The sequence below is a fragment of the Anser anser genome, assembly GCF_964211835.1.
Source record: "Anser anser genome assembly, chromosome: Z".
Classification (NCBI taxonomy): Eukaryota; Metazoa; Chordata; class Aves; order Anseriformes; family Anatidae; genus Anser; species Anser anser.
Window position 1 is genome coordinate 18,756,426 of NC_139723.1, and position 72,089 is coordinate 18,828,514.

Genomic DNA, 72,089 nt, shown 5'->3' on the forward strand with positions numbered 1-72,089 from the left:
CTTGTATATATTAATACAAATCCCTATTAGTAGTTATGAGAGTAACACTGGCCTTTTCCATCCTATCTATTAGCAATGTCCTTTGAATAATACCTCCATTCCATAATAATTGTGTGAAAAGCCTGTGCAGAATACATGCAACTGGTATCAGAAGCCTCAAGTGCAACCCTATTTTCTCCAGCTTCATCAGGTTTATTACAATGTACTGACTAGTGCATGAGGTTTTAAGTCATTCCTTCTTCTACTAACAGCAAAATATGTTTTCATAGGTCTGGGCTCTCCTACTACCCAGTATAACACCAGAGGTCAGAGCACAGTCCTAGATGCTGAAACAATGATGCCAAATAAGCTGTTGCACCTTCTAAAATACGTTCTAAAAACATCTTGGCAGTGCTACTAGTATTTTTAAATTGCTAAAAACAAGTTAAGACTGTAAAAACATATGCTGGTCTCCAGCTCTCATCAAAGCAATTCTGCTTTTTCCATGTGATGATCCAACTGATCATGGAAACCCGATGCACAGACTATTTATTTCAGACCAAAGTTAAGCCTTCAAGCTGTGATCAGGTGCATGTGAGCAGCAGTCTTAATAAATACTGTTTACTGTCTCATAAAGAAACAAGGCCTTTCTTTCAGGGGAATTTTTGAGTTGTGTCTTGGTAAGAAGTTGGTAAGAAGTCATATCACTTTCCACTGAGCACCCTTGACCAAGTCTCTCACTACAGTAGAGGAGCTTGGAGGTACCCAAAGAGAGGCAAAAGGTGAAAGCCCACTGCATTCATCTGTAGCCCAGAGCAAGGTGTAGCATCCATAAGAAGCTACTGAAAGCAGCATAAAACAGAAACAGATACCGTTGTTATACTTTTTCCACTTAGTGAGGCAAAACAAAGAGTCGTTGAGGAAATCAAAAATTGTGCTTACAAAACCAACAACAGCAAAACAAAGCAACAGACTCACACATCAAAGCAACAAACCAAAAGAGCCAAAAGTTTCAGTGCTGCTTTAATGCTGGTCAGCAAGATCTGATGCGACTCACCAAGGAATGGGACCATGACTGTAGTGTCTGTCATTGCATGCACTGTGTATGGGATGACAGGTCAGCTGTTGCCCAAGGAGCACAGGCTTGTTGTCCCAGGGGGGATACAGAAGGCCAAATGCTGAAATGGAGACTGGAAGCTACCCAAGGAAACATAAACAAAGTGACATTGCCATATTCACTCAAACCCATACCACAGATCGACAGACAAGGAAATATGTGTCACCAAAAGTTTATATGAAATATTTCTCTCATTTAACACTATTTTCTTTCAAATAGCTTATCTACAGAGTAATAGATGTTAAGAAATAATCTTAGAAATCAACATTAAAACAACAACAAAAAATATATCAAACAGCAAAATTCCCTTCCTTCCAATACTTGTACCTGTTCAGTACCTGTTTAGCATATATGTAAACATGTACTTCATAAACAACTGTGGATTTTACCACACACTATTGAAACTATTGCTTTGTGGAGAAGATCAGGCTCCAGCGGCTGAATTCCATCACACAAAGCGGTTATCCATACCAGAGACGTTTCAGAGGTTGTATTCAGACACACCTGTGTGGCTGACAGACATGACACAGGACTTCTAGGAGACCTGCATGGCCATGGAGTGGCTGCTGGAGGCCAGAGAGAACAAATTATGTCTTCTCAAATAGAGTTCCATGCTTAGGCAACTGGATTCTATCTTAGGGTACTTTGCAAGTACTTTGTCAGATAAGTGCAGAAGTAATAATCATATAATTAAGTACTAAAGCAAAACCTTGCACTTCAGTTTGCTATTTCTCTCCTTAAAGCTACACACAGAAATAAATATCTGGGTAAGTGTATTTATACACACATAGGCCTATGTATACACATATGCTGAGTGTATGAAAATGACCACTGAAGATACTGACATTATAATTGGAGCAGAATGCCTTTATTGGTCATTGTTTTTTACCACTTGCCAAGTGACATTATGTGTTGAAGGAGAAATCCAGGAAGACTTCCAACTCTGAACAGAAAGTTGGAAAAGGCTTCATTCACTTTCCTAGAATCTATACAAGTATCAAGGAGACTTAAAGAGTTCCGGAAGCCAGGGAAAAATTAGTAAGATTTTTTTTTTTTTCCCCCTCTGGAAAATAGTCTGCGGATAAACATAAGTAGAAATAGAGACAAAACAATGGTGACATAACACATAGAGTGTATTATAATACCGGTATTCTACTATAAGTATTTTCTATTACTATTACATGTTTATTAAGAAACAAACAAACAAACAAACAACAACAACAACAAAAACAGAGGCAGCTTCATTGTTCTAATTCAGGTAATTTTTGCTACAATGAAGGTCTTTAAATTGAGTTGAGTTTGCTGACCCACTCTAAAGAGACTCTGTAGAACCCTCCCCCCCCCCCCCCCCCCCGAAACTATTGTGGCTAGGTTTCTGCAAAGGCAATCTCACCTGTGGGATGTTTGTTACTACCTCCAGAGACCACTGAAACAGGGTAGAACAATCAGAAGGAATAAGTAATGCACAGGAAAACATTATTTATAGAGAAAACCTTAACTTTCAGCAAAATAGTTTTATACTTCAAGACCATACTGCAAAGAGGTCCCATTATTTCAGCTGAAATTCTGCATATGTATACACTGAGAAACTGAATTCTCTGTTTATTATGCCATATTGCATCTCCAAGAAATCTGGCCATTTTTCATGAGGAAAGCTGGCAAAGAGGAATTAAACCTGTCTTGGACCACTTTGTCCCCATGAAGAGTAATCAGATGGCATTAACCTTAAATTATAGATAACTAACATCAGCTTATTCATCTGAATGATTGGTAACAGGTAGTATAACTTTTCTTTAACATACTTTTACCTTGGAGAAGATTTTTGCATCACTCAGGTGTACTTAGCTATGTGTATATGTTTGAATGGAATAGCAAGTGGCCACATGTTGCCCAAATGTATTTTATATTTATCTATAACTATAACTGTAAATATAACTATATATATATATATATATATATATATGTTTTTCTAGCTGCCTATGAAGGCTAAACCACAATAGTATTCTGGACTGCAAGTGCACATTGCTGGATCATGTTCAGTTTTTCATGCACCAGTACCCCCAAGTCCTTCTCCTCAGGACTGCTCTCAATCCACTCACCGCCCAGCCTGTATTCATGTTTGGGGTTGCCAGAGCCCAGATGCAGGAACTTGCACTTGGCTTTGTTGAACTTCATGAGGTTTTCATGGGCTCAACTCTTCAGCCTCTCAAGGGCTGCCTGCATGGTATCCCTTCCTTCTATTGTGTCAGCTGTGCCACTCAGTTTGCTGTCATTCACAAACTTGAACAGGGTGCACTCAATCAAGAAAAATAAAAGTTCAAACCTAAGTAAGTGACTCTTTGAATGAAGTCCCAATGGTTATTGCTGTCTTAATAATGAAAAGAAATATGTAAGTGGGAGGCAGAATCTCTGCTTTGAAAGACCACTTACACCCAAAAAGATAAGACAGATGAGAAGTTTGAGAAGGGTGTATATAAAATATGCAAGTTAGCAGAATTAAAAATATCAGTTGAGAAATATGGTATTATTTCTGACTAGGATTTTCCAAAGCTTATAAAAAAAAAAAAAAGGAGAGAGACATCTGCTACCACTACAAATAGGACAAGGTTAGTGACTAATGCACATAGACAGATTTTGCTAGTGTTTAGAGTGATACATCTTTCAACTTACTACTATATCTAATGGTGTCTGGAAGTGATTATAGTGCTTTTTACAAATCTGACTACCATGACTCTTGATTATTTCTCAGGGAATTTAAAAAAGAACTACTGTGTCTTGATCTGTTAATACACAAACTGTACAAAGTTCACTGGAAAAAGTTGCCAGTTTGTTAGGAATCATATTTAAGTAAAAAGGAGCTCCATAATGAGATAGTATAACCAAAATTTTGGATCACATCCAGTAAGAAAGTTACTATCAAAGAAATGAATGGAGAAAGAAACGGAGAGATGAATAAATTATAAGTTTTTGATTCACAGAGAAGTTGCATAAAAATGATTAAAGGGGGGGGGGGGACAGTTTATTTGGAAAGCAAAAAAATATTCTGGAGGTCAAAGGTTCATACACAATATTTCATTTGACCTGAAACTTAAAACATTTTGTTTTTGTGAAATCAATGGAAGCCCTTAAGTCCCCAAAGTTATTTCTTTCAGCATTCAACATTTTAATCTGAAAAGCTAAGCTGTCCAATGAAACGCAAAAAACAAAGCAGTGGACCTTACTATTTTTAAAAGCCACAGAAATCTATGTAATAGAAGAAACAGGCCACACTTTGTTCCTCCAACCTCATTGTCAGAGATTGATTTTTTAGAAATGTAACATTTTGTGTTGCCATAATGCTTTCTCACCTAAATCCGGGTCAGATTTTAATTACATGCGCCATGTAGTCTCATGTTGTCATAGCTGCAGTGATGGCTTTCATCCATATGTAAGACAAATCAATACTGGCTTTCTGTAGCATCTAGGGAGACATATTTAGATAAAGGTTTCTTCATAGTTTGTCTAGATCAAAAAGTTTAGGAAACATTTCTTCACTGAAAAGGTTATGAAGTATTGAATCAGTCTGCCAAGGGAAATAGTTGAATTTCCACCCCGAAGGCATTTAAAAAACATGTAGATGTGGTGCTTAGGGACATGGCTTAGTGGCAGACTTGGCAGTGCTAGGTTAACAGTTGGACTTGATGATCTTAGAGGTGTTTTCCAACCTCAGTGTTTCTGTGATTCTATTATCATATTCCATTTACAAGTAAGTTGTGTTGCACCTGCAAATATTAAGTTCAATTCATTATCATCCCTCTGCTTTTTTTCCCTGGTAACAATAATACTTTCAAATAGGCCATTTTACCCTCACAGAAAAGATATATTAAGAAATAATTTAAGATTAATATTAATTATATACATTATCAAGAATATTTTATCAACCCCCATACGGTTTTACATTTGGATAAGTAATTGGAATACTGGATTCACTTCTGCTGAACAAAATTAATTAAAATTTATTTTCTTTTCAGCATTTTAGTTCCAATGTGTATATTAAAATATGAATAAAGAATGTCATCCTTTTCTATTACTGCCTTTTCAAACCCTTATTAACTTTGAAACAAATGAAAATTAAATGCAAATGAAGACAGATAAACCAAAAATGAAAATTCCTCCATGGAAGACTATAAGACCCCTATTCTGCATCCATTTTCAGGGTTGCAGTAGATTATTTTCACATTCTGTGCTGCTTTTATACATCTCTTTTCTGATATTTTACATCACACTGCCCAGGTAGGATCTTTCTTAAAAGCTCAGAGGACTTGCTCTCAGACAAGATAAGCTTCACTTTTCGTAGTGGTTCTAATTTCTACAGAACTGAATAGCATTAGGCCACAGCTGTCAAGAGCCAAGATGACTAATATGACACTGACCATGACACTATTTAGGGCTGCTAAGTATAATTTGGGTTTGTTGTGCCAGTTAGCATAAGCACATGTGTTTTTACCACAATTTGCTCTCACAGTATGGTACATGATTTGTCTTTGTCTGCAGTCCTGCAGCTCATTCATCTCTTCACAGCTATGCTGCAGCTTTGTCATTCATTATACACTGTAATTCATAAAGAAGAAAAAAACCAAAAAAGACAGATTATCTTCCTTGTCCAAATATATAAACTGAGTTTCTAAACAGAGAAACAAGAATTTAGGCCTCAGAAAGTCCTCAGGATGTGTTAAGCATATTCCTAGGGATTAAATAACAGTCAAAATTTTGTTGGACCTGAATTTTATAATCATTTCAAATTCTTTGAAGAGAAATATTGAAGGAACAGAATGAATTTGAATGACTGCTTCTATTTTCTGCACTGAGAGAAAGAGGATTACTCCAGCAACTTCCTTCAAAATACTCTAAAAGAGTGTTTATTCATGCATCAGCCACACGTCTTAGGCTTGAAAACCCCCAAATTGCTAGTTACATTTGCAAAAATAGATCTTGAAATAGGAAAATACAGGCAGCTCCTCTAGGACTTATAGAAGCCAGTTATATAATGAGGTAGAATCCCAATAATCAAACATTCTCAAGGGATTCTCAGGATCTAACTTGTTGATCAGCTCCCTCAATTAGTCGTCATTGCTCAGAATAAGCAGTTAATGGTGCAGAAACTTTACTAAATAAATCTCAGCAGAGTTCCTGTCTACTCCTAGATTCCCCAAGATCATTGCTAGTAGACAGTTAGGAAGCTGGCTGGTACTATTTCCTGACTGCCCACACTTTATATTTCATTCACAGCCCTTATTCACCAAAGCTGTAACCAGCCAAAGGAAGAGCACAGGCCTGCCTGACAGAACAAGAGAGTATGCTCAGTACAAGTTCTATAACCAAAATGCTAAAACTAAATGGCTGTTTCTGTGTTTCTTGGTCAGACCAGAAAACAGTATCAACTTTCTGCTTCTGCCACAGCTTTAATTTCTCCACCCTTCAATTAGCAATTTTAGTGCTTCCTGTAAATTCAGATTCCAACATGAACTATTATCAACTACATGTTTACAGAGCCGAGAGGATTTGACTCTATTCCCAACAGATGGAAATACAAATCCTGATAGAACAAAAGCTGTTTCCAAACCAGATCTTCTTCTCCATACAACATCCACATATACTATGTGGTCAATCTGGTTTCAGCAAGCTTGGGCAAGTTTTGTTTTCCAGGTAAATATTTTTGTGGTAAACTGAATTTGGTACCGTTTGACAATATTGGTGCATTAGTATAAAATGACTAAATTTCACTTCCAGATTTTGATTTAATTAAGTGTTTTTCTAGGAATTTATTTTGAATTATGTAATTATATTCAGAGAAGCACCTCCTCCCTCCCGCCTTGGAGAAACTATAACTACAGGTTCTCCATCAAGTATTTGATTCACAGTCTTCAATTTTTCCTCATTTTGGCTAACCAGTGAATATCTGCCATTCAAAACTACTACCTACTATAAACGGAACATACATTTAATCTCTGATCTTGCATTACAAATGTGCAATATGTAGTGATACACTGGTAAGCCTTTAAACCATAAATTTGAAACAGATGAAATACTTAGTGCTTTTTAAAAAATTATATGTTTTCTCTCAATATCAAATTAAGTTTGGGTTTACCTAATTAGAGATCTAATCAGTCTGAAGACTTTCAGAACTGTGGGAGTTTCAGGTTACATGAGGATTTGACTGCACTATATGAAATCCATTGTAGGTTTCATAATAACACACCCTACACACCTCTTATCTTTTCAAAGACCCATTCATTAATATCAAAATAGAAATGAGTATTTTCATAAGAATTTGTGAAAGAACTGTCATTTAGCTTGTACCATAATACCTCTTCACTAAGGCTTCTTCCACAATTTACAAAGTCCTGCTCCCCCTACCCTTTAACCCCCCAGTTCTTTTGGTGTGCAAATGAATTTTCCTGGGCTCTGCATAAGATATTCCACCATGAAGATTATCCAAAGCACATATGAATATAAATAATAAATCAGTGATATTTGCAAATATTCAGGTTTATATAAATACTCCACAAAAGAGACAATACTTTTGCTTTAAGATGACTAGTACTTTTCTCTCTGCCACTATTGTGCTACAATGGGAGAGAAGACAGACTTGCTTTATCATCCATTTTAACAATCCGAATCAGTTATGTGTTACAAAAATCTTTAGAGATGAGATTCAGTACTCTCGATAGCATTATATGTATTTATGATTCAAGCTCTTTTATTTGAAAAGATCTAGGACTAGTACAGAAACAAGATGTGGAGCCTCTTCACTGCTTGTTTTAACTATAACTAGTTACAATCTTGGATATGTTAATGGATATGTCATAAACTAAGAATCTTCCTGTCTGATCCTGTAATACTTAAAAGTTTTATTAATACTAGTTCATGAATTTTGGTAAGTATTTATGAAGTAATTCTGGATGTTTCTGGTGAGATTACATAGAATCATAGAATTATAGAATGGCTTGGGTTGGAAAGGACTTCAAAGATCGTCTAGCTCCCAAAACCCTGCCATAGGCAGGGACGCCATCCAGTAAATCAGGTTGCTCGGGGCATCATCTAATCTGATCTTGAACACCTCCAGGGATGAGGCATCGATAACCTCTCTGGCAACCTGTTCCAGTGCCTCACCACCCTCTGAGTGAAGAATTTCCTCCTAACCCCTAGTCTAAATCTCCCCTCTTTTAGTTTAAAACCATTCCACCCCATCCTGTCACTCTCTGATTGAGCAAAGAGTTGCTCTCCATCTTTTCTGTAAGTGCCCTTCAAGAACTGGAAGGTTGCAACTCCAGAGCCTTCTTTTCTGTAGGGTGAACAGCCCCAACTCTCTCTCAGCCTTTCTTCTTAGGAGAGGTTCTCAGCCCCTTGACTATCTTTGTGGCCCTCCTGTGGTCCCACTCCAACAGGTCCACATCCTTCTTGTCCTGGGGTCTCCAGACCTGGATGCAGTACTCCAGGTGGAGCCTCACAAGGGCAGAGTAGAGGGGGAAGTTTGTGAAGCGACCCGGAGCGTAGCTTGAACCTGCGACCACAGCAAGCAGCAAGGTGGAAGGGGAGCAGCGCAACCACTAGGCTTCCACTGACCCCTAAAGAAGCCCACATAGTAGCCTGGGGTGTAGCTCAAACCTGTGACCATGGTATGCAGCAAGGTCGAAGGCAAGTGACGCAACTGCTGGGTTATCATCGGCTTCTGATGATCATCTCCTACATGATCAGCTCTTGAGTCCCTCAATCAAAGCATGACTGACTGCTAACTATTTTGTTATTATTTTCTCCTTCTTGTTAGTTTACTGTAATAAAAAATGAAGCTATAACAGATTTCTTCAGGATTATTACATACTAATACTTACAGATATCCTATAGATATTTCTTTTAAATATTTTGTAAAGCTTTATTTTCTTTAGCGTAGCTGTTGTAAGAAGTATGGAAAAGCAAAGAGAAAGAGAAAGAAAGAGAAAGAGAAAGAAGAGAGAAAGAGAAAGAGAAAGAGAAAGAGAAAGAGAAAGAGAAAGAGAAAGAGAAAGAGAAGAGAAAGAGAAAGAGAAAGAGAAAGAGAAAAGAGAAAGAGAAAGAGAAAGAGAAAGAGAAAGAAAGAGAAGAGAAAGAGAAAGAGAAAGAGAGAGAAGGAGAAAGAGAAAGAAAGAGAAAGAGAAAGAGAAAGAGAAAGAGAAAGAGAAAGAGAAAGAGAAAGAGAAAGAGAAAGAGAAAGAGAAAGAGAAAGAGAAAGAGAAAGAGAAAGAGAAAGAGAAAGAGAAAGAGAAAGAGAAAGAGAAAGAGAAAGAGAAAGAGAAAGAGAAAGAGAAAGAGAAAGAGAAAGAGAAAGAGAAAGAGAAAGAGAAAGAGAAAAAGAAAACAGACCCTCCACCCATTTTTAGACTAATCACATTTTCATTTTTTTTCCATTTACATATGTGTATATATATATAAGGTTCATTTAGAACAAGATTTATGTTCACAGTTAAACTTCCTTTTAGTTCAGTATCTTTAAAAGGTAAAAAATGGAAAACGTTGAAAGTCCATTATTCAAGAAATATACTATCATGAAAACATTGTTTTTGCAAGTTCAAGAAAACAACATATGAATATTTTAAAGTGAAAAGCATTTAACCAACAAGATATGAAGTGTTGTAAAGTTACACTCTGAACCCACAAGACATGAAGTGATAACTGTTTTACTCTACACATATTTGTAAGAATGCAAATTATGTGCTATAACTTAATTTCCAAATTGCCTTTGTTGCAGAAAAGATACTTAATGGTACTTATATTTGCTTAAAAATTAGGGACATAACTGTTAGCTTGCAAACAGAAACACTTGAAAAATTAAAGGAAGATCAGGTGGCTCATAGTCATTCTACTTAAGAACAAATAATACTAGTTCATTGACATACTATAGTCGTAAGTCTTGGCATTTGGAGACAATGTGAACTAGGGGTCATAAAACTTCTATTATTATCACTAAATTCTAGGTCAATGAAATAAATTATTCCCTCCTAAATTTATTTGAGGGAGTTAGAGAGTCTTTTTTACTGAATTCAATAGGCTTTGGGTTCAAAATGAGTTTTAAATTAATGAAAATGTACCTGAATGTAACGTGGGTAATTACTGCACTTGGTCTGTTGACTACATCCTCCTCTCCTCTCTCACAATGTCAACATTGGTCCAGGACATTCAGATACACTCAGTTATTACACTCTCTTCTGCTGTAGACAATTACCAAGGCAGCAGGAATAGCTGTTAGAATGAACTTTATCAATAATAATTTTGATAATGAATGAATAAATAAATTTGATAATACGTACTTTTTTTAGGGGGGGGGGGAGCTATAAATCTACAACTCCTTTTGCGCAGTAATATGTTAAGAATGTTCAAAATTACTAGTATCTGAACTTGATATAGGGTCTTATGTTTACTGTGCTATGTCTTGTGGGAACCTGCATGAGCTGTAGGACCATCTTAGGTTTCCTGGACAAGTAAAAAGAAATATTGATCTCTGAGGTAGGTAATGATCTCACCTTTTCTAATAACAGCTTCATCAGCTTGCTAATTCTTAAGCAAAAGTTATACATCCTGCCTTGTGTAGAGGCCAGTGCTGTAATATCAGCCATGAAAAGTGACAGTTCTAGAGGGAGTGCAGGTGACAACTGCTTAATTGTTCAGGGACTTGTAAGACGTAGCAATGTAATGAATTATAGATTTCAACTGAGAACATTCTTGGTGGCCACAAAATTTGAATGTAATGGATAACTGCATCTGAAAATATGATACATGATACAATACAAAAATTCTGGACAAGTTCCAGCCCTATGCTCTTAAGGTTTAGAAGTTCAGGAATTTCCACCTTTAAAATAAAATGAGCCCTTTCTAAGCTGAGAGGCATTTCATGACAGGACAGAAGTATTGAACACCTGTGAAAATCCATACATGCTGAATGAATGCATTTGTTTGATTTCTGAACATTGATGGTCTCTTTCAACACTTGCCTTCAATTGTAACAATTTCTTTGGCTCTTCTGCCTCAATTAAAATAAGTCATAAAGTTGAACATGAATTACAGCTATTTGGATAAGAGGGACCATTAACAGTCCTTCAAAACATCACTTAATTATGGTTCACACTGCATAACAGGCACAAGCAAGTCTGGCCTTAACCTAGTAAATCTCTTGAGCACTAGGATGGTAGGCAACTTAACCATTTCAAATGCAGGGTGCAGTTTTGACAAGGCTCTCCAACTTTTCATAGAATCATTAATGTTGGAAAAGACCTTCAAGATCATCTGGTCCAACCATCACCCTACTACCAATGTCACCCACTAAACCATTTTCTTAGTTGAGCTTAACTAAAAGAGCAGTTTTCTATAAAAAGCCATATCCACAGCATTTCTACAGCAAAGTCTACCTTTGTTTTTTGACATTGTAAAGCTGAAGACAGCCCCACAGTTAATATTTTTCAGTTACATCCTTAGGATACACATCAGGGTATAACAAATGGTTACACTCCTCAAAACCTTCATCACATTGCAGCAAAACACCTGCATATAATTTGCAAGAGTTATCAGCATGCTGAATTACTTTGATCACCTCTAGCTAACTTGTATGCCACAGACTATAGCACTGTCTCGTCTGGAGAGAAGCACCAGGCTGGCACAGCAAACATTGCCACATGGTGTCCATTGAAAGAGGGGCAGAAACTACACTCAGAAGGAGTGCCATTTCTCATGCTTGAGGGACTCACAGGTCTTGCATGTGTGTCAGACATGCTAGAGTTGCACACATGGGTGTCAAGTGGGCTACAACCTGAAAACAGGAACAAAAAATCCACCTTCCCATGAACACATACAGAGCAAATAGTGTCAACCTGCTGTCAGGGACTGAGGATTGTTGGCTCTAGACAGGCCAGGTAAGGGCTCTCTCAGATGATACTCGTGATCAGTTGGGCCATGGTGATCTCTAAGAAGGGGGATTAAAAAGTACAGGTGTCTTCTGTCTCCTCCACTCTATGGGAAATAAATTTCTTCATTTCCTTTTCTTTCATTCCTATCAATGTGGCCACACTCTGCATAGTAGCCCCCTTATGAAAAAAGCTCGAGGGTCTCCCAGGCCACTTTGAACAGGGGTAGTACCTCAGTCTCCCCTGTACAAAAGGGCTGTGCCTGGCTTAGTTAAGGATCACCTTGGCCAACTGGATGAGAATAGTGCTGTGAGAGCTCACAAAATTTGCTTGGTCAATGTCCTAAAACCAGAACATAATTGTCTAGAACTATCTGTAAACGTACAGGTGAATGCATGCCAACAACAAATGTCATCTCTCCACAGCAAGAGTCTACAGGCTGCTGGAATGAATGCTACCAACACCATACAGCAAGTGAAAAACACTGTGCCTTGCCTGTGCTGCAGAGAGACAAGCAAGAGAGAAGTGGGAAGGAGTGGTGATGTTGCTAACTCAAAGGAAAACAAAAAATGCTTGCAGATTCAAAGCATGTTGGGCATTTTCTACAGCACAGCTATTCCAGCCTGCTTGTAAGAGGATGATGCATGTTGGGATACAACTGTAAAGGCCAGACACTCCCATGGAGCTCTTGATGGTGCTCAAGGCAACATTCAAGGTGGGGAGGGGAGGATGATCATGGAATTTGGTTTGAAAGGGACCACTACAGACTTTCTAACACAGCATCCTCTAAGAAATGACAATCACCAGGTGCCCTTACTTACATCTGCCTCTTCTAGGGTTGTTCAAACACAAATTACCATGGCCCAGCCCTGCCATCAGGGCAATACCTAGCACATGATGGCCATAATCAAGTCCCAGTCCAGGTGTCTGCAGAAATGCTCTGATGACCTTGTTCAGTACCAGGTCCTTTCCTCTGCACCCTTTTGCTGAATGACAGATGCAAGCTGACAAGGAGCTCCCTCAAGCACCCTTCTCTACTGCTGCTAAATCTATTTTGAACCCTTTCTTCAAGTTGGATATGTTTTACATGTATTGCTGAATGGAGCTAATGGTGCTCATTAGCACTCAGGATCACACTGTTACAGGGTAAAGTTACTCTGCATTACACTGAGGCATAAGAAATAATCTAGCCAGCTAGCTGTGACTTAAAGCCTCATAGTGTGTGATTCCTCAACAATTTCCCATGCACGTAAAAATCCAGGCAAAAAGTTACCAGAATGTTTCCACTGTTTAGGCAGTTTTAGGGCCTGAGTCAGTGAGAGAGAGGATAACCAGAACAAGAGCGTTCAGGAAGCTAGTATACAAAGGATTAGAGCTGGCAACACAGGCTAAAACCTACATTCCTAAAAATTATGTGATTTTCATTGTATTCCAAAGAACACTATTCTAATTTAAGGCAAATGGAGCAGAACTGGATAGGGAAGGGCAAGCACAGGGAGAATACCATTCAGGTGGAGGACTTATCTTCCAACTTTCTAATACCTGAGAACAGTACTGGTGCAGATTTTTTTCTTATTGTCAAAACAGGATAAATATGCATGTGTAGAGATGGTGTTTTTATGATGTACAACAACATTAAAATTGCATGCTCTTAACAGTTTTGTAAATAATAAAGCTAGATGGGATCACAGTGAATGTCTTTTCTGGCCTCCTCTGCTATATATCAGGACTCTGCTGAATTAATACCCCCATGAGCCACAAGATGCCTTTTAGAAAAGCTGTCAATCTCCATTTCTATTTCCCACTCATAGAAAATTCACTACTGCTATGAGAAAGATCCATTTGAAGTCACTATTGAAAGTGTGCTTTCCATTCAGGGCTGATGTTCCTTAGCTTTTAGCTAGTATATGCTATTTTCTCCTTGCCTGCTTTAATGAAAAGCCTCTATTCTGAAGTTTCCGTTTCCCATATTGATCCTTCTAGATTATGAACAATCCATTTCCTTTTAACTATCAGTTTGAGCTCCAGGAGTCTCCCATTACAAGGTATACTGTCAAATCCTTTAATTATTTTCATTTCTCAGAACCCATTTTTTTTTTTGGGGGGGGCGGAATTGGGAAATCAAGAAATTCTCTACTACTCTAGAAATACATAGTTTCTATAGAAACACAGGAAAAAACAACACAGATAATATGTCTTGCATTCAAAATCCCACTGTTTCTGCATTCTCAAATTATTAATTGCTTGTACCACTTAGGAGCTCAAGATTAGAAGTTTCTTTACCACAGTCCCAAGTTTTTAGAAATCCCATACCAGAAACCTTTAAGTAGGATCTACAGATTTTCCTTGAAAATTTTTCTCAGAGATTGTCCTCTTAGACTTCACACTCGCTCACACAGTTACAAACATACTACTTGGAGTTTAATTAGACAATCCATATCATTCTTTACAAGTTGATCTTTATCTACTCTCTCCTACACCTTTTCTTCTGCAAACTGGAACAGTGATAGTATTTTATTCCACATTGCTGATGAAAATTTAAGATAATATAAGGCCAAGAAGAAAACCTTATTTTACACAAAATTTACATTACTGCTGTCTTTAATCACAAACTAAAGACAAAGCAATAAAAGAAGTGCCAAGATTGTTTCAAAGGCACAATTTCCATAGTCCTTTTTCATGGGAATTAATTATGTATGTAATTCTTTATTAATTGAATCGCCTCTAAGTCATTCCATTACTTTTGCCTGGGATCAGTGTCACACTGACAGGCCAGTAATTATTCAGGTCATCCCATTTACCTTTTAAATTTATTGATATATTAGCTTAGTAGTCCTTTAAAACTCTCAGTTTCCTGCAAGACTTTTTAAAAATTGAAATTAATAATCCAGGGAAATAGTTGGCCAGCTCCTTAAAAAAAGTATACAAATTATTAAGTGTGTACTGATTTAATACATTGAACTCGGTTTTTGTGTCTTTCTGAACCACCCTTAAAATGGTAAATAATTTCTTCTTCCATATCTGTAATAGGAATACTTCATCTGGATCTTCCCCAAACTATTTATTGAATATAACATTAATGCAAAAAGACAAAAAGGCAATGAGCGGCTTGAGGCTAGGATAAGAGGAATAGCAACTAGGAATATAAGATTGATTAAAAATCAAAAAACTTGATTCAGTCTGGCTCCTCGTTCTAGCAACTTTGCCAAAGTAGATTCACTGTGAAAGTAAGCAATATTTTGTGCATGTTTGTGTTCACATATGACCATGAAAGAATAAGAGATAGAAAACAACAGGTAATCTTTAATTGCAGAAATCAACTATTTGGATATTGTGAAAATGACCATCACATTAGTAAAGTAACAAAGAAGAAAACATTTGTTCGGTGCTGCTAGTTCTTTATTGTGTACTGTACTCTTTATGCATTTGAAATTGAACATACATCCTACAGAATCCACAATTTATAATCAAAATTTAAGTTCTATTACAGCTAAGGCTTATCCTTGATACTCAACTCTTGCATATCACAGAACTTAAAAGCGACACAGAAGAATGAAATCATTCTTTTAGAATAATTGATGTGCTGCTGTGAGGAATTCGTATTTGTCATTTGAGGATATATGGCAAATACGTATGACCTGTTATGTTAATCACTGAAATGCAAGTCAGAGAAAACATGTTATACTTGGAGGCATTTATTACTCACTTAAAATGATTATGCACAAAATTATATAAATTAGTAGTATGTAAGATAAGGATAAAAGAGAAAACAAATCTGCTTTCAAATGTTTTACTGAACTATTCTTTTTTAATTCTTTCCATGTCTGAGGAAAATAAAGGACTTCATCAATAAGGGATTCTTTACTAATGAATCAATTTCTAAATTGTTATTACACTGAAAAAATATATGGAGTATATTAATTATTTTAGTTAGATACAGACATCACAAACGTTTCTTCAATGTAATTACTCACAACTGGAAAGCTCTAATTCAATAACTGTTCCCGTCTGGCCAAAATGACCTGCCAATGATTGAATGAAGTGTCTGTCGCAGTGTGAGTCTTCAGCAATAAAGGAATTTGTTATATAACTCCTCAGGAACAAATTGAGAATTAAAGGGGAAAATACAATGGAAGTCTGAGACAAAGAGAAGACATGCTATGAAACAGAAATATGCTATAAACATCACAGACCAATTCCTCATTCCTCCTTCTCTTTTGGCGTTGTTAAGAGACATACACATGGAGAAGAAATTCAATAACCTAAGCACCAAAGAGATTTTCAAGTTTTTAAAGAGAAACATTTTACTGAATTGAGTATGTCTTATTAAGATTCAGGTACTCTTTGTTATTAGCCAGGGTCAGAATTAAATTCACAGACATTGGCTGCAAAGCCTACATTGATGTTTATATTAATACTCTTTCTCAAGGAGAATGTAAAATAAATGGTGAACCAAAGAAAGAGTTATGAGAGGACTAAATGAGAAAGTCTATAAATTTGAGTGGAAAATTAAGAGAGGAAATAAGAAATTTTATACATCCCACATATTAAAATTGAGGTATTTTGTTGTGCGATGTCTAGCTTCTAAGCACAGTTATCCAAAATAAAGCTTCCATTCCATCCAAACAAGGGACTTTAGTGAACAAAGAAACAAGGCCTCATACAGCTAGATTTTTGACTGATTTTTGGTTTTTACCTAGAAATGACACCTAAGATTCAATGATTCTTAAGCTTTTAATTAAGTAAGAAAACCATGCGGTGAAAGGAGGATTTACTAGCCAGATCTCTGCACTGACCATCTTCGTTCAATTCTTTTTCCAAAAGTTGTCCACTACACGGCAAGGAAAACATTCTCCTACCTCTCAAGAAGCTTGAATCAGTCTTGAATCTAGTCCAGATTTTGATAATATGAAAATAGTAGTGGGTTATATACGCACAGAAACCTGCCACAAATATAATTTCCAACACTGGAATTTCAAAAAGATTTGGACCATTGTGTTGATATGGGCATGTTGTGTTTCTTAAGCATTTTTTTCCCTTTGACTTTCTAAGCATTGCTCATTCTTTGAATCACCTAAAACCACTAAAACCGAACAAACAAACAAACAAAAAAAACCCACTAAATTTGAAGGTAGTGTGGAAATGATTCCATCAACTCATGAAAAATAGAAGTTTTTTAAAACACAGAAGTAAACAAAAGTGTTAATAAAATATACTGGTAACATAAATATAGACAGAAGAAGGAATAATTAACACGGTTTTCCTTTAATTTCACTTGCTACACAGCTTTCTCAAAACTGCATATTCGAAACGCTGAAGATAAAAGAAGTGTGAAGCCTCCAAACAACACGATATTTAGGAAAGAGGAAGTTTTAACAAGAATTGTAGATTACTTCCCTTTAGCTACTGACCTTAAGAATAAAGAAAGAGTCCATAACCACAGAAAATAAATGGCTGTGCTCCGAGCAAAATGTATTCTGCCAGTAGATACAGCTGAAAGCATTCAAACTTAAGTAAAATATTTAGCTAATGTTTGTATCATCTCACAGGGTGTCTTACGTATCATAGTATTATGTCCAATGTTAACTGCATTGCAGAATAAATTAAGGCACAATTCTTCAATGCTCATTCATGTGGAAAGTGGAACTTTATATCATAAAGCATATAATATCAACAGAACTTCATGCAATTTAGATGTTAGTGAACATAAGTTGGAAAATTGGATCTTAAGTGGTTCTGGCTCATACTCAGTGTTATTTAATATATGACATTGATTAAGCTCTCCATATTTAACAAAGACTTTCTTTAAAATAAAACCCAGGTTTTTCAAATCATGACATGTATGGGAAAGTGTATTGTCAAACTGTTTTCAGTTGCAAAACTTCTTCTCCAATTAGGTATATCCACCTCAACAGATTTCAGTCTGGATGCTTTTATGCTTTTTTTCCTAAACAGTTTTAGAACCTCATTGAGGTAGTACAGTATGGGTACTTCACACTGCTTCAGTTTGGCTAGATTATTTTTCTCATGATATATCAGAGCAAGTTTATCCACAGAGGAATACTCCCAGCTAAAGTACATTTCCCTGGCAGTTGAGAAGTCCAATTTTTAAAGAATGAGACAGCTGTGTTGCTTTTCCTGTAACTCACAATACTGGTTTAGGTGGATGTAAAATAAGACTGAACCCATTCTAAGTGAAAAATATCTTCACTGCTGAATCAACCTTTCCTGGAAAGGTTTATTCTCTGGAAAGTTTAAAAGCTTAGGATTTCCTTGGGAAAGAAAACAAACATCAAAATATTAGATGTCTCACCAAGCTAAAATCTTATTTTCAGCTTTTTCAGATATGGTATCATTGGTTTAAAATAAAATGAAAAATATTAAGTTTGTTGTATTTAATAACTGAGAAGTCTTCCTAACTGCCATAGTTGTTGTTTCTCCACTATGTAACAGGGTGTGTAAAGCTCCTTTTATTCACTATGTATATGTGCTGGAGCCTTGCTTTAATTATGATGTTTGCCTGCAGCGGTAACTATTGCACCTATTGAAAACAATTACTCATTCCCTCAATTTAAAATACCAACTTCCATCACCACTGCAACTATGCAAGCCAGGATGGTTAGAATGGAAGAAAACAGTCAAAAAGTTGAATTCCATTTTTCTGCTGAATTTACTTTCTTTCGTACCACCTATTTCACACACTAAGTCTTCCAATAGATACTGAACAGCCTAAACAGAGAAGTTAAAAATGAAATGGTGTCAATACTCATGGGAGTCTGTGTCATATACAATACGCCTTGTTCTGCTGCGGTGTTCTGTGCAGAGGCTGGTGATAATCAGTACCATCTTTATGTTCAGACCTGGAAAATAGAAAAAATCTGTGTTCTCACCTCATTCAATACCAACAAACCAAACCTTGCCTCTAATAAATAAATAAATAAATAAATAATTCAATAGCCTTTGATATTACAGCAGTTCACTGAAGGGCAATGTCTTCAAAAGTTCCTTATTTGTGAGAACAGCTTCACATTACAAGCTCCTGCTGGCACCATCTGGCCCAAAGTTAAAGGGAAAATCCAAAGAATATGTGTAGAATAAGTGCATTTTAAATAAAACTACAATTGTTCAGAGTTAGATCTGGTTGTGTTGGGAAATGTTGTATGATATTGGGGGAGCACACTTGGGTGGCAGCATATTTTTAGACAAAGACAGCAAATACAAGTCCATGCTCTCATAAAGATCTTCAACAACTTTAGGAACGGATAATTTGACAGATAAGATGTTTAAAGCTGTAAAATGTTTTTCTTTTATCATTCCATATTGTCTATTTTCTTTTCAGAAAACAAGAGAGAGTTCATCTATTACAAAGTCTGAAATATTTCAACCAAATAAAACTGGTGCTCCTAGAAATATGCCATTTAAAATAAATAATTTATTAATTTAAAATTTGTAAGGAATGTATTAAAGTGAAATGTGAAGATGATTTTCTTTCTTTCTTTTTTCTTTTTCTCTCTCTCTTTTTTTTTTTTTATAACAATATTTTAAGCTAAGGAAACATTTCAAGATATGTTAAAAAAGTGGCAACATTGTATTTGGTCAAAATGTGTTTGTGCACTTAATTCCATCTCTTTCATGCATATATAGACACAGACTGCAGCTGTACACATCAGTGACCTAAATGAGTGAGACCAAATTTTATCCTTGCCCAGAACATCCTCTCAGAGTACAAGCAATTCATCAAATGCTTTGTGTATGTCTTTACAGCCAGTAGTTATGACAAAATAATTTCTGAGCCATGAGTCTTGTTTTTGACTAGTTCTTAATTTGTCTGGATTCTTTTTAAACCCATGCAAGGTTTGGACACATGCAACATCCTGAGGATCATCTTTTATTTTTCTGTTTATCTATTTCTTTTAATGTTCCCAAGTCGTTGTACTAGAAAAGAGCGAATGATTTTGTAGACTTTCTATCTCTCCACACTCATCTCTTTCCCAAGCCGAAGAGTCCTAGTTTACTTAGTTATTCCTTATACAGATGTTCTTTTTTAACTTTGATCATCCCTGATACCTTTCTCAGCACTTTTCTCAATTCTTGTTCTCACATCTCAAAAATAATATAGAAGAAATGGAAGCATTCAAAATGTAGTTGACCAATGAATTTACACAGTAGCATAATAATGCTAGTAATGCTTTCCCTTCCATATTCCTTTCTGAATAATTCCTAGCTCTATGTGCTTTTTTCACTGTTCCGGACCTGATGCTTCCATAACACTATATTATAACAGCAGCATCTTTCCTCTGTGCCTACTGTTCAGCTTGGGTGAAGACTGAATTCTTACTCACTATATCACAGAATCACAGAATCATAGAATCAAATGGTTTTGGTTGGAAACGGCCTCTAATTCCAACCCCCTGCCATGGGCAAGAACACCTTCCACTAGACCAAGCTGCTCAAAGCCCCATCCAACCTGACCTTAAACACTTCCAGAAATGGGGCATTCACAGCTTCAATGATGTTGCAAAACGATGTTTTGGAGGAAGAAATTCAGAGCTGTGTTAGCTGAAGCGTAGGTCTAGTCTGCAAGATAGGTTTGTGAACATCAACAAATAGTAAAGAGAATATAGTTTGAACTTTTCTACTTACAAGAATCCATAGATCATATGCTAGGTTCTTGTTTTGCTACAGGAAGTTCATGTGAGTCTTGAAAGTACCTTGTGGGAGTTGGCTATTACTGTCACTGGAAGGAAAGTATTAAGAAGAATGTGAGATTTTTTTCCCCTCCTAACATCAGTTACAGTTAAAACTTGAAAACTAATAGTTTTGTTTTTGGGAACATTCAGTCAAATTTTGGGGATTATAATAAGGATGACTTGCAAGTTCTTATGCTGAAACTCTGATGTTTTAAGCTTCTAGAGTTTCTGCAAATATGGATCGTGAATCTTCAACCCTATTAAACCTTAATGGGAAAAAATGATCTTTCTCAATAATGAATCAAAAAATTTAGGTAAAATAAATAGACACATGTTGTTCATCCCACTTCTTGAAATGAATAAGAATTCTGAAATAAATAATTGTTTTTATCCATTTTGATCAAGTGCCAGAAAACTCAATGGGAATCCAAAGACTTAATATAAGAAGAAATAAGAAGATGATAGCTATAATGAAGTACTGTTATTTTAATAAAATACCATTTCCTACAAAATAAAACCAAAAGATGATACCTCAAAGTGAGCTTGTGTGAGAAAAGTTTTCGTTATTGCTTTTTTTTCTTACTATTACACAGATTGGATCAAAATAGTTTCAGTGGTGGTTTACTTTCATTCATCTTGTCAATAAGAGTTGGACCTTCTGCTTTAATCATGCTCTGTAAATATTTTCAAGTATTCCACCCTCTCAAGAAAGGAAACCAAACTGAGCAAGGACTCTTGAAAACTCTTACTGTGCACATGCAATAATTTCAGCTTCTTAAAGGGCTTGGAAGTTTCTTCTGATATTTTATTTACATCTACTGAACTAAAAGTCCATGGAACTAAAAGCATTGGAAACTAGGGGTTTGGATCTCTGTGATGAAGTCAGAATCCAATAATATGAAGAATTAAAGTTCACAGAACACCTAGAACTCTATAGAGAATTAGGTGTTATGTCTAGTGAGCTATGTCAATAACAATACTGTCATACAACTATGTTTCAGATTGCTACTCATATTAAACAAATACTTACAAGACCTTAATCTTTCAGGTCAAAGCTATTGATGTTTCAAGTACAAGCACAGTCCTTCAGCAAGTTCAGAAAACAAATATAATCTCTTTATACAATCTCTTAGCTAATAATAGTTTTCAGAGTGTAACATGAAATACAGTTCTGCAAAGTACATATGAAAGATTAAGATATTTTGTTTTCTAGGGATACAGCAATCCTTTTCTAGCTTTGCTTTCACAATTTTTGGTGGCAGTCTGTGGTGGTTTTACCCTGCTGGGAAGCTGAGCTCCACCACAACCACTCTCATTCTCTCCCTCCTCAAAGGAAAACAGAGAGAAAACAGAATGGAAAGGCCTCAAGACTGAGATAAGGACAGGGAGATCACCCACCAATTACCATCACAGGCAAAATAGACTCAAGGTGAGGAGATTAATATAATTTATTGGCTATCTCTAGCAGAGTAACAGTGAGAAACTAAGAACAAACTAAGAACACGTACAAATCGCCACCCCCCCCCCCCCCCCAACGGCCTCTTCTGTCTTCTGCAGGTCCTTGGTCCCTCCCATGGGATGCCATCCTTCCCAAACTGAGCCTGCAGGGGCTTGTCACAGACAGCAGCTCTTCAAGAACTGCTCCAATATCGGTCTGTACCATGGGGTCCATCCGTCAGGAGCAAACTGCTCCAGCACGGGTCCCCCACGGGTGGCAGCTCCCCCCCAGATGCCCTGCTCCTGCATGGGCTCCTCTCCACGGGCTGCAGCTCTGGCCCGGGGCCTGCTCCAGTGGGGGTCCTCCACAAGCTGCAGCCTCCTCCAGGCCACATCCATCTGCTCCACCATGGGCTCCTCCACGGGCTGCAGTGTGGAGATCTGCTCCATGTGCGACCCATGGGTTGCAGGGGGACTGCCTGCTCCACGAAGGGCCTCTCCACAGGCCACAGGGGAACTTGTGCTGCATGCCTGGAGCACCTCCTGCCCTCCTTCTGCATTGACTTCTGGACTGGGGTCTGCAGGGCTGGTTCTCTGTATATTTCCTCACTCCTCCATCTAAGACGTTGCACAGCATTTCTTGTCCTTTCTTAAATCTGGTTCCCCAGAGGTACAACCAACATCGCTCATGGCTCATGACAGGGCTCTGGCCAGCGGTGGGTCCCTTTAGGAGCAGCTGGAGCTGGCTCTGCTCCAACATGGGGCAGCTGCTGGGCTCTGCTCACAGAAGCCACTCCTGAAGCCCCCCTGCTACCAAACCCTTACCTGTATAAACCCAATACACAGTCAAACCTCTTCCTGGTACTGGATCTTCATGATGAACTTGTGCAACAGGGAGGTATGTTAGCAGTCTTTAGATTAATTTTGTGACTATAACATATAATAACATCTAGTTTGTGCTTTTAGAATAAGAGAAACTGACACAATCAAGAAATTAAATACCATTATTGCAACTTGCAACTTTGTCATGTAAAGAAAAATATATTTCAAAGAAACATATCACCCCTGTTACACCAGAGGGCTGTGCTGCCATTCAGAGGGACGTTGACAGACTGGAGTTTGGCTGGAGAGAAACCTCATGAATTTCAGCAAAGGCAAGTTCTACAGCTAGGGCAGAATAACCCCAGGCACCAGTACAAGCTGGGGGCGGACCTGCTGTAGAGCAGCCCTGGGGAAAAGGACCTAGAAGTCCAGGTGGACAGCAGGTTTACCATGAGCCAGCAATGTGCCCTTGTGGCCAAGAAGACCAATGTTATCCTAGGGTGCATTCGGAAGAGTGTTGCCAGCAGGTTGAGGGAGGTGATCCTCCCCCTCTACTCAGCCTTGGTGAGGCCTCACCTGGAATATGTTTAGTTCAGGGCTCCCCGGTACAAGAGGGACATGGAGCTACTGGAATGAGTCTAGGAGAGGGCTGGATGATGAGAGCTGGCAGATGATTAGAGGACTAGAGCATCTCTCATACAAGGACAGGCTGAGAGAGCTGGGACTGTTTAACCTGGAGAAGAGAAGACACAGATGGGATCTTATCAATGTGTACAAATGGGGTTGCATTTTTTTCTGTGGTGCTCAGTGGCAGGACAAGAGGCAACAGGCACAAACTGAAACACAGGCTGAATACGAGAAAACATTTCCTTACTGTAAGAGTGACAGAGCATTGGAACAGGTTGCCAAGAGCAGTTGTGGAATCTCCTTCTTTGGATATGTTCAAAACCTGCCTGGATGTGATCCTGTGCAACAAGTGCTAGGTGACCCTGTTTGGCAGGGTGGTTGGACTAGATGAACTCAGAGGTCCCTTCCAACCTCAAGCATTCTGTGATTCTGTGAAATGTAACCTCATTGCCAAAACATTACGTCTTAGGTACTCAGAATATGAGAAAGAATCAAGAAATAATGGGAATCACCTGTTTCATAAAATGAGTCTGCTTACTTGCAAGCTTTGTTATTTTCTGAATAAAAGTGATCAGTATCCCTGATCCCTGAGTTTACTGTAGGTCATTTGCGTTGTGCTGGTAACACATATTGGGGGATGGCCAGCATGAGGCCAGGATAAAGGAAACCTGGCCTTGGATTTTCTCATGCTGGCCCTTGCATTCCCAGCTCATTCCCAGTATGATGGTTGGTAGCTGCAAATGGGAGAAGCTTTAAGGAATCATCCTACATAATACCCAGCTACAGTTAAGGGGCCGTGGAATTGCTAGTGCCAATTACAAACAAACAAACAAACAAACAGAACCCAACACATACAAACAAAAAAACCAACAAAACAAAACAAAAACAACAACAAAACTTTTATATATATCTTATTATAGGTGTGATTCTGAACTAAACACATAGAGGCCAGTTTTGACACTGTTTTAGAATGTAAGCAATGTTTCTGATCCCACATCAGTGCCTTCATTTGAAGATATGTCCTAGTGAAGCCAGTAGTGAAGAAGTTGAAATGAATGGTCACCAGATAACATGTGAAATGGAATTTTCTAAAATAACTTTGATTAACCTTGATGTATTTTTTTTAATTAAGCTTATGTATTTTAAGCTTCCCAATGGTCAACTATTTATAAAAATATTAACTGTCGTGCAATACCCATGTTCCCTTGGCAGAGACTGGGAAATCATCAGGACAGATGTTACAAGGAAAGAGAAAAGATGCTCTCTGACACTAGTATCTTCTAGATTAAGTAAAAGATAAAAGTAAAATATGGACATAGAATAGATGTGAGAGCACAGGAAGACAGGGAAAATAAAATTGGTCAGCCTTGACTGCCCTTGGAATAACACCCCGCTGTCAAATTTTGCAGAAACTCTGTGGAGACGAAAGTTTTAAGAAATGATTTCAGAGGATGATACTAGTGCAGCTTTGTGGAGGTTTGTGGGGAGCTCCTCCCAGAGAAAATGGAGGATAAAATACATAAACACCTCTTAAACTTTGCAAAGTTGTTGACATCATGATGTGTCAGATAAGGAATTTGGAGTGAATAAGAAAATTGACAGGGCAAAGAGAATTGAAAAGGGTTTTTAAAATAAAATATACTTTAAATTTATTGAAACAGAAGAAACAGCAGGTAAAGGGACAGATGAAATATCATGTTTCTCTTAGAGAATCCAACTACACAAATGAACTTTCCAATAGCATTTAAGTTAACTATGAACCAAATGTGAATACATTCATTTCAGAATGTGGTTTAAGAAACCTCCAAAAAAAAAGATGGACATTACAGCTAGAAATATGAATGTAAAAATTAAAGGAACATGAAGAACTTATCCATACCCGTAGAGGTGACAAATAGGCTTAAGAGTATGGTTTTATAATATTCCTGACATGTATTTTAGATAATTGAAACAGTCCAACAATAAGATCAGTTGTGCTTAATACATTAAGTGAATTAATAAAATGCCTGTTTGGTTTCCTATGTGACCAACTCAGATGGGATCACATTGTCTGTCACACTTGTCTCCTCAATATTCTAAGCTTATTAGCCATTTTCAGCCAAAGTTGAAAGAATTCTGAGTGATAGTTTCATACAAGTTTTACAAAAGATCAACAGAAAGGTAGAAGAGACACATTAATGTCCCAGAAGGCACTTAGAAAGACAAAACACAGCCACTATACAGACAACGAGAAACCAATTGGCCAAGTAACTCACACTGCAAGCTATCTAAACATCACAAAGGCATTAAGTGGACAAACAACACAGAGGTAGCTCACTAGTCGTAAGATCTCCTATGAGTCCTTACAAGGATTTATAAGTTATTTAAAGGTAGAAATGTTAGTAAAAAATGCACTTCCACAATTTATTTCAATCATAAGCTTCCAGTTACAATGGGAATGATACCTATTTATGCTACATTTTTCTTAAAATTTATCCTTAGCTAAGTTGATTCAGTTATGCATGATTTCAGTCCTTCCTACATGATCTATTGTTTTGCAATTGTTTTATTCTTGCATTTAAGTTGTACATGCAAAATCATCATAAATAAAGGACTCTATATCAGTACTAATGCCTTAGCCATTTGAAAGTCACACATAGACTTAGGGCTCAATAAAGCAATGTAAATTAAAGGGGAAATTCATCATTGGTTTGACCTAACTCTTTGATAAAAATCCAGTGTCAAAAGATAGACCATCTGAATTACATTAACCAGCCTATATTCTGAATGTTATTCTGAATTTATTCTGAATATTGTGTATTGGGTCACTTCATCAATTTTTGGTAATAAAAATGTCACAGATTTATGGAACATGAGTTACATTAGTAAGATAGCACTTTTGACAATGTACCTTACTGTTAGTATACCATAAAGCTGTATTCAAGCAATAACAAAATCATCACCTGAGAAAGAAAGGACAAGCAACAAAAGCCATAAGCATCTCTGTCATTGAGAATTTTTGAGAAAGAGGTATCAAAGTAGACATCAGTCTGACAGATGCTCTTTCAACATCACTGTTCCAGGTGACTGCTTTTTATCTGTTGTCTCTAATGATATTTTCTTTTAGCGTTCTTACATCAGAGAGATTTTCTTTCCTGTGTTCTCCACTGTTGTTGTCACCTCTTTCATCAAACTACCATAGCTTAAGCTTTTACCTCATCCAAAAATATCCAAACCTCTCAGGTCAGGCCCTATTTAAATGAGAAGTTGGAATAGCTGTTGTTTAGATGTTCCCTTCTAACTTTTTTTTTTTTTTAAATTATTATTATTCTATTTTAATTCCTTCAAAATACAAAACAAACAAACAACAACAACAACAAAAACAACACAAAAGAACAACAACAACAAAAACAAAAACACCATGGAGAGTCTATAAGCCCTATGTTGGGCTTATACTTTCTATTGTGATTAGGACATTATCCAGCTGTTATAATGGATTTATATAGATATATAGTGGATATAAACTTCGGATTTGTTCATGTTTTCTGCTACATTCTCTTCTATGGGTCTCCAGAGGTCATCATGATGTGGTTGCTCACAATACCCATGTCTTACCATTTACCACATTCCTCTGTTAAAATAAACAGTGTCTTTAACATGTGGCTTCAGGCCTGCCTTTTTACCAGAGAAGTCATATGTTGAGCACACAGCAATTGGGAAGCACTCAGGCAGGTGTTACCTGATCATCCTGCAAATTACTTGACAAACATGGCTGGCCACAGGATTCCATACTATCCCTGCTCTAAATATTTGTCAGATATTTAAAAACAAACAAACAAACACCCAAACAAACACAATACAACAACAACAACAACAACAACAACAACAATAACAACAACACTGACTTTAGCTTTGAAAACATGCCATGTAATTTCATTGTTTAGATCAATACATAAACATTTCATTTGGGTCAGTCTGGCATAAGTCATATCTGTCTGTGCTGCACTATGTAAATGCTGCTCAGGTTGATCTGGAGTCCTAGTTCCATGGAAGAAGCTTATTTCTTGTTGGGCACCACATTTCCTTTCTTGATGGTGAATCAGGGAAACTCTTGGCAGCCATGCCTGCTGCCTTTGTTCCCTGTAACTGATTTTACTAACACACCTATTATTACACACCAGAGGATCCACATGGACAAAAACCATCTAGCAAGTGGTGTGAATTCCTCAGTGTCAGGTAGGACTGAATGCTCGAGCATTTTTGTGTTACAAACTTTATGGTGAATGCTCTAATATCTGATGTGAAACCTGATGTGTGTTGTCTTTGAGATCTCTTCCCCAGTATGGATTGACAGAAACTGATGGACAAACACAAATAGAAATCACATCATTTATATTAATATAAATTAATGTATATATAGTCATTACAGAAGTGAATAAATGGAATGGTGAGCTACCGAAGCAACTTTCTGTAAGCTGTATTGGACTTTGAGGGCAGTTTGCAGACTTAAAACTCTGAAATCTCTGACATTTTGTTAACTTTAAATGGCTGTTGAAAAGACCAGAAGAATCTAAATGCTTAACCACACTTAATAAAAGTCAAATTTCCCTGTCTCCTTTAGATAAGACTTAAGCCACAGTTGGTTTTGCTTAATATGTTGAACTTTAGCCAGACCAATGTTTTAATGATAAAAGCGCACTTTAGTTTGCTGCTCTCATTAAAGTGATTTATAGTCCATACAGGACATTTGAAAAGCATTTCACTTAATGGTTCAACAATGCATACAAACTCATAGAGACAGAACTATTAATTAATTTCCATTACAGTGATACAGTCACTTAATAAAGTATTTTAGCTTATTTTTTGCAATTAAACAACATAAAGTTCTGTTTTGTTTTGTTTTGTTTTGTTTGTTTTTAATACCTTTTGTCATATGAACAAAATTCCCAAGTTTCTAAGGTTCATTTTCTCTGTAAGTGGATATGTCTAGAAAGAGAAAGTGGTATCTCAGTTCTTACTATACTTAACTATCAAGTATTTGTCTGAATGTTGACCCACGATTTTCTTTTCTATAATTACTTGATTATGTTTAATGCAATACCAGCTATCTCTTTGATTTTCACCTATGGTTTTCCACTTGCACTCTTTGACTGGTCAAAAGCCTGGAATGAAAATATAAACACAGTAAGGCAAACCCAACAACAAGTAAGAGGTGATGACTACATATTTAATAAGAACTTAAATCAGAAGAAAATCTTATTTTCTAAAGAGTTTAGGTAAAACAGTAGATTCTTTTCCCCCTAATTTCAATTATCTCAGACAGTTTAGGAATATATTAATTAAAAAGCAGCTACTGACAGAAGTAACATATCTAAGCCTATTCAATTCAATTCAAACTGATTACCTATTCAATTCAGGAAGTTTTCACAAGACGAATATATTTTTGATTAAATTGGGAGCACAATACACTACAAATAAACACTATAAGCTTCCTTCATATTCATTTATTTAAACCTCATTTTATCAGGAAGCATCTGTACCACAGACTACTAAGCACAGAGTAAGCCTCTTCCATTTTTTCTTGTACAAAGAAGAATCTGCCAATCAATCATATAATGCAAAAATCTTTCAACAGTAAAATAACTGAGCAAAAGATGGAGATTAGTTAAGATCAGAGTCAACAAATGCTTGTCCTCTTGCCCTGTCAATGGTTATTGGAAGTTAAATCACATGAGATGTTTATCTCTTTATAGCTTATGTTTGTCCCACATCAAGAAAAATGAAAAGAATACCTATGACAGCTTTAAATGTCATATTTACTGAAGCATGTTTACAATGCTCTGTTACAGATAGTTTTCATATTGTACAATACGTAGAGCTCATGAAACCTGTCGTTGACCAACATCCCTTTATGTATGCATACCCAAAGTAAAATAGGTTAAACTTCTATGAAGTTTTCAAGTGCTGGCCTTAGTGAAGTTAAACCTTTTTTTTTTGTAACTTCATGACTAAGGAGAAATCTGGTCGTTGTTGGCAAAAATCACTGACTCATTCAACTATTAAAAAGCATTTTTTTTTCTTGAGTTTCAGCTAGGTGCACTAGGCATGGGACTTAATGTTTTTCTTCTTTGTAGTGAAAGAAAATAAATAAAAACATAATTTCTTAAACCCAGTGAAGATTCTTGTTTATACTCTGAAAGACAGTCAGGTTATAAAAATAAGATACTAAACCTGCGTAATATGGGAGTGTTAAGGAAAAAGAAAAATTACATCTTTTTTACTGTTTTGTAATATATATATGTGTGTGTATATACATGTATATATAACGTATGTATACGTATTACATATATATATATATGACGCTAAACCTTACCAAACCTTCAGAAAATACCTATTTCAAAATATTTAAAGAACTTGAAGGCATGTGCAAAACAAGAAGAGATATAAAGTGGAAGAGGTATGCTATTGGCACAAGTGTCAAAATGAGACAGAAGAATGAGAGAGGCTAAGCTGGATGTTCATCCTGTGAGTGCAGACTGCTGAAGAATGAGTCAGAGGAGGAAAAGCAAGTTTTCAAAAAGGAGAAAATTATTTCTGTGTTCAGTGCAGAATTATTTAGTACCTCATCTTCCTGCAAGTCACTGACTAGCTTGCTGAGCAAAACAGTGCCCTGAGATCAGCAGAGTGAGGGAAAAAGATATAGACAGAAAAATGAGAATTTTGCCATTAGTACGAAAAGCATTAAGAAAAAAATATTCTTATATTACCTCTTCAAGTATAAAGTATGGTAGACAGATTCGTACAAGATAAAAATCGTTAAAGAGAATAAAACCAACCCAACCCAACCAACCAAACAACAAACAAACAAACAAAAACAAAAACAGAAGGAAAGACAGCAGGTAAGTGTGACAAAATGCTAGGGACATAGTGACATTTTAGATATAAAAATAAAGACAGGATTTCAGAGAACAAAGAATAAAAGGATCATGATAGCTGAATAAATAACTGAATTAACATAGGAAATTATTAAGGTGGACCCACATAAAAACCAGATAAACTATGTAAGTTAGACTGAAGCAAGAAACATTGATGAACACAGGATGAGTAGAAAGGTGGCATTTTTTTTTCATATTTTGTTATTTGCAGAGAAAAAAAAAATATAAAAAATAGGAAATGTTGGTTTGATAACCTAAAATAGTTTTTTTTGTTTTATTTTGTTTTGTCAGATTTCAGTGCAGAGAAGTAGAAAAGACATTTTTTCTTTTAATATTCTTCTCCACAGAATTAACATACTGTCGCCTATGAAGTTTTCCAAAAGCTTAGTTTCTGTTCAGAAATGTTACTTTTACTAACTGCATCTAAAAGAATTTATAATTAGTGACACCATTATTACTGGTAGAAATGTTTTACAAAAGCAGATATTGAAGTATACAAGACGGCCTGGTAAAACAGTACTCAATCCAGCACTACAACATTCAAACTGAACATCAGTAATAACATTTACTTTCAGTGACCATTTTTTTTTTTTCAGTGTGGAATAGTTAATGTATTCCTTTATTTCTACAAGTTAGGCTCCTATGCAGTAAATATCACTGTATGTCAAAGAGACTGATTTGCTTCCAGCAGTTAGATAATGGATATAAGTTACAAGAGTATGGAACTGTGGAAACTAGTCCAAGATGCATTCATGATATCGTTTTAAAATAATATGAAACCTGAAGAGAAATATTCTTGATTTGGATTTGAAACCAAGTCTTTTGAATAAATTACAAATATTCAGGCTTGGTTCTTAAAGTATATCTGAAGGAGACATTCGTAGAATCACATTTTAGCAGGAAGATGATACAGAAATAGATTAACACTCATCATTTATAATCTAGACATGTTCTGTCTTTAACAGAAGGAAGAAAGTTGGAGTTTGAACAAATCCTACCAAGACTATAAAATCTTGTTGTTGTTGTTGTTGATTAACAGATGTTTTTATTAACAAATGTTTGTGTGTGTGTGTGTGTGTGTGTATTAGCACACACACATGCATGTATGAGCATTAGATAAATGTTTTTTTTTGTGGGCTTTCTACACCATAAATTCTGCTTCATATTTGACTGTTTTTTGTTGGATTTAAAAAATTCAAATTTTACTTAATCATCAAATAATGAAACCCATTCATTTAACTGCTCACACTCAGCAGTGTTACATATGAGTGTAACTGAAGCCTACATGTAGATTATAAAGATCAACAAAGTAGCACAGTATTTTATTTATTAGAAATAACAAATCAGAAACTAAAGAAAAATACATTAAATTTAAATGAAAAGCACTCTTTGGTCATTCAAGGGAGTATAATAATTGCACAACAGAAGTTTTTATTTCTTGAGGGTTTTCTGTACTCACACTTTCTCATAAGTTTCTCCATACCAAAGGAAAAGCAAAAAGAATGGCCAGACAATGGAAAATAGAAAGACATGTACATCACGTATCTCCATTATTATTCCTTCTAGTCTCCTTCTTTAAAGAATCAATGGCAGTGAACAAGACATGAAGCAAAATGTTGTAAATAAAAACTGTTATTCAGAAAGATTTTCAGACATGACCTACAAAAAATACAAGAAAAATATAAGTAATGTGAATTACCACTTTGATACTACTTTGAATTACCTACTTTGATACTTTATCAGATTTCCAAGATAATTCCTCTCCAATTAAGATATTTCCTCTTCTAGTCTTTTAACTGATTATATGTAATGTTTTAAGATGATAACTTTTAATAGCTTTTTATGTTATTTATTTTTTAATAACATTTGCATTATATGCCAAATTTTAATAAAGATTTTAAGGTTAGCCCTAAATTATTACAATTTTATTAGGACTTTAATTTTCATCACAGAAAACTCAGAATTAGAATGTTAAATGTTGAAAATTTTCAAATACATTTTAATGATTTCAGCTCAAGAGCAAGCCAGGAGTTGTGTTTGGCTGGTGAGAACTCTGCCTGCCATAACAAAGGCTACTGTTCTGGAAAGTGTGTTGTGATCTGTTTTCCTGGACTGTAAGTGGATTCTTCATGTGAATATTGGCCATTTCACTTAGAACAAAAACAACTCATCTAATCCACAGTAACCTGACCCTAGACTGTAGACAAGTACATATCTCTAAATAAAAGGAAATTGCTTGAAAATAAATATAGTTAATGGCACAAACTCTCATTTATTTTCTACTCATAAATGGATACCTGCTTATATTAGGAATGCATCTTCCTGTGATGACTTCTATGGCTTACTCATTTATTCTTTCATTATGGTTTCATTTTCAGAGCAGTAGAAACAGAGGAGAAATAAATACACAATACATATGAGATATCTATCATCAGACACAACACAAATTCTTGTCATTTCTACTACTATTGTCCATAATAATTTCATCACAGTTTTGTTTCAGCTTGCAGCTGGATCACCATCTTTTCCATTGCGAGGTGTTAGGAAAAAACAGTATAAAAGAAGGCAAGTAGAGTATATCCCAACTTTAAAGCACCTCCATGCTTCCAAAAGAAGGATTTTGCTTCTATACAAAGAAGGTACAGGTAAGGTCTGTATTATTCTGAATTAAAGTGGCCCTCCATGTACTTAAGAAACATGAAAAAAAAAAAAAAAGATTTTTTCTGAAAGCTTTTCTTATAGACCAAAGTAAATAAGAATTTCTCTAGGGAGAAATATAAGAATTAGACAAAAGCTACCTATATCAAAAAGGATTTTCTCTGATCTGAAAGATAAATTTACAAATTCATGTAGAATAGTGAAACTGTTCCAAATATGTTACTAAAACTTTTAGTTTCTAAGAAAAATCAAAAGTCCCCAATTATACACACTTTGTTGTGGGAGTCACTTACTATATAGCTTCATCTCTGGTGCAAAATAGAAATATTTGAAAAAAAAAATCAGTTCCATTTGAATGCAAAATTATGCTGTTTAAAAAATAAAGTATTTTTAGTCCACTGGGAGCTTTCTGATATATATTGGAAAGTTTCAATTTAATTTTAGGTTGCACAACTCTTAAAAACTATTTTTATGTTAACTTTGGTGATAAAAATACAATTTTCAAGAAAAATTTCTTCTTCTTCTTCTTCTTCTTCTTCTTCTTCTTCTTCTTCTTCTTCTTTTTCTTCTTCTTTCTTCTTCTTCTTTTTCTTCTCCTTCTTTCTTCTTCTTCTTCTTTCTTCTTCAAAAGATTTAGTAAGAAATTAATAAATGCCTTTGACATTTTCAGAATTGTTTCCTTTAAGCTCTCTCTTTTCAAATGCTAGATTAATTTCTAGACCAGTTCTAGTGTCTCTGCAGCCATGCCTAATATCTAAGGAGGCTTTACTTCAATCTTTTATATTACGAAGAAATGGGTATTGTGGAAAATCCCATCAGAAACAATGTATTTTACAACATGGAAATAAGCATTGGAAGAATGAGAGTATGATCCCTTAAAAAAACAAAACAACTACAAAAAAACCACACTAGCTTAAATATGCATGTGTAATACTGTAATCATTTAAAACAGAGTTCGTCCACATTTGATACATTCTGCTGGGCTTCTTGACAAATAATAGAAACAAAAATGTCAAGGTTTTCTCTCTCTTTTTTTTTTTTTTTTGTCAGAAATAAATTAGAAAAAAAGCTAGAGAGAGAAAGTGATTTAAAAAAAATGGGAAGAGGAAATGGAAAAAGAAAACAAAATAATTCACATAGTCGTAGATTCTCTGTATATTCTTTTGTAAGATCAATGAGAGACGTATGGAACTGTATAGAGAATTGCATTTTATGAATTCACAAATTGTGAGAGGCCTTTTTTTCCCCATAGGTGCTGTTGAAAAGCCGCGCAATCTAATAAAAAAAAACAGGGGAGAGAGTCATGTGGTTTGCCCCTATTTAATTTGATAAACTTTGCAGTAACTTACATTTATGGTCTGACTTATGATTCACATTTCCTTTTTGCTCATTCCACAAGGAGATACAGTACCACTTAGCCCAATAAATCAGTGAAGAAAAATACAGCTGATCTGACTTGTAGACTCATTCAATTAAATATTCTGGAGGGTGTGATTGCTTTAAGGCCTGAAATTGATCAACTTCTTAGTAAAAATTAAAAACAAAGGAGTGGACTCTGGAAATTGGTTATTAAATTTTCAGACCCCAGTGACAATAACAATTTTAAATTGATTGCCCAATGTATTTAAAATAGATGATACTGAATGCTGAACAAATTTTCCGTAGCATAGCTTATAACTTGATATTCTTGAATGAATAAGTACCTCAGTTCTTTACTACCTCTGGAAAATTTAAGGGATGTCAATAAGGCTGGTTGAAATAGGTAAGATAGGAGTGTTCAGTGACAAGAAAAACTAGCGCTGGGTTGTGCAAGTCCTTCCCTCGTCTCTGTGTTTGTGTGAAGAAAACTGACCTCTCTGTCCACATACACACTCTGGCTTTCAACATCCAGCCACTAGTCCTCCTGCAAAAGCCTTCTGACTCCTAGCTTTTGCATTAGAACCACCACGTGTTTGTTTGCCTGAGTGCAAACACCAGTTTTTTTTCGTACCCTGGTAAATTTTGACAAGAAATTCGGTTTTATTATGGTACGGTCCAGGAGTTCAATACCAGAACACAAAGAAAAAAATTCCCAAGCACATTTTTACTCTTTTATACAAGAAGTATGGCAAGTAAAAGACTGGACTAAAGTTTTTGTTTATTTGTTTTTTTTTTTGTTTTCCCAATCATATGGAAAGAGATAAAGGAAGAAGAGAATAAAAGAGGAAAAAAAAATATTAAAAAACAGACAGAATTCAGAAAAACAGTTTTAGGAGAAAAGCCCTTATAATCACACTTTTCATCTACAGAGAAATTTTCAAGATGCTAAGTCAACTTAAAGGCTTGAGTTTAACTTGTTTTCTGAAAATCTTTTGCTGCAAATGCTATAATGTATTCTGAAAAAAATGTATAAACTGAGGAGAGGGGAGAGGAAACTGGGGGACAAGGGAAGAAAAAGTGAAAAAGCAAAGCACAAGCTCTTGCATGAGATGAGTCAGAGTTCTCATCTTCATTATGATTTTTAAGAATAATGTATCAACACTAATCAAATATAGTATTTACATGTTAGTAGAGAACGGACTACTTGCTCAAACCTATGTAATGATGCATTTTTATTTGCCTTTGTCAGAAAACAGGCTGTAAAATAGTCCATCAAATAAATAACAGAAGATAGAGAAGAAAAGAGCTCAGCCCACTACACTGACAAGCAACAGGGCAAGAGTCAACTTGTGTTTGCTGTTACTGCAGTGGTCATTCCACCTCTTTGAGTACACCACTGCTGCCCCAATTGCTCAGCATGACAAGTGAAATGAACTCTTTGCAAAATTTATCTAAGCTGCATTTAAGACTGTTTAGTTTTGAATGCAGATTTACAGCACTTAAAGTCAATAATTTAAACACAGTTTCAAGGATCACTTCAAAGTTAGTCCAACCTGTGAAGTGGATGAAGACAAAATTACAGGTCATTAGCAAAAGCCTGAATGCTCCAGAATATTTACTTCAATATAAGTGGAGAAATAGAATGAATTCTCTCTCCCCCTCTGTATTTTCTTTCAGCAAGAGAGGAATGATACATATTATGGAATAAAAGTAGAATATCTATTGAATAAAAATAAATAAACAAAAACCGTCTGCAAAAGGAATATGAGGTTTCTATTTCTTTTGCTTTCATCTGATAAGTGAGATTGTGTTTATTGATCCCAGCTTTTCACAGCTGACATAAAGTGAATGTTAAGCCTTTTTAAGATGAACATATATTGCTCTTGACACCCATACTTGAAAAGGAGGTTATGTGGAAATCAAATCAAACTTTTATGATTTAACATTAACAAAACAATGTTAATGTTCCTTTATTGGTTAACATTAAAATAATGTTGTTTTAAACATAAAAATATATCCTTGCCATCAGCAATAAGAATTCACCTTTCAATCTGATATGTATTCTGCATTTTTTTTCATTCTGCTCCAGAGAACAGTTTTGAAGCTTTCTTAGGTCTTCCATATAATTTCTTTTTTAACTTCTTACTAAATATCCCAGAGCTAAAATTTATTACAAAATTTTATCTCTCCTGAATCCTTCAAAATTCAGGCATTTCTTCCTAATTTTAGGATTCTGCAAATATACCTCCATTTCTTTTCACATTTATGCAGTTTCAACCATCTTCAGAGGACTGCAGATTGTACTTCAAGTCCCAAGTCTTAGATATCATGCTAAAAAGTGAGAATCTCAGCATTTTTTAAAGAAAAAAAAAAAGGGTAAAAAGTATCAAAAGTAAACAAACCACTTTTTTTTTTTTTTTTAGGTACCTTGAACATATGATTTCCCCAGGAAAGTGGTCACAGCACTGAGCCTACCAAAGTTCAAGAAGCATTTGGACAAGGCTGTCAGACACATAATCCAATTTATTTATTTATTTGTTTATTTGGGTGGTCTTTTGGGGACCCAGTAGTTGGACTTGATAATCCTTGTAGGTCCCTTCCAACACAGATATTCTTCAATTCGGTGATTCTATGTGATTTGAATGTTGCTTAGTAGCTCAAAAGGAGAAGAAGGAGAAGAAAAAAAAAAGTAGAAATAGTTATTGATATAGCTATAGATTTAGCTTTGCTGTTTAATGCTCAACGGTTTTCTTTAAAGTGTCAGCAATAATGCATGTTGCATGTTAATCTTCCAAGTAGTTCAAATCACTGTAGTCTCCTGATTCTGCTCATTTTGCTGTTGGGTAAAATAACCATCTCTCAGACATATCATTCACCTTCCTAGCCAAGATCCTCTGCTTCCTTCTTTTCCTCTTGAGAAGACATGTAAGCCTCAGATCTTTTTTTTTCTTCCCCCTTTTTTTTAAAAAAAATATTATTATTATTTAATTTATATATATATACATAAATATATATATATATATATTAAGAGGGAAACATGATTCAAAATACTCAAATCTCAAACTCTCTTCAAATTCCAGGGTATTTAGAAATTTAAATATGAATCTTAATTTTTGGACATGCATTCTTCTCTAGTTTCCTTAATGAGCAATGATTTTGTTCAGTATACCTGTTAAGAACACGAGGAAGACTCTTGTGCTTCCTCACACACATGCTAAGTACAAAGGTAAGTCAGACAGTACTTGTCATATTTATAAGTGAGAAGAGGAAGTCCAGAAGTAGCAAAGGTTCAGAAGAACTCTTTATTCTTCAGATGACGAAATGCTTTTTAAAATTAGAAACACAAAGTTGCACAGCTCTGTTAACACATGAACAGACATGCATTAGAAATGACAGCAGGGTGCTTGCCAACAGCCATACCATTTCAAGGCAAATAAGAATCATGAATTACTATAATTAGGACACATTGCAATCTGCCTAAGAATGAAAAGATGCATTCTGTTTGCATTTCAAAACAGAGAAAAGTAGTAATACACCTTTAGAAATTTCTACTTTGATAGAACGCTTTTCTGGATTGTTACCATAAGCCACCTTTAGAGACGATATTATTATATTATTTCTTCTTTTTATTGCTCAGTTTGTTAAAACACTCTAAACTCAGATCCCATTTGGGATTTGTTGAATAAGAGGTGAAGTATGAATTAGAGAACATGACAATGCAATGTTTCCCACCCGCTTAACAAGCAAGACAAACAGGCATCCTCTTTTCTTTCCTTGTTTGTGGTTGAGATCTCTTCACAGAATAAGGAGAAAAAGGTATCAAACAAAGCTAATTATACTTTTAGAAATTTCTCATCTACAATTCAAATAACGATTTCCCTGAGAGGGGTACAAATTTTACATAAAGTATGTGCTAAACTTCATCATACCAAATGGCTGCAGAAGCTAAAACATTTTCCACACCAAGGGTATTTCATACACAATGTTCAAAATCACCCATGCATTTATGCTAAAATGAATTATCTAATTTAAACATACAAAATCAAGGAGATTTACAAATGAGGTTTTATTTTGAATCCATGCCTCCCTATTCCAGTTTCAAAAAGGAAAGGAAAGTTTGAAAAAACACAACCTCCATCAAGAAAAAATTAAGGGTTATTGTAATAAAGGACTCACTTCTATAGGGGACAGAGGGTCCGATACCCCATCTGGACCCAACCCATAGTAATAAGCTATGGGGATGGAATGCCAAAATGGGAGGGTCTGCATGCTAGTGAGATCCTTCAGCCTGCTGCATGAGGTACTGGGTACAATGAAGCACGTTTGGAACATCTCTACACTAATGCCTGCAACATGAATAACAAGCAAGAGCAACTAGAAGACTTGTTTCAGTGCTAGAGCCAAGACACCATTTGCATAAGTGAAATCTTGTGTTGTGCGTTACAATAGACAGGTGTAAGCTCTTCAAAAGCGACAGGCCGGACAGGCCAGGCAGGGGGCTCATGTTGCATAAAATAGAGGGGTTGGGCTTTATGGAGCTTGCAGTTGTCAATGACACAGTAGAGAGCCTCTGGGTAAGGATTAAGGGACAAGCAAATTAAGGGGATGTTATTTTAGGAGTCTTCTATAGACCACACAGCCAGGATGATGACACAGATGAATCATTCTTTAAGGAATTAAAAGATACCTCTTGTCCTTATGGGGGACATGAATTTACCAGATGTTAACTGGGAATATCACACAGCTGACGCAAACAGGCCCGGGAGATTCCTTAAATACCTTGATGATAACCTTTTGGTACAGGTACTAAGGGACCCAACCAGGAAACCAGGAACCCTCTTAGTTCTGTTTATTTGTGAACAGAGGTCTTGTGGGTGAAATGGCAACTGGCGTCTTGGTCATAGTGACCATGAAGCAGATGAGTTTAAAATTTTTGGTGACAGAAGGAAAACTGCCACCAAAACTTCAACCCTAGATATGGGGAGAGGAGGCGTCAGACTGCTCGGGGAACTAGATAGTAAGGGCCCCTGGGAAACTGCTCTTGAAGGCATTGGGATCCATCAGTGTTGGTCAATTTTTAAGTACCACCTCCTAAGAGTACAGGAAGAAGCAATTCTAAAATGTTGGAAGTCAGGCAGGCAGGGCTAAAGGTTGGTTTGACTGAGCAGAGATCTTCTTCTAGAGCTTAGTTGGAAAAATAAAGTTTATGGCCACTGTAAATGAGGTTGGGCAATGTGGGAAAACTAGTGAGATGTTATTCACATATGTAGGCAGAAAATTTGTACAGCAAAAGCTCACCTAGAGTTAAAGGTGGCCAGCACTGTGACAGACAATAAAAAGTGTTTTTTTATTTGTTTGTTTTTGTTTTCATTTTTAACATGTTAACATCAAAAAGGAGGACCAGTGAAAACATTGCTCCATTACTTGACTAGAATCGTTACCTCATAAATAGGGACATAGACAAAGCAGATATTTATGCCACCTTCTCCTGTCTTCAACACCAATTAAGGACTCTGGGACTCCTGGAGTCCTGAGCTGGAGAATGGTGACTGTGGTAACAATAAACTCCGAGCCAATCTCAAACTTGAGTGAGGTTTGCTGCTAGAGTTGGTTACATATATATGTATGTGGAAGCCAATGAGATTCATCGCAGGGTGATCAGAGAACTGACTGATGTCATTGTGAAACCTCTCCCAAATTATTTTTAAATTGTCTTTGGAATCTACCTAGGTTCCAGTTGACTGTAAGCTGGTGAACATTGTTCCAATTTTCAAGAAGGGCAAGAAAGAATACCCTGCTGTCAACGGACAAATTTCATCTGTCTCAACGGGGGAAAGGATCTTTGCTTGGGAGATAGCAGGGCTCATTGAAAGGGTTTTAAACTAGATTTGAAGTAGGAAAGGGATAAAACCAGGCTTGGTAGAGACAAATCTGGGGGTGGTATGCTGGTAGTTATGAGACCATGTACAAGCAAGGTCTCTTGGTCTGCTACCCCAGTAGAGGTAGGGGATGGAAAGCCATGTAACAGCAAAGGCAATAGGAATATTGATGGGTTAGAAATCACAGAAGTGTCTGAGAATGGTCACATAGGAATTAGGGCTTCTCCCCCCAAAATGTGATGGGATCACTAGCCCACCTGAAGCACATCTACACCATTGCATGCATCACAGACAACAAACAGAAGGAGCTGAGAGCCATCATGCAGCAGGAAAACTATGACATCACAGAAACATAGTGAGATGGCTTACAGGACTGGAGAGCTGTAATGGATAGGTACAAACCCATCAGAAGGGACAGGCTAGGAAGGAGAGGTGGTGGGGTAGCCCTATATGTTAGGGAGTGTGAGTGTTTTGACTGTCTAGAGCTTAATAATGGTGACAACAAGGTTTAGTGTTTATAGGTAAGATTCGGGGGGAATGCCAATGGAGAAGATGTCATTGTGGGAGTCTGTTATAGACCACCCAACAAGGATGGAAAGACAGATGAAATATTCTATAAGAAGCTGGGAGAAGTCTTAAAATTGCTAGCACTTGTTCTTAAAAGGTACTACAACTTAGCATATGTCTGATGGAAATATAACACAGCAGAAGGAATCAGTCTAGGGGGTTTCTGGAGCATGTGGAATATACAATTCCTGATACAGGTGTTGAGTGAGCCAGCTAGAGAAGGCTCCCTGCTGGACTTTTTGCTTGTGAACAGAGAAGGACTTGTGAGTGATGTGAAGGTTGGAGGCCATCTTTGGGCATAGCAGTCATGAATTAATAGTGTTTGATTTTTGGAAAAGTAAGTAGTGGGGGTTAGCAGAACTACTACCTTCGACTTCTGCAGGGAAGAACAGGACTTTGTCCTGTTTAGGAGACTGGTTGACAAAGTCCCTTAGGAGGCAGTCCTGAAGGGCAAAGGAGTTCAGGAAGGCTGGACACTCTTCAAGTAGGAAATCTGTGGAAGAAGACTGACCTGGCTGTACAGAGAGCTGTGGCTAGAACTCAGGAAGAAAAAGAGAGTTTATGACATTCAGAAGAAGGAACAAGCCACTCAAGAGGACTACAAATATGTCATGAGTCTGTGCAAGGACAAAAATTAGAAGGGATGAAGCCCAACTTGAGTTCAATCTGGCTACTGCTGTAAAGAACAATAAGAAATTATTTTATAAATACATGAACAAGAAAAGGAGGACTAAGGAGAATCTCAATCCTTTATTGGATGTGGAAGGAAACATAGTGAGAAAAGATGAGGAAAAGGCTTAATGCCTTCTTTGCCTCAGTCTTTAGCAGCAAGACTGGTTGTTCTCTGGGTACTCAGACCCCAGAGCTGGTAGACAGGGACAGAAAGAAGCCTTCATAATCCAAGTGGAAATGAATAGTTATCTTCAATACCGCTTAGAGGTACACAAGTCTATGGGGCCTGATGGGATCCAACCAAAAGGGCAACAAAAGAGCTGGTGGAAGTGCTCACCAAGCCACCTTCCATCATTTAACAGCAGTCTTGGCTATCAGGGGAGTTTCCAGACAACTAGAGTCTAGAGAACGTGACACCCATCTACAAGAAAGGCCAGAAGGAGGACCCAGGGAATTACAGGCCTGTCAGTCTGATTTTGTTGCTAGGGAAGGTTATGGAGCAGATAATCCTGAGTGTCGTTATGCAGCACATGCAGGATAACCGGGTGATCAGGCCCAGGCAGCACATGTTTATCAAAGGCAGGTCCTGCTTGACTAACCTAATCTTCTATGACGAGGTGATGCACTTAGTGAATGAGGGAAAGTCTGTGGATGTGGTCTACCTAGACTGTAGGTAGTAAAATTTTTTACACTGTTTCCCACAATATTCTTTTGGAGAAATTGACTTCTCATGGCTTGGATGGGCATACACTTTGCTAGGTAAAAAACAGACTGGGTGGCTGGGCCCAAAGAGTTGTGTAGAATGGAGTTAAATCCATTTGGCAGCTAGTAACAGGTAGCATACCCCAAGGCTTATTACTGGGGACAGTACTACTCTTTAGTATATTTATCGATGATCTGGATGAGGGGATTGAGTGCACCCTCATTAAGTTTGCAGATGACAGCAAGTTAGGTGATAGTGTTGATCTGCTTGAGCGTAGGAGGGCTCTGCAGAAGGATCTGGGTGGACTGTATGAAGTTCAACAAGGCTAAATGCCAAGTCCTGCACTTGGGGCACAACAACCCCATACAATGTTACAGGCTGGGGGAATATTGGCTAGAAAGGGGACTATTCCAACTGTTGCGGTGGTTTTACCTTGTTAAACAGCTGAACTCCAACACAACTGCTCTCTTACTCGCCATCCTCAGAAAAGGAGGGGAAGAAGAAAAGGAAGGAAACAACTCACAGGTTGACATAAGGATAATTTAATTAAAGGAAAAATAATTATTAAGGGGAAATTATTATTAGTTAAATAATTTAACTAAAGAGAAAAGAGAAGGGAGAAAGGGAAAAACAAAGAAACAACAACAACAAAAAACAAACAAGCAAAGGCTGTGTGGAAGTGCAGAGGAAGGAAATTACTCTCTACTTCCCATAAATGAGCAATGCTTGACCACATCCTTGAAGGAGGGCCTCAATGCATGTAGCTGTTCTTTGGGAGGACAGACGTTTTCAAAATGAGAGCCCACCCCTCCCCTCTTTTTCATTTTACCACCTTTTATTGCTGAGTGTGACATCATATGGTATGGAATATCCCTTTGATTGATTTAGGTCAGCTGATATTCCCTCCTCCCCTCTTGCCCACCCCCAGTCTGCTGGCTCTGGGGGGGTTAGAGGGAGTCCTGATGCTGTACCAGTATTGCTCAGCAGTAGACACAACACTGGTGTGATATCAATGCTGTTCTATCTACAAGTGCAGAGCACAGCACTGTATGGGCTGCTGCAGGGAAAGTTAACTCCATCCTAGCCAGACCCAGTACAGAACTACTCCTATGAAGAAAGGCTGAGAGCTGGGGCTGTATGCAGTAGGTATACATTCAACTAAAATAAAAAAGAATAATGGCAGACAAATAAAATAAAATAATTTGAAAGTAGGTTCTCCCATTACCAAAAGAACTCAGAAAAAAGTATCACACCTCTATTTTCTGTCATACTTCACTTTTCATATTTTCCTGAATACTTTCTCCTATTTAACGGAAAGAATGAGTTCTACTTATGAGTATGAACAATTAAAAATTGATGCTTGATTTTTTGGGTGATAAGCCCAGGTACCAAAGTAAAGAGCACAGTAATGGGAAAATGAATATGCTCCAATTTTTTTTTTTTTTTCAATCAGAAGATAGCTACTGAAGCAAATACACAAATCCTCCCTTCTTACAGTATTTGGGTTCCTATCAGAGAGTGGTTTGAGAGTGTGTAAGTCAGATTCTTTTTAGAGAACTAAACCGTAGCCACTGTGCAATCCATTAAGAAACATTTGAGCTGATCTCCAGAAACTCTCATTTATCTTTCAAAACAGTGCAAGAAATCATTTAATAAAGAAAAATTTTCTAAACTAAATTTTGGTTGCCTTATTGTTCTTTATATATGTTGAAAGTATCAAAATGTCACTACCCTCCAACTTTGTTTTTTAACATAGAAAAGAGAAGGAATGAATGCTCCACTTTGCCACAGGAGCCAGTAAAAGAGCCGGGAAAAGAGCCATAGCTAATGAGTTGCAGTGCTGTGCTGTAATCAGATGTTACATGTATTGCCTCCAACGAGGTTTGAATTAGTTGGACCATGGACTGCCTTCCAATAGGGCTCCAAAGCAGCCTATCTATATATCTTTTATCAGTTTTCAGTAATAAATTTAGAAATATTCCAGACAAGTACATTTAGGTAATATTCAAACATACTAAGTTTGGGAGGCCTTCCTGCTATACAATGTTTTCTGCCAGTGAAAATATGAATCATAATAAATAATATGATCCCGTCCAAATGCTGAATAGCTCTAACTTATGAAGATTTCTAGAGGAGCTTAAAACATTTAGTCTATTTGAAAAGACTGAACCAGAAGATACCCAATTCTGCCTTCTCTGTTTGGTACAAAAAGATCATGGAAAATGTAAGCCTAAAGTAAAAGAAAGGGTGCTGAATATTTAACCATCTGGATACACCCATGCCGCTCAGGCACTTAAGGACTCTGCTTACAATTTAATTGGGAGATTTCTTCTACAAATGTATCAAAAACATTCCACCAAATGCATTTTCAATTGAAACTGAACACTTTAAAGCAATTATTTTCTGTGAAAATTCTGATGTCTGTTAAAGAAACAACATTAAAAATACAAAAAAGGCTCATAGTTTGGTTTTCTGATACATTTTTAAAGGAAAAATTTCAATAGAAACACAATTATTTGGGGATTATTATTTTGGTTTAACTATTTATGTTAAGAATATAAATTTATTTCATTTACAAAATTCATTTTTAAACTAAATGTCTAGAGATGACTTTATTTTCAAAGAGCAATATAGGATTCTCTTTGATTTTTCCGCCTATAACTTGTACCTGAGCTGTCCTATTAAAACTCTAAAACCTTGCCTGGGTACTGTTTTACTGAATGTTAAGTCACCAAACCCATCACATTTAAACATGTCCTTGATGTTTTAATTTACAGTTTACAGGCTTTACTTCAGTACAGACTTTGTGTACAGCCCTGCCAGTGAGGAAGCTGGGGGTGCACAAGAAACTGGGAAGGTACACAGCCAGGATAACTGGTCCAAACTAGTCAAAAGGATGCCCCATACCATATGACCTCAAGCTGAACAATAGAAAGGGGGGGTGTGGGGTCGTGTGGGTAGGGAGGTGCTGCTCAGGGAGTGGCTAGGTATCTGTCAGCAGGCAATGAGCAATTGCATTATGCATAACTTGCTTTGTACATATTATTATTATTATTATTATTTATTATTATTATTTTCCTGTCATTTTCTGTCCTATTAAACTATCTTTATCTCAACCTGTGAGTTTTTGTTGCTGTTGTTTGCCTTTTTTTTTTTTTTTTGATTCTTTCCCGTAACACTGTGAGGGTTGGGGATTGAGAAAATAGCTGTGTGGGTTAAGCCCACACAACCCTCTTAAAAGAAAAAAGCAGCAACAATCTGCCGTTACCCTTATTTAATATTCTTTCTGACTTCAAAGGACATAAAAATGTGATTTGTAAGCTGCTGGAAGATCCCACTAGAAGCGTATTTATGGCTCACGATTCATGTCAGCCTTCAATGTGAACTTGAGAAATTATGCCACCAATCTCTCAGACTTATTACAAACTAGTTCTGTGTAGTTTATTTTCCACTGACCTACCACAGAAGATGTAGAATAGCTATTTATATAACACATATTGGAACATGCAAAACCTCTGATGCTACATTGTGCATTCTCAAATATCTTCATGCTTACCATTGCTTCCCAGCTTGATCCAGTCTCTATTCATTTTTCACCCTCAAAGCATATTGAAATCTTCAAAGGTAACCACAACTTCCTGGCATTCATCAGTCTTTCAAATAAATAATACTCATCCATGCTATAAATTGTATATGTGCCCCTGTGTCTTGACCACCTTTGGAAAGGGTGACAATTATGTTTGTATCTGAGGTTAAATATGAGGAAACACATTTCATATTCCATATGGGATGCTATGATGCATGCTATTGGAAGGAGAACAGAGATACATCTGGCTGCAACTAGTGATATTCAGATACACTGAGTACAACTATTTAGCTCTCCAACTGTCAAGTTAAAAGTGCTTTATCAGAAACTAACAGGAAGTGATTAAAAAAAAGCAAGGCAAGGCAGGGCAAGGCAGGGCAAGGCAAGGCAAAGCAAGGCAAGGGAAGGGAAGGGAAGGCAAGGCAAGGCAAGGCAAGGCAAGGCAAAGCAAGGCAAGGGAAGGCAAGGCAAGGGAAGGGAAGGGAAGGAAAGAACTGTGGAGGAGGTCATTTCTGTCTGTGAATTAATTTAATTACACTGAAGAGTTTCAGTGTAAAAGAATTTCAGCTAGAAAGAAGAAGGGAAGAGAAGGATCTTGATAAGAAGCAAATCTCACATTGGGGAAAAAAAAAAAAAATCTCACCACTTTGCTAAACAAAGTGATGTCTTTCTGCTCTAAGAATTAGAGATGAGGTATAAATTTTGTAATGTTAGACCCATGAACCACAGTGACCACACTCAACAGAAATAAATTCTGAAACAGCAACAGAGCAAAGCCGCCCAAACTCCACCCATAGTGCTCAGTCTTGCCCAGGGGGCACCCACTCTCACCTGAAGTGTTGAGCCAGGGGGCCATGCCAGGAACCTCTCAGTAGTGCCAAGCACAGCCACTGCTAGGCCTCACCACCCAACCAGTGCCTCACACCAGGGATTTTGTGTGGGAAAGTGTTACATGGCCCTGATCGTGGAGATACAGGCGAGAAGACAAAGGCTCTCCAGGCCCGCAGATGCCTAGAAGTTGCCTGGTGTTGAAGGGCAATGGATGAGAAAAGAGATGGTACAGCAGGGAAAATCTCATGGCTAGGCTGTGTAGAGAGCAACATTTTAAACTGACTGGTTTTAACCAAATGTAATCACAGGGTCCACTTTTGGTTTATTTTTTGGTCATGCAACACAGAAGCTTTTGCATATGCTCAGATATGGCCAAGGGGAAAAAAATAAATTAATTAATTAAATTAAATAACAGCGGCAGGTGTTGTGGTGACATCTTTCGAAGTGGCATGTGAGCAAATGCAAATGCATATATGAATCTCAAAAGAGAATCAATGTATATATTACAGACTTAATGGTTTGAATAGTATGAAACCTCTGGCTATAGCTTTAGGAGATTTTTCAGACAGAGTTTAAAATATATTTGCAGGAAATCTGATAATAACAGATTACCTATGAGGAATGTATGCTTTCTCTGCATACTGTTTTATATTGATTTTTAATTCAAGAGGAGCTGGTCCCAGACTTCTTATTTGGCCAAAACTCTATTCTCCTGTTACAAACTTTGTCTGACTAAAGCTTAGTTTGTTCAATGGCTTCATTCTGAAGCTCATTATGAAAAGCTCAACATGAGCCGTCAACGTGAGCTTGGAGCCTAGAAATCCATCTGTATCCTGGGCTGCACCAAGAGAAGTATGGCCAGCAGGATGAGGGAGGGGATTGTCCTTCTCTACTCTGTTCTCGTGAGACCCCACTTGGAGTGCTGCGTTCAGCTCTGGGGCCCCCAGCACACGAAGGACATGGACCTAATAGAGCAAGTCCAGAGGAGGGCCATGAGGATAATCAAAGGGCTGGAGCACCTCTCCTATAAAAACAGACTGAGGGAGCTGGAGTTGTTCAGCCTGGAGAAGAGAAGGCTTTGGGGAGACCTTATAGTGGCCTTCCAGTGCCTACAGGAAAAGTGGGGAGGGACTCTTTGTAATGAGGTATAGTGATCAGAAAAGGGGTAATGGCTTTTATACTAAAAAAGGATAAATGTACTTTGCTATGAGGAAGGTGATGAACTGGAACAAGTTGCCCAGAGAAGCTGTGGATGCCCCATCCCTGGAAGTGTTCAAGGTCGGGTTGGATAGGGCTTTGAGCAACCTGGTATAGTGGAAGGTGTCCCTGCACATGGCAGGTAGGTAGAACTATGTGATCTTTAAGGTTCCTTTCAACTCAAATCATTTTATGATTCTATGATTCTATAATTTGAGTCTTAGCTCTGGAAAATAAAATAAAATTAATAAAATGAAATTAAAAAATAAAATGAATAAAGTGAAATAAAAAATGAAATAAAAAGAGAAAAAAAGGAAAAAAGAAAGGAAAAAAAAGGAAAAAGGAAAGAAAGGGAAGGGGAGGGGAGGGGAGGGGAGGGGAGGGGAGGGGAGGGGAGGGGAGGGGAGGGGAGGGGAGGGGAGGGGAGGGGAGGGGAGGGGAGGGGAGGGGAGGGGAAGGGAGGGGAGGGCAGGGGAGGGGAGGGGAGGGCAGGGGAGGGGAGGGCAGCGAAGGCAAGGCAAGGCAAGGCAAGGCAAGGCAGGCAAGGCAAGGCAAGGCAAGGCAAGGCAAGGCAAGGCAAGGCAAGGCAAGGCAAAGGCAAGGCAAGGCAAGGCAAAGGCAAGGCAAGGCAAGGCAAGGCAAGGCAAGACAAGGCAAGGCAAGGCAAGGCAAGGCAAGGCAAGGCAAGGCAAAAGGCAAGGCAAGGCAAGGCAAAAGGCAAGGCAAGGCAAGGCAAGGCAAGGCAAGGCAAGGCAAGGCAAGGCAAGGCAAGGCAAAAGGCAAGGCAAAAGGCAAGGCAAAAGGCAAGGCAAAAGGCAAGGCAAGGCAAGGCAAAAGGCAAGGCAAAGCAAGGCAAAAGGCAAGGCAAGGCAAGGCAAAAGGCAAGGCATGGCAAGGCAAAAGGCAAGGCAAGGCAAGGCAAAAGGCAAGGCAAGGCAAGGCAAAAGGCAAGGCAAAAGGCAAGGCAAAAGGCAAGGCAAGGCAAGGCAAGGCAAGGCAAGGCAAGGCAAGGCAAGGCAAGGCAAGGCAAGGCAAGGCAAGGCAAGGCAAGGCAAGGCAAGGCAAGGCAAGGCAAGGCAAGGCAAGGCAAGGCAAGGCAAGGCAAGGCAAGGCAAGGCAAGGCAAGGCAAGGCAAGGCAAGGCAAGGCAAGGCAAGGCAAGGCAAGGCAAGGCAAGGCAAGGCAAGGCAAGGCAAGGCAAGGCAAGGCAAGGCAAGGCAAGGCAAGGCAAGGCAAGGCAAGGCAAGGCAAGGCAAGGCAAGGCAAGGCAAGGCAAGGCAAGGCAAGGCAAGGCAAGGCAAGGCAAGGCAAGGCAAGGCAAGGCAAGGCAAGGCAAGGCAAGGCAAGGCAAGGCAAGGCAAGGCAAGGCAAGGCAAGGCAAGGCAAGGCAAGGCAAGGCAAGGCAAGGCAAGGCAAGGCAAGGCAAGGCAAGGCAAGGCAAGGCAAGGCAAGGCAAGGCAAGGCAAGGCAAGGCAAGGCAAGGCAAGGCAAGGCAAGGCAAGGCAAGGCAAGGCAAGGCAAGGCAAGGCAAGGCAAGGCAAGGCAAGGCAAGGCAAGGCAAGGCAAGGCAAGGCAAGGCAAGGCAAGGCAAGGCAAGGCAAGGCAAGGCAAGGCAAGGCAAGGCAAGGCAAGGCAAGGCAAGGCAAGGCAAGGCAAGGCAAGGCAAGGCAAGGCAAGGCAAGGCAAGGCAAGGCAAGGCAAGGCAAGGCAAGGCAAGGCAAGGCAAGGCAAGGCAAGGCAAGGCAAGGCAAGGCAAGGCAAGGCAAGGCAAGGCAAGGCAAGGCAAGGCAAGGCAAGGCAAGGCAAGGCAAGGCAAGGCAAGGCAAGGCAAGGCAAGGCAAGGCAAGGCAAGGCAAGGCAAGGCAAGGCAAGGCAAGGCAAGGCAAGGCAAGGCAAGGCAAGGAAAGGAAAGGAAAGGAAAGGAAAGGAAAGGAAAGGAAAGGAAAGGAAAGGAAAGGAAAGGAAAGGATTTACTTTCAATTACAGTCATATAAATATCATTTTCTGTTTAAGTACACAGAACTCCCCACTTCAAATAAACACCAGTTTTAGAATCATAGAATATCCTGAGTTGGAAGGGACCCACAATGATCATTGAGTCCAACTCTTGACTTAGGAGTCCAACTCCTGACTCTTCCACAGAGAGGTTATTCTCTCTGTGGAAAGACCTTTTTTATTCTCATATATATGCAAGACTGTATTACAAGCTTTTGACAATCTTGTTACGAACTACATTACCTTCTTCACAGAAAACAGAATTAATTTTTAATCAATGAGAGTATAAGACAATCTGACTACAAGGCTGTCTTTCTTCATTCTTATCATACTACTTCATACAGCTAGTAACCCCTGAGAACAAGTCAACTGTCTTGAGCAGTATTAGTTCAGATTCAGTCTAAAGTATCGTATTTCTATTCTCCCCCAAGGATGAAAAATGTCATGTTACTCTTTTTTTTTTTTTTTTCCTGACTGTGAAATAACCACATCCATAACAGTCAACGTTGTTATTCTACTTTACATGGATGAAAAAAAAATTAAGAAAGTCAGGGTAGTTACTCAAATTTGGAGTCCTGCTAAGATACATAAAATAAACATTTATGAAGCCAGGAAGATTGGAATTCCATATCTTTAGTAATGTGGTAGCATTTAGCAGTCACTTGTCTCAGCTGCAATTGAGATAGTGTCAAAATATAGGATAGTTTTGAGTTCCAAGCAGGAATAATATGAATATTGTATAAGAAACTCACTGCAATTCAGGTCCACCCTAAGAATAACTGTGTTATGACAATGTTTTCTGTGTATTGAGGGGAAATATGAGGTGAAAAAGCTTTTAAAACTGTATAAATTCATAAATATGTAGGTGTATTCTTTTCCTCTTTGCTTTTCATGTCATGAACAGTAGTAACAATAATAACGGCTCAATTAGTTTGCGTATTACAACAGTAGCAATATGTAATTCAGCAGTTAAGTGGCATTTTGAAATTACAGGTGTTACTTAATTACCCTCAGAAAATAATGCCTAAACTCCAGAGTGAAATTAAAAACACTTTAAAACACTGGTGACCCCTCTGACAAATCAATTTCAGGCATGACATAGCAAGTTACACTGAAGAGAGTAAAAAGCTCCATATCCTATGGGACTCCTCAGATTGTACTTTGAAACTGAAAAGACTCATCTCTGGTTCCTAATGGTGTTATGTAAATACAAAGGAAATGTGCAGCATGCAGGTTGACTTCACAGAGTATAGGAAGAAAGGGCAATCACAACATTAAATTAAATCATGGCAAATATAACAAACAAGCTGCTGGAACCTATAAAAATATCCTTATTATGCTACATAAAACAGATGCTACTGGTAATTTTAAAAAAGCAGTAAGATGATCTGAAGAGAACATTACAAGGGAAAAAAATGTAGCAAGTATTCACCTTTATGAAAATTAGAAGTAAAACCTTATTTTTCTGGAGAATTATTCTTTAATAACAATTTTATGCTCATTGAATGTACCAATTGCAAATCTGACCACAGTACCTATGGGCTATGTTTCTTGAAAAAGTACATCTTTGAAGAAATATTTTTATAACGAAATTCTGTGTAATTAAATTACCATCCTTCTTGTTATGCCAGTAACACATGATCTTAAAGCTGACATGTTGTTAGGAGGTTCTTAAAAAGAACTTTCAGTATTTCAGTAAAAGGTTAAAGGTTAAAAGGTTAAAAGGTTAAAGGTTAAAAGGTTAAAATTCTTACAAATCCAAACTGATAGTGTGGATGTCCTGCCTCAGGACCTCTCATAATCTATTTTCTTTTATAGAATTAGTAATTAATGATTACTATAAGTTAAATTATACAGAAGGCCATGATCTCTTTAGCGGGGGTGGGGGAGGTGGGGTGGCTATTGGATTCTGTTTAATATCTTCCATTCCTGTTTAGCACAATGATACAAATTAGCCACCTGCCTACAACTGGCTATAGTCTAAGCCATTCAGATTTGCAATATTACTTTTACACAGCCACAGAATCATGCCTTTTACAGCCTGTTCAACAGAACTGAGATCTATGTGTGAAGTGCTTCTTTTCCAGACAAAATAAATTATTTCAAAGGTATTCAAATGTTTTAGTGAAATTACTGCTTTATAATATGAAATTAAATAAAAATATATAATCTAGTGCCTTCATAAAATTTTATGAACCATTAATACTATTGCATTGGGGATAATGTACCATTCCCTTCTGTGTTCTTACTAGTGAGTAGCATGACAATATAGTATTAATAAAACTAATGTAAAGTACATTCAAAGATCCTGAATGTAGAGTGTAACTTATTGAATAAGAGTTCATGAAATAACATTCTGAGTCACTACATGTCTTTCTGCACATCAGCTTTGGAGAGTAAAGCCACCACATTTTTCATTTATTCTGTATTCAATATGTAAAGATGGTTTCTACCAAATAATTCAAAGTCTACAGATTATGTATAAAATTTCTACTCAGAATATTTTCATGTTATTTTATTCTAATTACATGATAGTATCAATTTAATTAACTAGGACTCTGTTAACTATCACTTTCACAAATCAACTAGACATGTCATAATTGATTTTGGTGAATATAAACCCCAAGTCCATGGAAGTCACCTAGCATCTTCTAAGTCTTAAACAGTTGTCCTCAAGAGCATTTAGTTACATAATTTAAATTGTTGAATGTTTTCATTATAGTAAAGTCCAAGTCCTTGAAAGTTCTTGAGAAAGAAATGAACAAACCAAATACAAAGTAATGATAAAATTCACTTTAGAGTGTAAAAAGGAACAAAAACTGATACAATGATTCTTGTCTTTATTGGACAAGTATCTATAGTGCAAGCAAAAAGCCATACATTTTGAGCTTCCCATTTCCCATAATTCAGTCATGTGATAATTTCATTAGTAAATATATTCAAAACTTTCATTAGCTTTCTCCAATTCATTGCTGGATCAAATACTGTAACTACTAATGAACACACTCTCAAGAACAAGGTGAATAGAGTTATATTGAAGATTTTATACCTGTAAGCTTTGACAGTTGATTGCAAAAGTTATTTAGCTGACTTAGTGGAACTGGTCTCAGTGGAAAGTAGTTAAGCTTAGATGCCAAAGGCACAGGCTGGTGACACAAAGAAGGCCAAAAACAGTTATTCCACAAACACACTGGGGTGACCAAATGACAAACAGACAAACTTGCAAAACTGAGCACTGTGGCATTTCAGGTCTTATTTGAATCTATTCACAGAAGAAGCACTAACTTCTCTAACTTGAGATTTCTGGAGGTATTTTTCCTGAAAGGATTTTCTGATAACTTTGCAGAATAAATCTTCGCTCCTTATGTAACTCTGTCAGAAGATTTAAGATTTTTGTGACACAAGAGGTCAGATGAAGCAGAAAAATTGGACCATCAATTCCCTGGCTATCAACCATCCTGTACCAGTCCCCACAGATCACTGAAAAAAGCATTGGTTAAGAAAAATACATGCTTAGGTGCCCACTTCATTAATAATTAAAGTCATTATGGAGTCCCCATAGCTACTTATAATATGGACCCCTGTAGAACTAAATTTTTCAGAAACTTTCATAGCAGGCTGTTGCCATAAACTTTCAAAATATTCCTATGTCACAGTATTGTAAAGTGCCCCAAGCCTATCAGTTCAAACCCCTCTGATTCTTTCTTAATTTGTGTCCACTGTCCCTCTCTTTTGATATTGAACACATTGGCTCTGAGCCAAATAATATGTTAAGTAAAGATGATTGCCTTGAGGTTTTGTGAATTCTTATGTGTCTGATTTTAGCTAAAATCTTATATTTTAAAAGTTCAGAATTTGGAAAAAGTTTGATTGTGTACAGAAACTGAACTCAACTTTACTTTGCATTGATGGATGAATCTCTCTTGACGTCCAAAAGGGACTTACACCTCATCTTCCAAACCAGTACCAATCTCACACTTTGTTGTGCTCTACAGTCTGCTATTTTTATTAATAACAAAAAAAAAACAACAACCAAACAAACAAGCCGACAAAAGAAACCAAATCTAAAATAAAAGAAACAAACAAACAAAAACCACAAAACAACTACAAAAGAATATTCACCAGTCCTATGTAATTCTTCATGGCCTTGACACAATTTATTCTACAACTTCACAGCCAGCTTATCTGCCTTACGTTATGCGTGTCACATGTTTTAAATTCTGGTATCTCCCTTTGGCTCTAATACTGTTCAAAACATATTCCTCTCTACTTTACAGTATGTTCCATATATTTGGAAAGCAATGTTGGAGACATCACTTCTCATATATGAAGATTTTTGAATACAACCAAATCGGGTCATTCTAAGTAGAGCTAAATAGGAAGGTACAAATCAATGGAGTCAGAGAAGGGATGCTTGTGCCAAAATATAATGTTTTGTTCCTCTTAAAAACAAAATAAATAAAATAAAAAATAAAAAGAAAGTAGTTTTATGATGCCTTTTGGTACATAAAAAGGAGAGAAGAACTATAGAAGTATTACATAAATTTGTCTTAGAGGATTCATTTTGCTTGTGGCTTCTGTTATGTATTAAGCCATCCTCCTGGGTGGTACTTTACAGTGCTGGAAATTGATTCTTACTTTGTAAGATAATACGATACTGTGTTTTTTGTTTTATGTAGTAAAACAGATAGTTTAATGTTATAATGCCACTAAATGTAAAAAAAATAAAAGGACAGACCAACCCAAAACAACAGACATTTCAGACACAAGAAACAAGAATCACCCCCCTAAAAATAAATAAATAAAATACACAAAAACAAAACAAAACAAAACAAAACTATAACAACACTAACAAGCCACAAGACACAAATGTCAAAATTCACACACATGCACACAGTGCAATTGAATCCTGAACTGCACTAATGTCTCATTCAAAGATCAGATGGATTTGTTAGCTGATAGTTTATTAGATGAGCTGTGGAAAAAAATAAAAATAAAAAATAAATTAAAATCATCCCAAACCCTACGACTTCATTGCAGATGAAACAAAGCAGTACATGTATCACTTGCTAAGAAAAACAAGTTCATATCAGTCAGATCAGTGATATTTCTCATTTCTAGCTTGGCGATATCTTACTAATTTTCATGATCTTGTGCTAACTGATGCATGTTATTTGTGCCCACAGACCACTATCTTAATGCATGCCATAGAAAGGTGATTTTAAACTTTATCCTTTGGCTACGCCTGATAAGCTTTGTTTCTTTCATCTCCCTTAAATCAGTCATCGTATGTAAATTGTCCTCTGAAGAATTTACTTAAACACAGTTAACAGCCACATCTAATTACCCGTGGTATGTTTAGATAGCACAGAACAACTAAATAAAGGATACAACCTCTCAGCTCGCGTTGTTGAAAGATGGCTTTGTGATGAAGCTATAAAGCATAGTGTTGCAAAAGCATCACAATGTCTGGCATGCAAAGCATCATTACCACAAGTGCACAAAACACTAATGTTACTGAGACACCACTGAAGCAATCTCAGATTTTGTTCTATATCTCAGTTAGATCAGAAGTATTTCACAAGCAGGTAAGAGCTTTGCTTCTTTTCTTCTTGTCTGGGAATAGTTTGTTGCAATCACTTTGGTAATCCAAAGTTAAATTGTCACCACTTCTTGTGGGATTCTGACTGTTTCACACTGAGTAACAAACACAAGGGTTTCTGCTGAAATTGATGAAACTTTATGTAGAACAATACGAATAAAAGTGGCATAAAAAAAAAAAAGTAACAAAATTTGGATAACAACCATACCCAGTATGAGAGAATGAACATTATAGTTTTATATCAAGAAAAATTTATGTTTCTGGAACTTATTATAAAATAAAATTATATAGAGGTAATTTACAGTCTGGAGAAAGGGTTAGGCCACTGACCTCAACAATGGGAGGTAAAAAATAGGAAAATTCCTTTCCTTTTTGGAAAAGACACAGGAACACAATTAACTGAGGATAAAAGTATATTTCATACTCAAGTTTCACTTCCAAAGATGGATAAAAAGCTGCTGCCTTCATAAGAAACAGCTCTGTATACTCTGAGAAACACTATCCACTGGGTCTTAATGTATCCCAAGCTCCAGCTACCACTGAATTTCTCTGCTAGGGACTGTCACATTTGCAGTCAAAGTATCCAAGGAAAGAAGCATCCTTTTCTGTTGTGTTGGTCCTTGAAGGGTCATGTTTCAAATTGTTACAGTAGGATCAGCCAGAGACTGAAAGAATCTCACAGTTTTGAGTAAAGGTGTATTTTCTGATATTAATAATATATGTGTCTTGAGTCAGTCCAAGACATTACTGACTTACATTAAAGAACTCCAGAAAACAAAAACAAAAACAACACAGCACTTTAAAAGGAGTTCAGAAGTATGACAGTGGGTGAATATCTATAGGATACAACAAATGTGCAGAATGACTGCATTTTAATTAGAAAAAAAGGTAAATTATAAATAGGTAAAACAACAGCACTGGAAACATAACAGTCCACCTGTGTGTTGTGACCTACACTGAAGCTTGAGAGATTTGTTCAAGCTCTTCAGTAAGACAATAACTCATTCCTCTGATATGCAAAAGTGTTTCCATAGTTGAAAACAAAACAAAACAAAACAAAACAAAACAAAACAAAACAAAACATTGCACTCAACCCTCTCCTGCTCATCATGCATTGTACAGTGCTATGTAAGATTTCAGTGCTGGGACACTGCATTAATAGCATTTCATATGGTGCTGTTTTTCACTTGCAGTAATATATATATATATATTTAATTGCTTTGTGCAAGTGTTGGATATATATATTTTTTTTCATTCTAAGCTTTTTCTGCTTTTTGTGAAAAAAATGACACTTTTCAGAGATTTTCCAAAAAGATCTCTCACAAAAAGATTATAGGCATTATAAAAAAACAGAATAGAGCATTTTGGTCCAGGAAAAGACAAAGAAAAAGACAAAGAAAAAGGCAAGGACAAAGACAAAGAAAAAGAACAACAAGGAAAAGACCAAGGAAAAGACCAAGGAAAAGACCAAGACCAAGACCAAGACCAAGACCAAGACCAAGGAAGGGAAGGGAAGGGAAGGGAAGGGAAGGGGAGGGAAGGGGAGGGGAGGGGAGGGGAGGGGAGGGGAGGGGAGGGGAGGGGAGGGGAGGGGAGGGGAGGGAAGGGAAGGGAAGGGAAGGGAAGGGAAGGGAAGGGAAGGGAAGGGAAGGGAAGGGAAGGGAAGGGAAGGGAAGGGAAGGGAAGGGAAGGGAAGGGAAGGGAAGGGAAGGGAAGGGAAGGGAAGGGAAGGGAAGGGAAGGGAAGGGAAGGGAAGGGAAGGGAAGGGAAGGGAAGGGAAGGGAAGGGAAGGGAAGGGAAGGGAAGGGAAGGGAAGGGAAGGGAAGGGAAGGGAAGGGAAGGGAAGGGAAGGGAAGGGAAGGGAAGGGAAGGGAAGGGAAGGGAAGGGAAGGGAAGGGAAGGGAAGGGAAGGGAAGGGAAGGGAAGGGAAGGGAAGGGAAGGGAAGGGAAGGGAAGGGAAGGGAAGGGAAGGGAAGGGAAGGGAAGGGAACTTTGTTATTAATAGACTTCAGTATATTGTGACTAAGTTGCTCATGAAAAAGAGAGAGAAATAAAAAAGAAAGAAAAATAATCTGAGCCATGTAAATTCAAACAAACAAAAAAACAAAGAAAAAAAGGGTGCCAAAAAAAAAAGTGACATTCTGTGATAATCATGTAAGTGGTAACCATAAGGAATGATTCAGAAATACAATATATGACCATTTGCTTCTCAAGTAACCTTATTTATGTGTAATAAAAACTTGAGACAGGGGAAGAACAAGAAGTCCTTTCACCAGTCAGATGAAAAGTCAAAAAAATAACTCAAGAAGTAAATCAGAGCAGCAACTATATCCTGCTGTAATAGAAGAATCCTGATTTCACTCAAAAATACAGCTACGAAAATGGCAAGGCTCATAAATCAAGGAAAAAGTCCAAAGATTGCCAAGCTGATGAGAATGGAAACTAGTGCAGCTGAAAAAGAGCCTCACAATGACTGCACTGTTCAAAGCTCACATTTCTTTCAATTACAGTGTCATGAAAGGTATAAAAAGCAAGGGTATTTACAACAGTCTTATCTAAAGAAACCAGTTTCTGATAAATGCTCCCAGTCTTGGAAAACAAACGAAAATACATTTTGGGTACTAGCTGATTCTAAGGAGGAAAGTAAATAAATACAAGAAGGTAGAAATGGTATGGAACAGATGAATGGATAGGTCAAAATGTAGATGCCATAAAGCTGTGTACCATATTGTGTCTGCAGCATTTAAAAGATGATCAAAAACAGAGTGGAAGGTGGAGAACCTATGGGATAGGCACTTGAGGAAGGATTCAAGTTTGTGAAGCTAATGTAGTACAGCTGGGTAGGCACATGGGTATAATCCTTTTGTGTGGAAGTGCACTTTGTTTCTATTTTATTTTCATAAACCTAACCACCAAAAGAAATTTAAAATCTACAAAAAAGACCATGCAGGTAAAGCTATGGTCATGTGACCTGCAGAAATTGAAGATAATTTAGTTTTTATTCAAAATATTTTAGTTTTGTCAAACCATTGTATTTTCTTCTTTATCCTTCTCAATTTTATTTATTTATTTATTTATTTATTTATTTATTTATTTAATGTTCTTAAAATGTGAGATTATATTTATTATTTGTTTCAGAATTTAAGTTCATTACTGCCAAACTTGCTGCTTGAGTTATGCACCATTTCCTCACCCTCAGCTCCCATCCCTCTTCATACTTCATCCTATTATATTTCTTTTACAATGAGCCCACTGGAGTGTAAAAACACTTGGGGCCTCTCTAAGGGTGGTCTTCAGGCACTAGCTACATACCAGTAAAATTCAAATTGCTCCTTGTGTAACAAGTTTGAGATTCCCAAACAAAATGCGCAATTAAATGTGAAAGAGAGCTCCTACAAAATTTTTGATAGCATGGCACATTTGTCACTTAATTTATTTCAGATATCATACAAACTGAGAGAGAACAAAAATCAGGAAGTGCTATTTTGAATGCATGCTGTAGGGCTTCTTTTGAAGTGTTGTAACAAAGCTAGAAAATAGCAAAAGCTCTGTTTTTAAAAAGAGATAAGCAGCAAGGCTGTTTTTTTTTTTCCTTCCTTTTTTACCCATTGTTATGTGGCTATATAAAAACAGAAAATTCTATCTTTAGAATAAACATGATATCCAAATATGGAAACAATAAAACTGAAATGTTCAAAACTCTTTTTAGAGTGCAAAGCTGAGCTTAGCCATGATCAGTTGCTTTATGATACTGGTGCTGCGCTGTTTTCAAATGGTCAAACAAACAAACAAACAAACAAACAAAAACCTGCAGCCCATTGCCTACTTAAAGTCTTATCTAGTGGTGGGATTTTAATCTTTTACAAACTTCTACAATTTATTGGTCAATAACCTCACTGTGCTAAGTCATTGTTTATTTTATAAGCTCTCTCCCCAAAAGACTGCAGAATTCAGTTTCAGTCTAAATCCAATTGAAGACATGAGCAATCAGTACAAATAATGAAAATAACCATAAAAAAAAAAAAAAATCAATTCATGTGTGCAAGCCTTTGGTCTTTTAGCTATGACAACTCAGTTCTTGTTTACTCTGCTTTCAGATGAGATTACCAGGAACTGCTACGAATATCAATGAAAGGTTATCATTGTGGGCTAGAAATGATAGCATGAAATTAGGAGTACATAAAATATAAAATATTTAAAAATTGCAGATTTATCATTTCTAAGTTTTCGATAGATATTAACTTCAATCTGCAAAACTCACTGACTCAATAATTTAATTAAGAGCTGAGTATAACAGTAACAGTACTAAAAGGAATTATCTTTTTAAGGATAACACTACATAACACTACAAAATAGGTACCCATGTATTAGCGGAACAGAAGAAGGACACTTCTACTTTTTACTTCATAGACTTAGTTGCTTCTTACCTTTTTCTGACACATGGAAAAATGAATTACTTACCTCCAATTCTGGAGATACATGATGGAATCAAAACCTCGGTTTTCACTTATAAACAATGATTCTTCACCTCAGAGTCAAAATGAAAAATGTCAAATACTACTTGAGAGTCCCAATCTTCAGATGCTTATCTGAACACAACGGCAATATTAAACAACAAATGGAAGCAATAAGTATTATCCAGCTATTTCTAGCCTGTTCTGCAAGCATCTATTCTACCTGCAGTGACAGTACAACCCTACATTGACCCTAACAAAACACACACCAGCATGAAGAACATTCACATTAGCTAACCACTGTCATTCTTCTGGAATGATGTAACCTGACAGAAAGGCAAGAGACTAATCTCATAGTGCAGGGACAGATCATTTTCACCCTGACACCAGGACTTGTACTCAGGATAACAGAGGGGCATATCCCCACACAACCCCCTCTGTGTATACTTTGAATAGGTTGCTGCCCTAACACTGTAAGGAACAATGGCTGTAGTATAGAGGATATTGCTGTGGAATGCAGTCATGACATGTTGCAGATGGATTTCTTGATGAGGAGGACTACAAGTTATCTCAGCAATTCCCAGCTTTTCTGTAGTTGAGTTTTGCCACTTCCACCACTTTCTTTTCTTCTACAGATCCAGACTCTTCCTTTTAGTCTTTTGCTTCCTTTGGAAGCACTGTACACATCCCAAAGTGAAATCCATATAATGTCCTTTTGGCCTTGGTTCTGTATAATTCTGTGAATACTTGGATGGTTGATAACTTAACCGATAAGGTTATTGAGTGTACCCTCAGTAAGTTTGAAAACAACACCAAGCTGGGGGGAAGTGTTGTTCTGCTGGAGGGTAGGAAGGCCCTGCAGAGGAACCTGAACAGGATGGGTCGATGGGCAGAGGCAAATGGGATGAGGTTCAATATGGCTAAGTACTGAGTCCTGGCCGCAACAGCCCCATGCAACATTACAGGTTTGGGAAAGAGTGTCTGGAAAGCTGTGGAGAGGAAAAGGACCTGGAGGAATTGGTTGATACTCAGCTGAACACGAGGCAGCAGTGTGTCCAGGTGGCCAAGAAGACCAAAGATATCCTGGCTTGTATCATGAATAGGCCTGCAGGACCAGGGAGGTGATTGTTCTCTATATTCAGATCTGGTGAGACTGCACCTTGAGTTTTGTGTTCAGTTTTAGGCCCCTCAGTACAAGAAGGACATTGAGGCACTGGAGCATGTCCAGAGAAGGGCTATGAAGCTGGTGAAGAGCCTGGAGCACAAGTCCTATGAGAAGCAGCTGAGGGAACTGGGGTTGTTTAGTCTGGAGAAGAGGAGGCTCAGGGGAGACCTTATTGCTCTCCACAACTACCTGAAAGGAAGGTTTGGGGAACTGGGGGTCAGCCTCTTCTCGCAGGTAACTAGTGATAGGGCTAGAGGGAATGGCCTCAAGTTGTACCAGGGGAGATTTCGGTTGGAAATTAGGAGACATTTCTTCACAGAAAGAGCAGTCAGGTATTCGAATGAGTTGCCCAGGAAGGTGGTGGCTTCAGCATCCCTGGGGGTGTTTAAGAAATGTTGGATGTCGTACTTAGCGATATGGTTCAGTGGGTGATACTGGTGGTGGGGGGATGGTTGGACCAAATGATCTTGAAGGTCCTTTCTAACCTTAATGATTCTGTGATTCTAAGGTGCATTTAAATAGGGCTTGATATTTTGAGTACATAACAACTCAGCTGCATTTCTCTGTACAATTACTACACACACATACAGACAACAATCAGACACATTAGCCTTCCAAGTAAGTATTTTGCTAACACAGCTCTTATTAGAGTTTGTCTAAGAAACAAATTCATAGGAGGCTTTTTTTTTTAATTAAAAAGTTGTTGTGTTAAAGGGTGTAGCCAATTAGCCATTGTAAGTCGGGTCACATTCCGGATACTGAACTGTCATGATTATGGATTCACAAATAACATAACACACCCTCACTCTAGTCGCGTTCCATGAATTACCACAGCCAAATTTAAAGAGTTTGGTTGTGATCAATGAGAACTATCATGGCTATGTTCAATGCAATTTAGTGCAATTTATTAAAACCACAGGTACATAGGTTCTTTGTATTGCCAGTGATAAATTCACTGTCTGAAAAGCCCACTCAAATGCCAAAAGTATGAGTAACACAACCTGACCATTAATGCATTAAAAGGCACAAAGACTCTATAGACATTTCTGTTTCTTGGGAAGGGACTTGGTATAACCAAGTGTTCAAATCCTACCCAGAGGTGTCCCAATGAGACACTCAGCCCATTGACTGATCCCAGAAGTCGCAATGATTCGAATCTTCCCAAACATTCCCTCTCTCCTAAGCCAATTTATATTATTATCTATATTTTAGGTGGAGCTTGAGTGACCCTAGTCATACATATCTTGGTTACGATTGGTGCAGTTTTCTTGTTTTTGTTTAAAGGTATAGGCTCTGAGAAATTCAGAATGTGTGCTCCATGAGGGTTGGTTGCACCTTGGATTCAGGTAGCTTTTGGGATGGAGGCATGTTTTGGTATTATGATGATATTATAATGAGCAGAGTTCATTATAGTACAACATTTTGTCAAAACCATGACAAGTCATTGGCTCAGGGTAGCAAATGTGCAGCTTATCGGTCTCAGTGTGCATAAGAACAATCAAGGTCCCATCTTGTCACAGAGCCTAGCTGCGTTGTCTCCACTCCTCTACACTCCATACCGTTCCTTAGAGTCAGCACATCAGGTTCCCCCAGTGTGATTAACATTGAAGGTCAGAGGTCTAGGGAACTTCTGTGTAGTGCAGCTAAACTCCACCCTGGAAGCTTCTTCAATGCTGTACACATTCTTTAAATGTGAACACCAAAATTTCCAAGTCAGCTTAGGCGATTATTCCACAAAAGTGAGACAAATATTTTCAAGAACAATACCTAAGTAGTATGGTAATTATATTGAATTAGTCATAACAAATAATTATAGTGCACATAGTTATGTAGGAAGAAGGAGAGTCTGTCCTTCAAGTATTTATTATTTTATTTCCTGCATGTCGCAGAGTACTACTCTGCTGCACAGATAACTGTCGTTTTGTATTTCATTTAAGATACTGAATGTCATGGAACAAAATATAATTCTTTCCCTACAGAGGGTTTTACAGAAATCTTTGTGTGTGTGTGTCGCAAGTTTCCAGAAATGACTTCCAGGCACTGCATGTCTTCAGTGGAAACAAAACTCTGCTGGTACATAAAATATCTCTTCTTTTATGCATTTCTTCATTTGCTCTCTAGAGTGTTGCCAGAATAGATTTATGGTAGTTAAATCATTGTAAACTAGTAATCAGGTAGAAAAGATTAAAAACTTCAGGGAAGATAAGCCCTGTGGTTAGTCAGGAACACTGAGTAGAAACATACTCCTGTCTCCACATAGCTGCATTGCTACATGTCTACCTCAGAAAACACAGAAATTGAAATACACTGTTTTTCTTAAAGGACTGTTTACATTCTCACCTGTTCTCCCTGCAGGATCTGAGCATGATTCTTGCCATCTGAGAAATTATCTTTCAGGGGATTTCCAGTACCTAAAGAGGGCCTATAGGAAAGCTGGGGACGGACACTTTATCAGGGAGTGTAGTGATAGGGCAGGAAGTAATGGTTTTAAACTAAAAGAGAGGAGATTTAGATTAGATATTAGGAAGAAATTCTTTACTATGAGGGTGGTGAGGCACTGGAACAGGCTGCCCAGAGAAGCTGTGGATGCCCCATCCCCAACAGTGTCCAAGGCCGGGTTGTATGAAGCTTTGAGCAACGTGGTCCAGTGGAAGGTGTCCTGCCTATGGCAGGATGTTTGGAACAGGATGGTCTTTAAGTTCCCTTCCAACTCAAACCATTCTATGATTGTGTGATTCTGTGACTCAAGTCACAAGGCAACCCTTCCTCACTCAGCCTCTTCCAGTGTTACTTTGGTGCCTGGGAAAAATATTGTCTATAAATTTACATTTTTGCTCATTCTAAGTAAGGTAACCTTTGACCACAATGCACCTTTTTGTGTTTATGAAAAATATAACAGTGGTTCTTATCAGCTGTACTGTAAACTGAGAACTACATCAACGTACTTCTTTCAGTGGTATATCCATCCCTAGAATGCGTATGTTTAACGTCTCTACTGAAAACCAGCATCCATGCAAATATCCTAAACATGTACCTGGATTTCATTTTTAGCTTACAGAACACAAAATTATCGTCTCTTGTTTTACTGAAGCAATCTACTGTATATGAAAAGACTGTTGTTAGTGATATTACATTGTATATCAAGGCAAGTATTTTAATTTTCAAGAATTACTAGCTTAAATCATTGCTCATGGAGGATTTTTTTTTCTCATTTACTAATTGACTGTACTCTGCCTCAATTTTCTATTTTATTGTTATGACCTTAAGTAGTTTCCCAGTTGTAATCTGCTGAGATGTCTCTTTTTGCAAATGTAGCATTTTCCGTATGAAAAGACACTTAACCATTTCAGAACAGTACACACAACATTAAGGTTATAATAGAATGTCGTTTTATTCTCAAACCCACACCATCAACTTGACATACTCTGTGTTTGCTGTAACTCCAATCTGCTCATTTCAGTAAGTGGCATGATCAAGGGCAGATCTCTACTACTGAATTGGCTAAAATTCTCAGACTAGGATTTGAATTCACACATCTGGTCTTAATTTTGGCTAACCCTTTTGGTCTGTGACATAGTTTATTTCTAAAAGAGATTTCAATTTATCTACTCAGTGTCATTTCTCTAGTCCAGATATTATTGTTCAGCTCAGGTAGACTAAAATGCCAGAGATCACAAAAATGGGTTACATTCATATTGTTGTTTGTGCTGACATTTGGGATGTTAACCTCAGTTTAACAGTGTTCCATGTTAAAATGTCCAAAACAACCCTAAATTACTTTTCAATCTTGGCACAAATTCATTTATATATCTGAATTACAAATATTATCCATAAGTGTAAGCTTGTTACCTGTAGTTGACGGCTACATGGATAAAGAGAACAGAAGGACACCAGTGGTGATACACTCAGCTTAAAAGCAATACATTGCACCTGACAGTTCTGTTTTTCCTAAACTGAGCTGGCAAGAACATATCTAGAAGTGAAATATGGAGTAGGACTCACCTCCTCTAACTTCAGACGTATGATTTTTTTTTTAGAAGTGTGTTAGAAGTTTAGATGTTATAGACACCTACCTCTAGGTTAGTAATCTAGATACCATTTACAGCCAATGGAGAAAAATTGGTATGTCTAGAATGTAATTTATCTCATCCTAAGGTACTTGTCTGAAATAGCTAGGATGAAACATGCTTTTGAAAAGTCTTTTTCTCTCCATTTGCTGTCAAAGGAATCTAAACAACTAGTTCAAATATGGACATGTACAGGTAATGGAGATGATCCCATATGTAGACAGCGTAATTAAAATATTTTTAAAAATTGCCTCTCCCTAAATTTCTAGCTAACATGAAAATATTTATTTCATACTGGAAAGTTAAATTGCTTAATATAAAAGCAAACAAATCTCCCCCCTCCCCCCCCCAAAAAATATAAATAAAAACAGAACAAACAAAAAAAAAACACACACACACACACACAAAACAAAACAGCACAACAAAAGGAATCAAAGAAAACAGGGGAAAAACAAAAAAAAAATCTCCCTGTCTTTAATTTTTACTCTGTACTTTAGACTACTGAAGCCAGGAATTAGTGCAATGGATATCTTTCTTCCTTACTTGCAGCTTGCTATTGCAAAAAATTATGTGCAGCATCCATTGTACTTTTAAATTAGAGGGAATATTTTACATAAAATCTCAAGGCAGAGTAGATATTCTCATGGCTACAACATTGCAATCCAGAATATGTTTTTAACAGACATGCTGGGAAATAAACATAAAATTAAATCCATACACAAATATTGCTACTTGACATAAATGTTGAGAATGTCCTGGTATTATTAAAAATTAAAAAAAAAAAAAGGAAAAAAAAGGAAAACAAAAAAAGAGAGAGAATTGTCTGTTAAATTAATAGAGAAGAGTTAGAAGAGACAGAATCTGAACTTTCAATCCATTCATATCACTTTTAAAAGAAACAGCTGGATCTATGATATTTGTTTTGATATTATATACAAGTATTAAATTCCTGCCATTGTCCAGTCTGTGAAAGTTATTAAATAAAAATGTGATCTGATTTCAGAGAAGATACTCATGGACTGTGAAATGTGAAATACATCATTCCTCTCTTTTGACTGGCTGATGTATTTTGCCTGGTTGCTCCCTGCCTCTTCCCCTCCCCCCTCCCCAGGTCTGGTCCAACAACATTACACTAACTTTGTGAACTGAAATGGAATGCTGTTATCCTCAGAGGAGCTGCTGAAAAGTGCTGTTTTGATAAATAGTGTAAGAATAGAACCCACAGGAATTCAACTAAAGAAAAATACACAATGCTATTTCATTTCTCATCTTTGTCAGAGCTTTGATATGACCAGGCCCATCAGGAACAGAAATCCTGGTGGTGTTGCTGCTGATAACATTTTTAGATGTGGGTCTTATTACGGTTTCTTCAATTACTTACTTCACGTAAATAACATTTGCACGTCGAAATCACTTTCCATTGTGGTCTTCTATTATTTGCTAGCTTCGAGACTGTAACCTTTAAAGAATTCAAGGAATATTTGCAAGTGGCTCTTTGTCAGCTGTTATTAGATACCAGATGTCAGTAAGAATCATGACCATCACCCTCACATCTTCTTATTGCTGCCACAGATGGCAATGTAACTGCACCATCCAACTTTTTTTTTTTTTTTTTTCTTTTCCAAAGTGTAACCAGTGCCTGAAAAGATGGGTCAATAAATTCTGTTGTCCAAACAATATCACTCACTGAAATTGGTTTTGGAGCTTAACAGAACATTCGTCAGCAGGGTACCAAACATTGCATACAGCTGCATATAAAATACATATGCATATGAAAGAAGAGTTGTATCTTAAATAGCAAGGTTTACTTAGCTTGTATAGTGCTGTGACTAGTGCAAACAAACACTAATCGCACCCCAACTCTCTGAATGTGTATTACTAACCAGGACACTTTAAGTTTGACTTGTATGATAAGCATTTCACAAGCAGACAAACACCTTTGCAGAGATTCTCCTTTCCTTTTAGAATGATGATATTATTATATCAGTGTTCTGAAATGTATTGACAAATATGAGTTGCTCAGTACTTATTTAACAACTGAAGGGTCAATTGCTGTGTATTCAAAAGATGAATTAAGCAGACTGTAGTTGTGCTGAAATATGCATACTTACAGTCAAGAAACACAAGAAAAGCAGACAACAGGACAAAATATCATGACACAATCAAAACAAAATGGGGGGGGGGGGGAGGAGGGAGAGGTGGGGAGGGAAGAGCAACAACAGCATAAACAGAACAATCTCCAGAAACAAACAGACAAACAAACCACACAGACAGAAATCAGGTAATTAATATTTTGTTTGTCTATATCTATGGATGCTATGTACATGTGCTTGTATACAACCATGTGCAATACAAAACAAGGTATGGTGTTAAAATCCCATTTTTGACAGTGAGATCCTATAAAGAATTTCTCATCAGTGTTGTAGTTTACTGATGGTTCATGTCATAAGCAACCCTAAATCAAGAGCCAGCCCATCAGCCAGGCCAAGACAGTCAGAGGAGTACTAAAATCAGACTGTTTCATATACAATTAACTAAATTACCTTAGAGATCATTTTCTTAGGTCAACAGGTACATGACCAAGCTTGTGACATCGCACACATTGTCTTGAAACTGGAAATCACCCCTGATGTCACAAAAGACATTCCCAAATCATTTAAATTCATTATCTCAAAAGTAATAATTAAATATTTATAATAATGTATGATGTCATATATCATTGTGGAATATGATATTTTGTTCATTATCTCAGGAAAGGTGTAAAAATCTAAGCTATCAGAAAAGAAAAACAGGACAGATTAACTTTACTGATCTAGTGGGTGGCATCCCTGCCCATGGCAAGGAGGTTGGAACTAGATGATATTTAAGGTTCCCTCCAACCTAAGCCATTCTATGATTCTATGATATAATTCTATGATTTACTGATGATCTACTGATTCCTCAGGTCAATATTAATAAAAGCCCAGTAGCAAAAACAGAAAACAGCTAAACTCTTCCTTTTTATGAGTTTGGGTAGTCAGATGGACTTCAGTTCTTGCTTAAGGGTTCCCATTAACATCAATACCCATGTAGCCATTCACTCCAGGGGATATTTAAAGTCAGTCTATAATAAGTTGGGCACTAACTTCACACTTTATTAGTCAACAGCTTTCTAATAGTTCTGAAGAAATTCCATTTACTACTAAAAGTTTTGAATAACACAACATTCAAAAGCATCACTTTTTAATGAAAACAATATTGAACTAGCCAATTTTAGACATTTCAAGGCCTCTCTTAACAATGTTTGTATGTAGATTTCTTTCAGGATATTCATCCTCCCTTGAAATGTGACCTCTCCTCACAAATATTTGAAAAGCAGGATATCTGAAGATTTCAAATCCCTCTGTGTGCTGTTTTTTTTCAGTCCTTTATGTATGTGCATGATGGGAGAGAGGAAGATTATTTATGTTCTATGAGGAAATACTAAATAAGAATCAGACCCCTTGCTGACTTCTGCAAGTGTCCCCCAGATTTCCCACAAGTGTTCATTGAGTATTTGGCTCCAGTCACGATAACAACCATCAGAATAGATTAGGTGTATCTGCCCTAAAACAAAGCAAGCAGCCTGAATTGAAGCAGATGATTTCTCAAAGCTATAGAGCATTTAGTTGATACAGGAAACATATTTTTAGTTATCTACACAAGCTGACCATAAGAACTAATCAACAGATTTCTTACAGTTAGACAGCAGGACAAATTAAATTGTTTTATTAAATAGTAAAAACAAAACAAAGAAACAAAAAGTCAACAACAACAACAACAAAAAACACAAATAAATAAACTTTGAGAAATTCTGTGTCTAATGACCATAATGCTTAACACACTTTTTTTCATGAACATTCAGATAATATTTGAGTGACTCTTGACCACTTAAATATTTGCTTCAAGAATAGAATAGAATAGAATAGAATAAATTGAGTTGGGAGGGACCTACAAAGATAATAAAGTCCAACTGCCTGACCACTTAAGAGCTAAATAAAATTTAAAGCATATTATTGAGAGCATTATCCAAATGCCTATTGAACACTGTCAGTCTTGGGGCATCAACCACCTTGACAGGAAGCCTGTTAAACCTGTTCCAGTGTTTGACCATGCTCGTGGTAAAGAAATGTTTCCTAATATCTAGTCTGAACCTTCCCTGGTGCAGCTTTTTGCCGTTCCCTCATGTCCTATCATTGATTAGCGGGGAGAAGAGACCAGCACCCCCTCTCCACTTTCCCTCCTCAGGATGTTGTAGAGAGTAGTGAGGTTGCTTCCTGTCTTCTTCTCCAAACTGTATAATTCAAGTGTCCTCAGGCTCTCCTTATAGACATGCCTTCCAGCCCTTTTATGAGTTTTGCTGTCCTGCTGTACTCCTCTGGATGCATCTTAACTTCCTTTTAATATTGTGGAATCCAGAACTACACACACCGTTCAAGGTGAGGCCATGCCAAAACTAAATATAATGGGTGAATCACCTCTTTTGACCATCTGGTTATGCTGTGTTTAATACAACCCAAAATGTGGTTTGTCTTCTTGGCTGCCAGGGCACATTGCTGGCTAACGTTGAGCCTGCTGTTGACCAGCACCCCCAGCTCCTTTCTGGAGAGCTGTTTTCTAGCTACTCATCTCCCAGTCTGTATTTATGTCTGGCATTATCCTCTCACAGCTACAGTACCCAGCATTTATCTTTGTTGAACTACATCCCTCCAGAGAGTACACAGTACCTCCCACTTTAGTATCATCAACAGATTTTCTAAGGATGCATTCTGCCCCTGCATAGATATCATTAATAAATATTTTGAACAGAACTGGCCCTAGATTTGTGCCCTGGGGAACACCGCTGGTTACCAGCCACCAGGCAGGTGTAGCCTCATTCACTAAAGCCCCCTCAGCTCTACTGCTGAGCCAATGTAGCATGAACATGTTCATCTCACAGCTGGACAATTTGTCCAGAAGGATGCTGTGAGGGAAAGTATCAAAGATCTTACTAAGATCCAGAAAGATTACATCCACTGCTTACCCATCATCCACCAAGTGGATGAGCTTATTTTAGGAGATCAAATTACTAAGGCAGGACTTTCACTTCATGAACCCATGTTGACCATGTTTGATAATAGCTTTGGTTTTTAACTGCATTTTCATATCACCCAGAATAATCTTCTCCATAACTTTTCCAGGCACTGATTTTAGACTAACAGGTGTCTTGTTTTCTGGATCTTCTCTCATGCCCTTTTTGTAGGTGGGTATAACATTGGCTAGCTTTCAGTCAGCAAGTCAGGAGCAGTATATGGATAATCAAAAAACTTGAAATAGTTTGCAGGCTTTTGGAAAGCTTCAAAGAGGAACTTACATGCATTATTATTGCTTCTTAAAGACTCATTTCTGTCTCTATGCTCTTCTACACTTGAACTATAGGATTAAAAAATTAGAGAAAAACCCCTCCTAAAACCACAGATCATGAAGTAGAAATCATAGTTTCTGACCCTAGGAAAGTGTTTTTATTATTATAAAATAACGCATGCTAAATTGAAATCATGAGAAAATTACAGATATGTTCCCTGTAACATAACCTTATATCACTTAGATCAACAGCATCTATGCTATCCCATTATAGTGTTGATATAGCATGAAGACATGAGCAAAGGGTTTCTACTCATAACCATAACATATCTACAGTACATCTAGATAAGAACACTGCGTATACGGAAATTCTGCAAAATTCTAGCCCAGATGTTTTGAAAGCCCTATGCTTCTGAAATAGAAAATTTTATATAAGAGTTACCCACTGTTTTTGATACATACATGTAGGGAAGTAGTTGTTTGCCTTAAAGTGAAACCAATAGCTGTAATATTTTGCTTGAGGCATAGCCCTCTTGCTATGTAATATATTCCAAGATCTAATTTTAGAGGTTATTAGAAAGAAGAAAAATTAGTGCTTCTATACACGTTAGCAATTTAACACAATTACTAACTGTGAAATTATAAACCTAACACTATACTTTCTGTATCTCTCACATAATCTTGCTATTAAAAATAACAATATAAAATAACACACAATTTTTCTTCAGTGGCCTGGAAATCTGTAATGCCTCTTATGGTTCTTTATGGGGAGAAGGAACTCTATTGTGTTTTTACCCAAGGACATTTACCATATTCCAGTGATCTTCAGGGCTAATTATTCTGGTTGGATACACTTTTCATCACTCAGTTTGCTTTTGTGTTTGAAGTACCTTCTTCATGTATTGTTTAGGGTACAAGTATGTGCACCAGTGCCGTCTGGAATTGTTGAAATCTTTTTTTTTAACATAGTAAAAAAAAAAGAAATCCTTTTTTATTTTTCATTTTATTTATTTATTTATTTATTTTTTTTTTTTTCTGAAAAAGACAACACTAGCATGCTGTATAAGAAAGCTAGAAAGGAGTATTTTCCTGGAAAAAATTATGGCTCCAAATTCCAAGACACCGAACTGCTCATATTTCCTCTACAGTCTGTACTTACTTACTGATCTGCTCCTTACATTGATTATTCCTCTGTTCCTTTGCACTCATCCAAACCTTTCTGTGTTCTTCATGTGTAGTAGCTATCCCTAATACATACTGACCGGTAAAATAACTACATTTCTGAGATCTGTTCTCATAAGCATATGTAAAATATTATTTCAGACATTTTATTAGTTATGTGCAAAAAAACCCTGTGAGTCATGCAGCTGAAAAAAAAAAAAAGGAATATTGAATATTTCATCCCATATCCTCCAGTCACCAAGGATCGTTTTTGTCGTTCATCACACTCAAGATAGGTCAAGGAAGGTGATCTTCCCCCTGTTTTCATCATTGGTGA

The 72,089-nt window shown here is 37.1% G+C and overlaps 1 long non-coding RNA gene across 1 annotated transcript; it reads right to left on the reverse strand.

Annotated features, from left to right (window-relative positions):
- Positions 1 to 15,300: 15,300 nt before the first annotated feature.
- LOC310889662 lies at positions 15,301 to 60,226 on the reverse strand. Its single transcript, XR_014576705.1, has 3 exons — positions 60,006 to 60,226; positions 20,650 to 20,743; positions 15,301 to 18,866 (listed from the first exon to the last, which is right to left on the reverse strand). It is a non-coding gene; the product is annotated as an uncharacterized lncRNA (long non-coding RNA).
- Positions 60,227 to 72,089: the final 11,863 nt, after the last annotated feature.